The sequence below is a fragment of the Salmo trutta genome, chromosome 39, assembly GCF_901001165.1.
Source record: "Salmo trutta chromosome 39, fSalTru1.1, whole genome shotgun sequence".
NCBI classification, from domain to species: Eukaryota; Metazoa; Chordata; class Actinopteri; order Salmoniformes; family Salmonidae; genus Salmo; species Salmo trutta.
The window spans coordinates 24,904,306-24,970,823 of NC_042995.1; the positions used below are offsets into that span (position 1 = coordinate 24,904,306).

The 66,518-nt window shown below is 44.0% G+C and overlaps 1 protein-coding gene across 1 annotated transcript; it reads left to right on the forward strand.

Moving 5' to 3' along the window:
* Positions 1 to 36,059: 36,059 nt before the first annotated feature.
* Positions 36,060 to 60,646, forward strand: LOC115179720 (protein phosphatase 1 regulatory subunit 1C). Its single transcript, XM_029741404.1, has 6 exons — positions 36,060 to 36,149; positions 36,926 to 36,986; positions 53,587 to 53,627; positions 54,402 to 54,468; positions 59,486 to 59,713; positions 60,067 to 60,646. Exons 1-6 carry the CDS (start codon positions 36,069 to 36,071, stop codon positions 60,120 to 60,122), a joined length of 534 nt encoding a protein of 177 aa, XP_029597264.1. The 5' UTR covers positions 36,060 to 36,068; the 3' UTR covers positions 60,123 to 60,646.
* Positions 60,647 to 66,518: the final 5,872 nt, after the last annotated feature.

Sequence of the window (66,518 nt, forward strand, 5' to 3'; positions counted from 1 at the left end):
GATGGGCTATGTACAGGTGCAGTGATCTGGGAGCTGATCTGATAGCTGGTGCTTAAAGCTAGTGAGGGAGATAAGTGTTTCCAGATTCAGAGATTTTTGTAGTTCGTTCCAAGCATTGGCAGCAGAAAACTGGAAGGAGAGACGACCAAGTTGGCTTTAGGGGTGACCAGAGAGATATACCTGCTGGAGCGTGTGCTACAGGTGGGTGCTGCTATGGTGACCAGTGAGCGGAGATAAGGGGGGACTTTACCTAGCAGGGTCTTGTAGATGACCTGGAGCCAATGTGTTTGGCGACGATTATGAAGCGAAGGCCAGCCAACGAGAGCGTACAGGTCGCAGTGGTGGGTGGTATATTGGGCTTTGGTGACAAAACGGATGGCACTGTGATAGACTGCATCCAGCTTGTTGAGTAGGGTATTGGAGGCTATTTTGTAAATGACATCGCCGAAGTCGAGGATTGGTAGGATGGTCAAATTTACGATGGTATGTTTGGCAGCATGAGTGAAGGATGCTTTGTTGCGAAATAGGAAGCCAATTCTAGATTTAACTTTGGATTGGAGATGATTGATGTGAGTCTGGAAGGAGAGTTTACAGTCTAACCAGACACCTAGGTATTTGTAGTTGTCCACAAATTCTAAGTTAGAACCGTCCAGAGAAGCGATGCTGGACAGGCGGGCAGGTGCAGGCAGCGATCGGTTGAAGAGCATGCATTTAGTTTTACTTGTGTTTAGGAGCAGTTGGAGACCACGGAAGGAGAGTTGATGGCATTGAAGCTCGTCTGGAGGGTTGTTAACTTCTTGGGGCTATGTGGGACGTTAGCGTGCCACCCGTGGCGCACCCTATCAACAGCAGGTGCATTTCAAGAGCGGCAAATTTGAAACCAAATAAATGTCAAAATTCAAATTTCTCAAACATACAACTAACTTACAGCCTTTGAAAGATAAACATCTCCTTAATCTAACCACGTTTTCCGATTTCAAAAAGGTTTTACGGGGAAAGCATAAAGTTAGGTTATGTTAGGAGAGTACATTGACAATAGCTGTGTGTAGTGTATTGTCGATTCAAAGACAGGCGTCACCAAAACCATAAAATCAGCTAAAATTATGCACTAACCTTTTACAATCTCCATCAGATGACACTCCTAGGACATTATGTTAGACAATGCATGCATTTTTAGTTCTATCAAGTTCATATTTATATCTAAAAACAGCATTTTACTATGGCGTTGATGTTCAGGAAATCGTTTCCCTCCAATACCGGCAGTCAAGTCATGACAACAAAATAATTAATTAATATTAGAAAACATTGGTAAAATATTATATTGTCATTCAAAGAATTATAGATTTACATCTCTTGAACGCAATGGACTTGCCAGATTTAAAATTAACCTTACTGGGAAATCACACTTTGCAATAATCTGAGCACTGCGCCAGAAAAATACGCATTGCGATACAGACTAACCGCCATGTTGGAGAGATCTAAAATCGAAAATACTATGTAAATAATCCATTACCTTTGATTCTCTTCATCAGATGTCACTTCCAAAGAATCCCAGGTCCATAACGAATGTAGTTTTGTTCAAAAAAGCTCATCATTTATGTCCAAAAACCTCCGTGTTGTAGAACATGATCTAAGCCAGCCGGACTTCACTTCACATCACGAACGGAAAAAATATATTTACGTTCGTTCAAACATGTCAAACGTTGTATCGCATAAATCATTAGGGCCTTTTTTAACCAGAACATGAATAAAATTCAAGGTGGACCATTGGGTTCTCTTTTAAAACGTTTCGGAATGAGAGTACCCACCATTAACTCGCACGCCAGGTGTCTAATGGGCCATCGCCGTTCCAAAGCTCTTCTTCAGTCAGATCTCACTGTAGAAGACTCAAAACACTTTGTAAAGGCTGGGGACATCTTGTGGAAGCAATAGGAAGTGCCAAAACATTCCTCACCCCCTTTGTTTTTCAATGGTATAGGCTTAAAGTCAATTCAACACATCAGGTATCCACTTCCTGTCAGAATCTGTCTCAGGGTTTTGCCTGCCAAATGAGTTCTGTTATACTCACAGACACCATTCAAACAGTTTTTTGAAACTTTAGGGTGTTTTCTATCCATATATAATAAGTATATGCATATTGTAGTTACTGGGTAGGATTAGTAACCAGATTAAATCGGGTACATTTTTTTATCCAGCCGTGAAAATACTGCCCCCTATACCCTAACAGGTTAACACAGTGTCCAAAGAAGGGCCAGAAGTATACAGAATGGTGTCATCTGCGTAGAGGTGGATCAGAGATTCACCAGCAGCAAGAGCGACATCATTGATGTATACAGAGAAAAGAGTTGGCCCAAGAATTGAACCCTGTGGTACCCCCATAGAGACTGCCAGAGGTCCGAACAGCAAGCCCTCCGATTTGACACACTGAACTCTGTCAGAGAAGTAGTTGGTGAACCAGGCGACGCAATCGTTTGAGAAACCAAGGCAACTGAGTCTGCCGATGAGGATGTGGTGATTAACAGAGTCAAAAGCTTTGGCCAGGTCAATGAATACGGCAGCACAGTATTGTTTCTTATCGATGGCGGATACGATGTCGTTTAGGACCTTGAGCGTGGCTGAGGTGCACCCATGACCAGCTCTGAAACCAGATTGCATAGCGGAGAGGGTGCAGTGGGATTCGAAATGGTCGGTAATCTGTTTGTTGACTTGGCTTTCGAAGACCTTAGAAAGGCAGGGTAGGATGGATATAGGTCTGTAGCAATTTGGGTCAAGAGTGTCACCTCCTTTGAAGAGGGGGATGACAGCAGCTGCTTTCCAATCTATGGGAATCTCAGATGACACGAAAGAGAGATTGAACAGGCTAGTAATAGGGGTTGCAATAATTTCGGCAGATCATTTTAGAAAGAAAGGGTCCAGATTGTCAAGCCCAGCTGATTTGTAGGGGTCCAGATTTTGCAGCTCTTTCAGAACATCAGCTGAATGGATTTGGGAGAAGGAGAAATGGGCGAGAAGGAGAAATGGGCTTGGGCGAGTAGCTGTGGGGGGTGCAGTGCTGTTGAATGCAGTAGGGGTAGTTAGGTGGAAAGCATGGCCAGCCGTAGAAAAATGCTTATTGAAATTCTCAATTATAGTGGGCTTATCGGTGGTGACAGAGTTTCCTATCCTCAGTGCAGTGGGCAGTTGGGAGGAGGTGCTCTTATTCTCCATGGACTTTACAATGTCCCAGAACGTTTTAGAGTTCGAGTTGCAGGAAGCAAATTTCTGTTTGAAAAAGCTAGCCTTGGCGTTTCTAACTGCCTGTGTGTATTGGTTTCTAACTTCCCTGAAAAGTTGCATATAGCGGGGGCAGTTCGATGCTAATGCAGAACGCCACAGGATATTTTTGTGTTGGTTAAGGGCAGTCAGGTCTGGGGAGAACCAAGGGCTATATCTGTTCCTCTTTCTAAATTTCTTGAAAGGGGCATGCTTATTTAAGATGGTGAGGAAGGCATTTAAAAAAAATAACCAGGCATCCTCTACTGACGGGATGAGGTCAATATCCTTCCAGGATAACAGGGCCAGGTCGATTAGAAAGGCTTGCTCGTTGAAATGTTTCAGGGAGCGTTTGACAGTGATGAGTGGAGGTTGTTTGACCGCTGACCCATTACGGGTGCAGGCAATGAGGCAGTGATCGCTGAGATCTTGGTTGAAAACAGCAGAGGTGTATTTAGAGGGCACGTTGGTTAGGATGATATCTATGAGGGTGCCAGTGTTTGCGGCTTTGGGGTTGTACCTGGTGGGTTCATTAATAATTTGTGTGAGATTGAGGGCATCAAGCTTGGATTGTAGGATGGCTGGAGTGTTAAGCATGTCCCAGTTTAGGTCACCAAGTAGCACGAGCTCTGAAGATAGATGGGGGGCAATCAGTTCACACATGGTGTCCAGAGCACAGCTAGGGGCCGAGGGGGGTCTATAGCAGGCGGCAACGGTGAGAGACTTGTTTTTGGAGAGGTGGATTTTTAAAAGTAGAAGTTCAAATTGTTTGGGTACAGACCTGGATAGCAGGACAGAACTCTGCAGGCTATCTCTGCAGTAGATTGCAACACTGCCCCCTTTGGTCGTTCTATCTTGTCTGAAAACGTTGTAGTTAGGGATGAAGATTTCAGAGTTTTTGGTGGACTTCCTAAGCCAAGATTCAGACACAGCTAGGACATCCGGGTTGGCAGAGTGTGCTAAAGCAGTGAATAAAACAAACTTAGGGAGGAGGCTTCTAATGTTAACATGCATGAAACAAAGGTTATTACGGTTACAGAAGTCATCAAAAGAGAGCGCCTGGGGAGTAGGAGTGGAGCCAGGCACTGCAGGGCCTGGATTCACCTCTACATCCCCAGAGGAGCAGAGAAGAATAAGTATGAGGGTACGGCTAAAAGCTATAAGAATTGGTCGTCTGTGACGTCCAGAATAGAGAGAAAAAGGAGCAGGTTTCTGGGGCCGATAAAATAGCTTCAAGGTATAATGTACAGACAAAGGTATGGTGTGATGTGAGTACAGAGGAGGTAAACCTAGGCATTTAGTGATTATGAGAGAGATATTGTCTCTAGAAACATCATTGAAACCAGGTGATGTCATAGCATGTGTGGGTGGAGGAACTGAGAGGTTGGATAAGGTATAATGAGCAGGGCTAGAGGCTCTACAGTGAAATAAGCCAATAAACACTAACCAGAACAGCAGTGGACATTGCATATTGACATTAAGGAGAGGCATGCTTAGCCGAGTGATCAAAGGGTCCAGTGAGATTCAGACAGCTAGCCGGGCCATAGGTAGCAAGCTGGTGGAAGATGGAGGGAGGTCTGTTTTTAGCCACCTCGTGCGTTTCCGTCTGTGGGTTAGTGGGGTTCCGTGTGGAAGGGGGGACCTGTCCAAGTTGGCAAAATAGTTAGTTATAGTGGCCCAAGAAAAGTGTCCGATAGACCTATTCAGATCGCAGCCGATAAGACAGCTAACGATTAGCCGGCCGCAGATGGGCGATCAGGTTACGTCGCGACGGAGGGGCCAGTTGGATAACTCCCTTGGGCAGATAATGTCGGTGGTCCAGTCGTGAAGACCCGATGGGGCTCCGTATCAGTAGTAAAAAGGGTCAGGATAGGTGATTGTAGCCCAGGAGACACTTCAGCTGGCTAGCTCAGGAAAAGCCCACGAGTGGCTGATGGAACTGTTCAGCTGGCTAGCTCCGTAATAATGTGTGTTAATTCCGTGACCGACGTTGCCAATAGTCACTCAGGTAGCAGCTAGTTAGCTGCAAGATCCAGGTGTAAATGTCCAGAGCCTGCGGTAGAAATCGGGGAAAGGAGAGAGAATAGGTCCGGTATGCTCTGGTCTGAGTCGCACTGTACAAAAACTGGCGATAGCTTTTCGAGCTAATGGATAGCTGAGGACAGCTAACCGTGGCTAGCTGAACTCCAACGTTAGCCAGTGAAAATGGCTAACTTCTGGCTAGCTTCTGTTGTGGAATTCAGATGAGGTAAATAATACTTTCTTTTTTTATTGGTGAGGCGGGTTGCAGGAGAGTGCTTTGAGGTTGAGATTTTTTGAAGAAAAAATGTAAAAAGATAAGTGAAGAAAAATATGTAAATATATATATACACGGGACACGACAAGAGGAGGGTAGAGGACGTCTGAACTGCTACGCCATCTTGGATAAGAAAAAAAGATGCTCTATTGATTCTATTTCCACATGGCTGCACTATGCTGACTGTTGAATATCCCATATACTGAACATTCATTTTGAAGAGAGAATTTTATATAAATTGCAAAGAACGAATTGATACATCAACTACCTTAATTTGGCTGGACCTCAGGAAGAGTAGCTGGTGCCTTGGCAGCATTTAATGTGAATCCTTAATAAATACAAATACAAATCTGACAAGATCAACATTAAAACCCCCTAGAGTCAATTGTCGTACTGAGACGTCAATCTAAGTAACATAATAAAAAATCCCCATCAAAATCCATCAGTTTAAGCTCTAGATAGTTTCAGATATCTACCTATAGCGTCTATGGCGGCATTCCGCATCTGCAGTGGAAGTTGGCTGAGCTACAGATGTGTCAGACCATGAGACATCCCGAAAATCTGTAATCTCAAGAAAACATCTGAACGGTTTGGACTACAAACTAATGTGACCCCAATGTGTATAGGGGAGATTCTCACAAACACAATTATCATTTTGCTTTACTACCCCCACAATTTTCAGGGGACTCGACTGAAGGTAACTGGTGCAAGTTAAAACAATTAACGGAAGTATGGAGGTAGTTTTGTGCATTCCCAAAAAAGGGTTGAATATGTGTAAAAAAAAAGAGCTTTTCTTATATCTCCTAGATATAGGACAGACACTTCAAAACCGTATTCCTTACGATTCATTTTTTGACTGTCTTTTTTGCCATTTATGAATGTGTTATTCAATGCATTTCTATGGGCTATAGTAGTAAAGGCCAAATTCAATATTTTATGCCCCAACATTTTTTTATACCTAAAATAAAAAAATCTAATAGCTAAATGATCCATGGTATGACAGTCTTAACAATTACATTCGTCAGCTTAGAACTCCCAGCCCCCTCCCCCCAATCGGCTTAGACGTACATGGCATATTTCGACATGCTCTTTAGTTTGCTTGTGTCAAACTTTTGTTTAGATTTTTTTGCAGTTTACTAAGCCGAGGAGCTAAGCACAGACAAAATCCTAGAGGAAAACCTGATTCAGTCGGCTTTCCACCAGACACTGGGAGATGAATTCACAACTTAACAGGACAATAACCTAAAACACTAGGCCAAATCTACACTGCAGATTAAAGGGTTCTGGGTAAGGCAAAGGGTTCTACCTATGACCCTTTAACATCCTAAGAACCGCTTTTGGAGGAAAGGATTCTTTCATAATTCTTTGGAAGGCAATAAGGATTCTTTGTAAGGCACGAAGGGTTCTACATAGAACCATATATACTATTTCCCAGCATGCTGTATTGCAGGGTGATTTTCAGAATGATTTGTTTTAATATCTTTGTTTTTGCATGTACATTGATTGGTTGATACATTTTATGCTACACAAAGATATACCTACCCTTTCCCTACCCTACCCTACCCTTTCCCTACCCAACCTTCTGAAGGCAGGTTGCAGGTGATTATCATTTTTACTGTATTTATTGGATATCCTAACTGGCTGGATTCCAATAGGAATTATGCATCACCATTGGTGGAAAAAGTACCCATTTGTCATACTTGAGTAAAAGTAAAGATACCTTAATAGAAAATGACTCAAGTGAAAGTCAAATCAAATTTTATTTGTCACATACACATGGTTAGCAGATGTTAATGCGAGTGTAGCGAAATGGTTGTAGTCACTCAGTAAACTATTATTTGAGTAAAAGTATAAAAGTATTTGGTTTTAAATATACTTAAGTATCAAAACTCACTGTAATTGCTAAAATATACTTTAGTATCAAAAGTTAAAATCATTTCAAATTCCTTATATTAAGCAAAGCAGATGGCAACATATTATTGTTATTTACGGAAAGCCAGGGTCACACTCCAACATAATTTACAAACGAACCATGTGTGTTTAGTGAGTCCGCCAGATCAGAGGCAGTAGGGATGACCAGGGAAGTTGTCTTGATAAGCGTGTGAATTGGATCGTTTTTCTGTCCTGCTAAGCATTCTAAATGTAACGAGTACTTTTGGGTGTCAGTAAAAAGTATATTATTTTCTTTAAGAATGTAGTGAAGTAAAAGTAAAAGTTGTCAAAAATATAAATAGTGAACTTCAGATACCGCAAAAAAAACAAATGAAGTAGTACTTTAAAGAATTTTTACTTAAGTACTTTACACCACTGCGCATCACTTATCAAGCCAGCACTTGCAGGCCTGATGTGACCTGTAAACCAGGATTTTCCTAACACCACTGTGTTAGAGTATAACTAGGGCCAAAGAAAGGCCTTATGATACTGTATGTGGAATGTATTGTCATAAATTATTACATTTTAAAGGCTGATGAGGCTGGTGGAACCGTTCATCGAGGGTTATAGGAAGAACCTTTAAATGATAAACTGGTTCATGGTAGAACCCTTCATAGAGGTTTGTAGGTAGAACCATATACGGGGGTTCAATAAAGAACACTACATAGCACCAAAAAGGGTTCCCATATGGGGACAATCACTCAAATGCATTTCTAAAGTCCTTTTACATCAGCAGATGTCACAAAGTGCTATACAGAAACCCAGCCTAAAACCCCAAACAGCAAGCTTTGCATATGTAGAAGCACAGTGGCTAGGAAAAACTCCCTTGAAAGTCAGGAACCTAGCAAGAAACCAGGCTGTGAGGGGGTGGCCAGTCCTCTTTTGGCTGTGCCAGGTGGAGATTATACGCGTACATGGCCATTAAGGACAGATTGTTCTTCAAGATGTTTAAACGTTCATAGATGACCAGCAGGGTCAAATAATAATCACAGTAGTTGTAGCGGGTGCAACAGGTCAGTACCTCAGGAGTAAAAGTCATTTAGGTTTTCATAGCCGAGCATTCAGAGATTGAGAAGGCAGGTACGCTAGAGAGAGAGAGAGATAGAGAGTCGTAAACAGCAGGTCCGGGACAAGGTAGCATGTCCGGTGAACAGGTCAGGGTTCCATAGCCACAGGCAGAACAGTTGAAACTGGAACAGAAACACGACCAGGTGGACTGGGGACAGACGCCTCACAAGTCCTCATTTGGCAGCTTCATGAAATAATACCCGCAAAACACCAGTCTCAACGTCAAAAGTGAATAGGCGACTCCGGGATGCTGGCCTTCTAGGCAGAGTTGCAAAGAAAAAGCCATATCTCAGACTGGCCAATAAAAGAAAAGATTAAGATGGGCAAAAGAACACAGACACTGGACAGAGGAACTCTGACTGGAAGGCCAGCATCCCGGAGTCACCTCTTCACTGTTGATGTTGAGACTGGTGTTTTGCGGGTACAATTTAATGAAGCTGCCAGTTGAGGACTTGTGAGGCATCTGTTTCTCAAACTAGAACCTCTAATGTACTTGTCCTCTTGCTCAGTTGTGCACCGTGGCCTCCCACTCCTCTTTCTATTCTGGTTAGGGCCAGTTTGTGCTGTTCTGTGAAGGGAGTAGTACACAGCGTTGTAAGAAATCTTCAGCTTCTTGGCAATTTCTTGCATGGAATAGCCTTTATTTCTCAGAACAAGAATAAACTGACGAGTTTCTGAAGAAAGTCTTTGTTTCTGGCCATTTTGAGCCTATAATCGAATCCACAAATGCTGATGCTCCAGATACTCAACTAGTCTAAAGAAGGCCAGTTTTATTGCTATTTTAATCAGTTTAAGCTATGCTAACAATTGCAAAAGGGTTTTCTAATGATCAATTAGCCTTTTAAAATGATACATTTGGATTAGTTAACACAACGTGCCATTGCGACACAGGAGTGATGGTTACTGATAATGGGCCTCTGTGTCACAGGATCCAACGAAAGTGGCGCCCCTCCTCGGTCGGGCGGCGCTCGGCGGTCGTCGTCGCCGGCCTATTAGCTGCCACCGATCGTTGTTTCTGTCGTTTAGTTTTGTCTGTCTGTTCCGCACCTGTTTTGTGTATGTCATTAGTGGGGACTTATTTAGGTGTGTTTTCAGTTGGGATTTTGTGCGGGATTGTTTATTGTCCACGTTGTGTGATCGACAGTTTTGTTTTGTATAAAGATTTACCGGGCTGCGCTCCTTGCCTTAGGAATTATATTTTTTGTATTGTACGGGCGCAGTTAACTATTACTGGAACTTTGTATAGCGCTCTGTGCTTTTTGGCGTGTGTGTGAGTAGGATTATTAAAAGACACTCACCTCCAGCACCTCTGTCTCCTGCACTTGATTCCACCTATCAGCCAGTCCAAGTCCGACGTGACAGAATCCCGCACCAGAAACTGATGGAGTCAGCAGGAGCAGAAGCGCCATCCATGGCTGAGCAGGTCTCCCAGCATGCCGGCCTCCTCCACCGCCTTGGCTCGGCCATGGATCAGGTGTTGGCCCGATTGGAGAGATGGGAGAGAAGTGCCTCCCCAGCAGGACCAGCTCCGGTCCCTCACCCTGCGCCCCTACCCACATCCACTGAAGCGGGTGCAAGCGGGATCCGGATTTCACCTCCCAGGGAGTTCGATGGGACGGCCGCTGGGTGCAAGGGGTTCCTCCTCCAACTGGAACTGTACCTGGCGACCGTCCGCCCCCCTCCCTCCGACGAAGAGAGGGTGAGCGTCCTCGTCTCGTGTCTCACGGGTCGAGCCCTGGAATGGGCCAATGCGGTCTGGGATGGTCCAGACTCGGCCCGGGGTGACTACCCTGAGTTCACCCGCCGCTTCCGGGCGGTTTTCGATCATCCCCCGGAGGGCAGGGCGGCGGGTGAGCTACTATTCCATTTGAGACAGGAGACGAGGACCGCTCAGGATTTCGCGTTGGAATTCCGGACTCTCGCCGCTGGATCGGGGTGGAACGAGCGGGCCCTGATAGACCACTATAGGTGCAGCCTTCGCGAGGACGTCCGCCGGGAGCTGGCATGTAGGGACAACACCTCCACTCTGGACCAACTGGTGGATTTGTCCATTAGATTGGACAACCTGCTGGCTGCCCGGGGACGTTCCAGTCGGGGCCTGTTCGTTCCGCCTACCAGTCCTCCCGCTCCACAGCCCATGGAGATAGGTGGGCTGCACCGAGGAGGACCGGAGGGAGGGGTCTCTCCTGCACCCGATGTGGACACAGAGGACACACTGTGGACCGGTGCTGGAGAGGTCCCTCCGGGAGTTCGGAGGGCAGGCAAAGCACTGCTTCGGCCCCCCAGGTGAGTCCGCACCAGCCACACCCAGAGCCCCCTGTCGACCACTTGTACACCTCCGTTTGTTTTCCTAATTTTTCCCCTCACTTCCAGTATAAGGCGCTAGTCGATTCAGGTGCAGCTGGGAGTTTTATGGACCATGGGTTAGCGAAGAGGTTAGGGATTCCCCTGGTTCAGCTGGACCACCCCTTCCCCGTGCACGCCCTAGATAGTCGACCGCTAGGGTCAGGCCAAGTAGGGGAGATCACAGTGCCACTGGTTATGCAGACGTGGGGGGGTCATGTGGAGCGTATCAGCCTGTTCATCATTGACTCCCCAGCATTCCCAGTGGTACTGGGAATCCCCTGGCTAGCCACACACAACCCCCAGATTTCGTGGGGGCAGAGGGCTCTAACGGGGTGGTCGAGGGAGTGCTCAGGTAGGTGCATAGGAGTTTCCATCGGTGCGACTACGGTGGAGAGTCCAGACCAAGTCTCCACCGTGCACATTCCCTCAGAGTATGCCGATTTGGCTATCGCCTTCAGTAAGACGAAGGCGACTCTATTACCACCCCATCGACGAGGGGATTGTGCGATAAACCTCCAGGCTGACGCGGTTCTTCCTAGGAGTCACGTGTATCCTCTGTCTCAGGAGGAGACAGTGGCTATGGATACATACGTCACTGAGTCCTTGAGACAGGGATACATTCGGCCCTCTAAATCCCCCGTCTCCTCGAGCTTCTTTTTCGTGAAGAAGAAGGAGGGAGGTCTGCGCCCGTGCATTGACTATAGAGGTCTAAATGCTATCACAGTGGGTTTCAGTTACCCGCTACCTCTCATTGCTATGGCAGTGGAGTCATTTCACGGGGCGCGCTTCTTCACGAAATTGGATCTCAGGAGTGCGTATAACTTGGTGCGTATCCGAGATGGAGACGAGTGGAAAACCGCATTTAGTACCACATCTGGCCATTATGAGTACCTCGTCATGCCGTATGGGTTAAAGAATGCTCCCGCCGTCTTCCAATCCTTTGTGGACGAGGTCCTTAGGGACATGCTCGGGCAGGGTGTGGTGGTGTACATCGATGACATCCTGATCTGCTCCGCCACACGCGCCGAGCATGTGTCCCTGGTGCGTAAAGTGATTGGGCGGCTGCTGGAGCATAACCTATACGTCAAGGCTGAGAAATGTGAGTTCTTCAAAAGAGCCGTCTCATTTCTAGGATATCGCATTTCCACCTCGGGGGTGGAGGTGGAGTGTGACCGCGTGACGGCTGTGCGTAATTGGCCAACCCCAGCCACTGTGAAGGAGGTGCAGCGGTTCTTGGGGTTCGCTAATTATTATCGGAGGTTTATCCGGGGTTTTGGCCAGGTAGCAGCTCCCATTACCTCACTGATGAAGGGGGGGCCGGAGCGTCTACGATGGTCAGCAGAGGCGGACAGAGCCTTCCATCGTCTGAAGGTTCTGTTTACCAATGCACCTGTCCTGGCGCATCCGGACCCCTCTTTGCCATTCATAGTGGAGGTGGACGCGTCCGAGGCTGGGGTAGGAGCTGTGCTATCGCAGCGCTCGGGCGTTCCTCCGAAGCTCCGCCCATGCGCGTTCTTTTCTAAGAAGCTGAGCCCGGCAGAGCACAATTATGATGTGGGGGACCGGGAGCTGTTAGCCGTGGTTAGGGCTTTGATGGTGTGGAGACATTGGCTTGAGGGGGCACGTCACCCTTTTCTCATCTGGACCGACCACCGTAACCTGGAGTATATTCGGGCAGCGAGGAGGCTTAATCCCTGTCAGGCGAGGTGGGCCATGTTTTTTACGAGGTTTAACTTCACTCTCTCGTACATTCCAGGATCCCGGAACCGGAAGGCTGACGCACTGTCGCGTCTCTACGACACCGAGGAGCGGACCATCGATCCTACTCCCATACTTCCCGCCTCCTGTCTGGTGGCACCGGTGGTATGGGAGGTGGATGCGGACATCGAGCGGGCGGGTCGGTCAGAACCTACTCCGCCGCAGTGTCCCGTGGGCCTGAAATAAGTTCCGCTTGATGTTCGCAATCGCCTGATCCGATGGTCCCATACTCTACCCTCCTCGGGTCATCCTGGGGTGGAACGGACAGTGCGGGGCCTGAAGGGGAGGTACTGGTGGCCCACCTTGGCTGAGGATGTCCGGCGTTATGTCTCGTCCTGTTCAGTATGCGCTCAGTGTAAGGCTCCTAGGCACCTACCTCGAGGGAAATTACAGCCCCTCCCTGTTCCACAGCAGCCCTGGACTCACCTCTCGGTGGATTTCCTTACGGATCTCCCGCCGTCTCAGGGGAACACGGCGATCCTGGTCGTTGTGGACAGGTTCTCTAAGTCCTGCCGTCTGCTCCCTTTGCCCGGTCTTCCTACGGCCCTGCAGACCGCGGAGGCCCTGTTCACTCACGTCTTCCGGCACTATGGGGTGCCCGAGGACATCGTATCTGATCGAGGTCCCCGGTTCCACCCCGAGAGGAATGGGCAGGTAGAGTGCATTAACCAGGCAGGTTCCTGCAGTCGTATTGCCAGGACCGGCCAGGGGAGTGGGCGCAGTTCGTGCCATGGGCCGAGATGGCCCAGAACTCTCAGCGCCACTCCTCCACTAATCTGTCACCCTTCCAGGTGGTGCTGGGGTATCAGCCGGTCCTGGTGCCATGGCAACAGAGCCAGACGGAGGCTCCTGCGGTGGAGGCATGGGTCAAGCGCTCTCAGGAGACCTGGAACGCGGTCCAGGAATGTTTAAGGAGGGCGAGCGAACGGCACAAGAAGAGCGCTGACCGCCACCGCAGTGACGCCCCCGTGTTTAACCCGGGGGATAGAGTCTGGCTCTCGACCCAGAACCTGCCTCTCCGCCTGCTCTGCCGGAAGCTGGGTCCGCGGTTTGTGGGGCCGTTTAAAGTCCTGAGGAGGATAAACGAGGTGTGTTACAGGTTACAACTTCCTTCGTATTACCGTATTAACCCCTCGTTTCATGTGTCTCTCCTCAGGCCGGTGGTAGCTGGTCCGCTGCAGGACAGTGAGGTGCTGGAGGCCCCCCCGCCCCCCCTGGACATCGGGGGGAGCCCGGCGTACACAGTCCGAGCCATCCTGGACTCCCGACGTCGGGTAGGGGGCCTGCAGTACCTCGTGGACTGGGAGGGGTACGGTCCGGAGGAGAGGTGCTGGGTTCCGGAGGCGGACGTTCTGGACCCCTCTATGCTGCTGGACTTCCACCGTCGCCGACCGAATCGGCCGGCGCCTCGCCCTCCAGGCCGTCCCCGAGGCCGGCGTCGGCGCGCGGGGGAGGGGTAATGTCACAGGATCCAACGAAAGTGGCGCCCCTCCTCGGTCGGGCTGCGCTCGGCGGTCGTCGTCGCCGGCCTATTAGCTGCCACCGATCGTTGTTTCTGTCGTTTAGTTTTGTCTGTCTGTTCCGCACCTGTTTTGTGTATGTCATTAGTGGGGACTTATTTAAGGTGTTTTTCAGTTGGGATTTTGTGCGGGATTGTTTATTGTCCACGTTGTGTGATCGACAGTTTTGTTTTGTATAAAGATTTACCGGGCTGCGCTCCTTGCCTTAGGAATTATATTTTTTGTGTTGTACGGGCGCAGTTAACTATTACTGGAACTTTGTATAGCGCCCTGTGCTTTTCGGCGTGTGTGTGAGTAGGATTATTAAAAGACACTCACCTCCAGCACCTCTGTCTCCTGCACTTGATTCCACCTATCAGCCAGTCCAAGTCCGACGTGACACTCTGTACACTCTATTTCCGGTTTGGAGCGAGCAGTCGCACGTCGCACTTCGCTTCGCTCCACAGGTAATATTACACTTCATGACATTACATCGGTTTGGTTTGTTTGATCTGAGCAATTTTTCTTAGCTAGCTACATAGCCGTCTTTGTATCAAAGATAATTGTGTAGTTTAGAGTAATTAGAGTAATTATCGAGGCTAGCTATTTTTTGTCCTCCTAACGTAGTCAACACTGCTAGCTAGCTAGTCAACACTGCTAGCTAGCCAACTAGCCAACTTCTACCAACTAGCAGCACTGTAGAAACTATTACATTACAACGGAATGACTTGATTAGTGTAGTGTTGGTGTTAGTTAGCTAGCTACATAGTTGTCTTTGCTGTCTTTGTATCTAAGATAATTGTGTAGTTTAGAGTAATTATCGAGGTTAGCTAGCCAGCCGCGACGCGACGCCTTGTCCAGACTCCAAACTTAGTCAACACACCTAGTCATCAAACCCACTGCTAGCTAGCCAACCGTTACCGACTAGCAGCGCTGCAGATACTAATACATTACAACGTAACGATTTGACTAGTGCAGTGTTAGCTAGCTAGCTACATAGTTGTCTTTGTCATAGCTTGATAATTGTGTAGTTTAGTAATTATCGAGGTTAGCTTGCCAGCTATTTCCGTCCCCCGCGACGCCATTTTTCCAAACATAGCCAACTATTACCGACGAGCAGCATTGTAGAAACTAAATACATTACAAAGGAACGTCTTGATTAGTGTTATGTTAGCTAGCTACAAAGTTGCTTTTGTATCATAAGGTGTAGTACTGAAACTATTGAGGTTACCTAGCCAGCTACACATTCAAACAAAGTCAACAACGCAGCCACTGCTAGCTAGCCTACTCCACCAGCCAGCAGTACTGTATCATTTTCGTCATTTTAATCAATAAGATTTTCGCAACGTAAGCTTAACTTTCTGAACATTCGAGACGTGTAGTCCACTTGTCATTCCAATCTCCTTTGCATTAGCGTAGCCTCTTCTGTAGCTTGTCAACCATGTGTCTGTCTATCCCTGTTCTCTCCCCTCTGCACAGGCCATACAAACGCTTCACACCGCGTGGCCGCTGCCACTCTAACCTGGTGGTCCCAGCGCGCACGACCCACGTGGAGTTCCAGGTCTCCGGCAGCCTCTGGAACTGCCGGTCTGCGGCCAACAAGGCTGAGTTCATCTCAGCCTATGCTACCCTCCAGTCCCTAGACTTCCTGGCGCTGACGGAAACATGGATTACCACAGATAACACTGCTACTCCTACTGCTCTCTCCTCGTCTGCCCACATGTTCTCGCATACCCATAGAGCATCGAGCCAGCGGGGTGGTGGCACTGGAATCCTCATCTCTCCCACGTGGACATTCTCTCTTTCTCCCCTGACCCATCTGTCTATCTCCTCATTTGAATTCCATGCTGTCACAGTTACCAGCCCTTTCAAGCTTAACATCCTTATCATTTATCGCCCTCCAGGTTCCCTTGGAGAGTTCATCAATGAGCTTGACGCCTTGATAAGTTCCTTTCCTGAGGATGGCTCATCTATCACAGTTCTGGGTGACTTTAACCTCCCCACGTCTACCTTTGACTCATTCCTCTCTGCCTCCTTCTTTCCACTCCTCTCCTCTTTTGACCTCCCCCTCTCACCTTCCCCCCTACTCACAAGGCAGGCAATACGCTTGACCTCATCTTTACTAGATGCTGTTCTTCCACTAATCTCATTGCAACACCCCTCCAAGTCTCCGACCACTACCTTGTATCCTTTTCCCTCTCGCTCTCATCCAACACTTCTCATTCTGCCCCTACTCGGATGGTATTGCGCCGTCCCAACCTTCGCTCTCTCTCTCCCGCTACTCTCTCCTCTTCCATCCTATCATCTCTTCCCTCTGCTCAAACCTTCTCCAACCTATCTCCTGATTCTGCCTCCTCAACCCTCCTCTCCTCCCTTTCTGCATCCTTTGATTTTCTCTGTCCCCTATCCTCCAGGCCGGCTCGGTACTCCCCTCCTGCTCCGTGGCTCGACGACTCACTGCGAGCTCACAGAACAGGGCTCCGGGCAGCCGAGCGGAAATGGAGGAAAACTCGCCTCCCTGTGGACCTGGCATCCTTTCACTCCCTCCTCTCTACATTTTCCTCTTCTGTCTCTGCTGCTAAAGCCACTTTCTACCACTCTAAATTCCAAGCATCTGCCTCTAACCCTAGGAAGCTCTTTGCTACCTTCTCCTCCCTCCTGAATCCTCCTCCCCCCCCCCCCCCCCCCTCCTCCCTCTCTGCGGATGACTTCGTCAACCATTTTGAAAAGAAGGTTGACGACATCCGATCCTCGTTTGCTAAGTCAAACGACACCGCTGGTCCTGCTCACACTGCCCTACCCTGTGCTTTGACCTCTTTCTCCCCTCTCTCTCCAGATGAAATCTCACGTCTTGTGATGGCCGGCCTCCCAACAACCTGCCCACTTGACCCTATCCCCTCCTCTCTTCTCCAGACCATTTCCGGAGACCTTCTCCCCTACCTCACCTCGCTCATCAACTCATCCTTGACCGCTGGCTACGTCCCTTCCGTCTTCAAGAGAGCGAGAGTTGCACCCCTTCTGAAAAAACCTACACTCGATCCCTCCGATGTCAACAACTACAGACCAGTATCCCTTCTTTCTTTTCTCTCCAAAACTCTTGAACGTGCCATCCTTGGCCAGCTCTCCTGCTATCTCTCTCAGAATGACCTTCTTGATCCTAATCAGTCAGGTTTCAAGACTGGGCATTCAACTGAGACTGCTCTTCTCTGTGTCACGGAGGCTCTCCGCACTGTTAAAGCTAACTCTCTCTCCTCTGCTCTTCTCCTTCTAGACCTATCTGCTGCCTTTGATACTGTGAACCATCAGATCCTCCTCTCCACCCTCTCCGAGCTGGGCATCTCCGGCGCGGCCCACGCTTGGATTGCGTCCTACCTGACAGGTCGCTCCTACCAGGTGGCGTGGCGAGAATCTGTCTCCGCACCACGTGCTCTCACCACTGGTGTCCCCCAGGGCTCTGTTCTAGGCCCTCTCCTATTCTCACTATACACCAAGTCACTTGGCTCTGTCATATCCTCACATGGTCTCTCCTATCATTGCTATGCAGATGACACACAATTAATCTTCTCCTTTCCCCCTTCTGATAACCAGGTGGCGAATCGCATCTCTGCATGTCTGGCAGACATATCAGTGTGGATGACGGATCACCACCTCAAGCTGAACCTCGGCAAGACGGAGCTGCTCTTCTTCCCAGGGAAGGACTGCCCGTTCCATGATCTCGCCATCACGATTGACAACTCCCTTGTGTCCTCCTCCCAGAGTGCTAAGAACCTTGGCGTGACCCTGGACAACACCCTGTCGTTCTCCACTAAAATCAAGGCGGTGACCCGATCCTGTAGGTTCATGCTCTACAACATTCGCAGAGTACGACCCTGCCTCATACAGGAAGCGGCGCAGGTCCTAGTCCAGGCACTTGTCATCTCCCGTCTGGATTACTGCAACTCGCTGTTGGCTGGGCTCCCTGCCTGTGCCATTAAACCCCTACTACTCATCCAGAACGCCGCAGCCCGTCTGGTGTTCAACCTTCCCAAGTTCTCTCACGTCACCCCGCTCCTCCTCTCTCTCCACTGGCTTCCAGTTGAAGCTCGCATCCGCTACAAGACCATGGTGCTTGCCTACGGAGCTGTGAAGGGAACGGCACCTCCGTACCTTCAGGCTCTGATCAGGCCCTACACCCAAACAAGGGCACTGCGTTCATCCACCTCTGGCCTGCTCGCCTCCCTACCTCTGAGGAAGCACAGTTCCCGCTCAGCCCAGTCAAAACTGTTCGCTGCTCTGGCACCCCAATGGTGGAACAAGCTCCCTCACGACGCCAGGACAGCGGAGTCAATCACCACCTTCCGGAGACACCTGAAACCCCACCTCTTTAAGGAATACCTGAGATAGGATAAAGTAATCCTTCTAACCCCCCCCCCCTTAAAAGAATTAGATGCACTATTGTAAAGTGGTTGTTCCACTGGATATCATAAGGTGAATGCACCAATTTGTAAGTCGCTCTGGATAAGAGCGTCTGCTAAATGACTTAAATGTAAATGTAAATGTACGCCTATGTAGATATTCCATTAAAAGTTTCCAGATACAATAGTCATTTACAACATTAACAATGTCTACACTGTATTTCTGAGCAAATTTATATTATTTAAATCAGTGGTTCTTAACCTGGGTTCGATCGAACCCCAGGGGTTCGGTGAGTCAGTCTCAGGGGTTCGGCGGAGGTCAAGACACACACCCGACTCATATGATTCGTGATGACACGCCCGCTTGGCCATCATTGGCTGCAGGTGATCACGCAACATCGCTTGGCCTATCTGTGCTGCAGGGAATTTGGCACACTCAGTAGTCGAATTGTGACTGTCGTGATGGTACGTCGTGTGATTTCTTTCTTAATATTTTAATCCCTTCATACTAACTATGTCGAGCAAAAAAAGAAAGTGGTCGGACGAATATGTACAATATGGATTCACATGTATAACGGAACGTGATGAGAGTCAGCGTCCTAACTGCATGATTTGCAATGCCAAGTTGAGCAATTCTAGTCTAGCACCGGCAAAACTAAGAGAACACTTCCTTAAGCTGCATGGAGATGGACAATACAAGAACACAACGCTCGCTGAATTCAAGGTGAAGAGAGCCAGATTCGATGAAAAGGCTACTCTGCCTGTTCTCGGCTTTGTACCCATCAACAAACCGATCCTCACAGCATCGTACGAAGTTGCTTACCTGATCGCAAAGCAGGGCAAACCACACACCATTGGTGAAACACTCATAAAACCAGCTGTGTTGAAGATGGCGAATACCATGCTGGGAAAAGCGGCTGAAGTTAAGTTATCCCAAATTCCTCTTTCAAATGACACCATTAGCGACAGAATAGAGGACATGAGCAAAGACCTCTTGGCTCAAGTAGTTGCAGATCTGATTTCAAGCCTGGCAAAATTCAGCCTTCAACTCGACGAGACCACAGACGTTTCCAATCTAAGCCAGTTTGCTGTATTTGTGCGCTATGTGAAAGACGACGTGATAAAGGAAGATTTTTTATTTTGTAAGCCTCTGTTTTTGTTTTTGTGTGAAAATCATGTTTTAATGGTTTTGTTCTTTGAACACTGATGTTGATGCACGGTTCATTTTGTGCACCAGTAAAATATATACCTATGTTTTGAATTTTATTTTTCCAATTAAGAAGGGTTCGGTGAATGCGCATATGAAACTGGTGGGGGTCAGTACCTCCAACAAGGTTAAGAACCACTGATTTAAATGGACAAAAAATGTGCTTTTCTTTCAAAAACTAGGACATTTCTTAGTATCCCCAATGTTTTGAACGGTAGTGTATGTTTCCCTTACGGACACACTATAACTATAACACATCCAATAGTCAGGTGCTGTGCTGATGTTCTTCACCAGTGTTTACCCTTTGGAGCTGTGAATGACCCAGGTTAGCATTGTGTGAGTGCTCAGAGAGTGCCGACCTGCTCCCTATCACTGTATACAGTCAAAATGCACTCCACTCTAGATAGCACTAGTGGAAATAACTGACTGTAATGATTCAATAGAGCACTTCCTGCTCCCTCTCCTGCCAGGTACTAATTACATTAGCAGCTCTCACAGAGATGAGTGCAAATGGCTATATTCACACACACACACACACGAGTGCACACGGACGGACGCACGCACACACACGGACGCACACACACACACACACACACATTCACGACAAGCCTGTTAGTTCTCTTTACTGCACCTTACGTTTAAACGCCAAATTCTTCAACCAACCATTAGTGGAATTGAAAATGGTAGGTTTCCGAATGTTGTTTGGCTTTTTCATATCTGTCTGAGGGTCATCTGGTAGATGTTTCAGGATAATGGAACACAAATAACTCCAATCTCTATACAGTAGACTTTTGTGTGTCTTTATGTAGGTCAAAGGTTTTGTTAATATTCTTGTTTTTTTGCACATTAAATACAGCTCAGACTATCAAACTACTTGTAAAAATAGAACAGTACCACTTTATTTAAACCCTGCATAGCACATTGTTTATAGGCTGTTATAATGCATTGTAAGACTTGTCATAAGCTTGTATGACCCCCTTGTAATGTGCTATTACCAATGCTTAATAATGCTTACTAAATAAAAGCCATTTTGAGTCTGTTGAAATTATCTATATAGAAACACAGCATAGCCTTATAAAGATTATGAAGGTTCACACTTAGTAAAGTGTTAACGAAATAGCACATTGGATTTGGAGGGAGATACAGTAAGGTAAATCTGGAGAGGAGAGCTACACACTAAAACATGTGGATTCCTCAAGTGTTCTTTGGGAAGGGAGCTGGTTCTATGTGGAACCATAGTTACCCAAATAACCCTTTGAGCCCTTGAATGGTTCTTTGCAGTTCAAAAAAGGTTTCTTTCCTCTTTTAGTGATAATTAAAATGTAGGGGCGGTGGCTCATTAGAATATTTTGGGGCGTAGTTTATGCACAGCTCTTTTTGTGCAACCGTGAGTGAGAGTGTCATTCTCGTTTATTCAACTTGTGTGTTATACATTTAAATGTTAAGTACAGTATTACCATAGTTGTTAATGGTGTCTTGTGAAAGACTTACTAAGTCAGAAGTTCTCAATTCTCTCCTCTATGATCCCCAGCTGTTCCAGAGCTAGCACAACTGATTTAACTTGTTAATACCACATTAATAAACTTCTTTGGGATGGGCCCCTTTTTTCTCCATTTCTGCCTGAATGATGTGCCCAAAGTAAACTGCCTGTAGCTCAGGCCCTGAAGTCAGGAAATGCATATAATTGGTACCATTGGAAAGAAAACACTTTGAAGTTTGTAGAAATGTAAAAAATAATGTAGGAGAATATAACACAATAGATATGGTCGGAGAAAATACAAAGAAAAGCCAACCTGAATTTTTTTTGAGAGACCATCCTCTTATAAATGCAAGAGAAAGGTCATATTGTAAAATACCTCCCTGGATGCAATTCCTATGGCTTCCACAGGATTTCAGCAGTCTATGTTCAAGGTTTCAGGCTTGTAACTTCAGAAACGAATAAGAAATAACAGTTTGTATAAGGACACAGTATTGGAAATCCGTGTCTTGGAAATCTGTTTCTTATTGAACATACTTCTTTCCGAAAGAAATATTATAGTTTGATTACATTTTAGTGTACCTGAGGAGTAAATATAAATGTATTTTGACTTGTTGAAACAAAGTTTAGGGGTAGATTTTCGGATTCCTTTCTCTGCAAGTTGAACGAGTGGATTACTCAAATCGATGGCTGGCGCCAACTAAACAGACTTTGTAAGATATAAAGAATGATTTTATCTAACAAAATGACACTACATGTTATATCTGGGACCCTTTGGATGACAAATCAGAGGAATATTTTCAAAAAGTTAGTGAATATTTATTCGCTATTTGTGAAGGTATGAAACCTGTGCCGGTTGAAAAATATTTTGATGTGGGGTGTCGTCCTCAAACAATTACATGGCTTGTTTTCGCTGTAATAGCTACTGTAAATCAGTGCATTTAGATTAAGAAGAATGTAAGCTTTCAGCCGATATAAGACACTTACATATACCTAAAGGTTTAAAATCCATAATATTTATTAATTGAATTACGCACCCTCAAGTTCCACCGGAAGTTGTCCTGCTAGGGGGACACCGATCCATATTAATAAAACCTAAGGAATTTTACTATATAATATGGCTAATCCAGGATAAAAAACAATGTATAGTTTTACAAAGAACTTTTGAGATTGAGAAAGGTTAGTTATTATAGAACCATTCTCCAAAAAGGTTATTTTACCTCTCTTGGGTAGGGGGCAGTATTTTCACGTCCAGATGAAAAGCGTGCCCCAAAGTAAACTGCCTGTTACTCAGGCCCAGAAGCTAGGATATGCATAAATTGGTACATTTGGATAGAAAACACTCTAGAGTTTCTCAAACTGTTAAGATTATGTTTGTGAGTATAACATAACTGATATGGCAGGCGAAACCCCGAGGGCAAACCATCCCCCAAAAAATACATTTCAGCCTATCATTGTTTTCAATGGCTGTCACTTTTATTATAAGGCAAAATCCTCCCAGATTGCAGTTCCTAGGGCTTCCACTAGATGTCAACAGAATTTAGAAAGAGTTTCATGCTGGGTTTTGGAAAAATGAGCCAGAAATTGTAGTTTTTCTAGGTGGCTCCATTTTGGCTGCAGTGTTTCCAAGCGCGTGGAAGAGAGCGTGTTCTTTGGTATTTTTCTCCGGTAAAGACAATAACGAGTTTCCGTCTTAAATTTTATTGTTTATTTACGTATTAGGGTACCTAAGGTTTGATTATAAATGTTGTTTGACTTGTTTGGATAAGTTTATTAGTAACGTTTGGGACTAATTTTGTATGCATTTTGATGGAGGGAAACTGAGTGGATTATTGACTGAAGCGCGCAAGCTAAACTGAATTTTTATGGACATAAAGAAGAACATTATCGAACAAAGGACCATTTGTGATGTATCTGGGACCTTTTGGAGTGCCAACAAAGGAAGATCATCAAATGTAAGGCATTTATTATATCGCTATTTCTGACTTTTGTGTTGCACCTGCCTGGTTGAAATATGTTTTTCATGCTTTTGTATGCGGGGCGCTGTCCTCAGATAATCGCATGGTGTGCTTTCGCCGTAAAGCCTTTTTGAAATCTGACGCAGCGGCTGGATTAACAAGAAGGTAAGCTTTATTTTGATGTATGACACTTGTGATTTTATGAAAGTTAAATATTTATAATTCTGTAGTTTGATATTCGCCCTCTGCAATTTCACCGGATGTTGGCCAGGTGGGACGCTACCGTCTCACCTGCCCATAAGAAGTTAAAGAACTAGATAAAGGATTGTAACCGTAGAGGTACCCTTTTTTGGTGCTGTTTAGAACCTTTTTTAATGGTTCTTTATAGAACCTTGGGAAAGCGTTTTTATAGCACCATACAGTATTTCGTTTTTTTATGTATTATTTCTTACATTGTTAGCCCAGAAAACCTTAAGCGTTATTACATACAGCCAGTGAAGAACTATTGGATATCAGAGCGACATCAATTTACCAGCACCACGGCCAGGAATACAACTTTCCTGAAGTGGATCCTTTGTCCGCACCACCCAGGGCATTTGAACTGATTCCAGAGGCCAATCCAAAACAACGCCGCCGGAGAAGAAGGAGATGGAGCGGTCTTCGGAGGCACGCACACCCCCCCACCGCTTCTGAGTATATTACTCGCTAATGTCCAGTCCCTAGATAACAAGGACAACGATATCAGGGCAAGGGTTGTTTCCAGAGAGACATCAGGGATTGTAACATACTATATTTCACGGAAACATGGCTCTCTCGGGATATGCTGTCGGAGTCGATACAGCCACCTGGAATCTCAGTGCGTTGCGCCAACAGGAATAAACATCTCTCTGGGAAGAAGAAGGGCGGGGGTGTATGTTTCATGACTGACGACTCATGGTGTAATTGTAACAACATATAGGAACTCAAGTCCTTTTGTTCATCTGACCTAGGATTCCTCACAATCAAACGCCGGCCGTATTATCTCCCAAGAGAATTCTCTTCCATTATTGAGTCACAGATGTGTATATCCCCCCCTCAAGCTGATACCACGACAGCCCTCAAGGAACTTTATGGAAACTGTAAGCCATATATCCTGAGGCTGTATTTATTGTAGCTGGGGACTTTAACAAAGCACATTTGAGAGCAAGGCTACCCAAATTCTATCAGCATATCGACAGTAGCACTCGACCTTGAAAAACACTGGACCACTGTTACTCTAACTTCCACGATGCATACAAGGCCTTCCCCTGCCATCCTTTCGGCAAATCTGACCATGACTCCATTTTGCTCCTCCCTTCCTATTGGCAGGAACTCAAACAGGAAGTACCCGTGCTAAGGACTATTCAACGCTGGTCTGACCAATCGGAATCCACGCTTCAAGATTGTTTTGATCACGAGGACTGGAATATGTTCTGGGTAGCCACAGACAATAATATCAACATATATGCTGATTAGGTGAGTGAGTTTATAAGGAAGTGTTTAGGAGATGTATCCACTGTGACTATTAAAACCTACCCTAACCAGCAACCGTGGATAGCTGGCGGCATTCGGGCGAAACTGAAATGCAAACCACCATATTTAACCATGGAAAGGCGACTGGGAATGTGCCCGAATACAAAAAGTGTAGTTATTCCCTCCGCAAAGCAGTCAAACAAGCAAAATGTCAGTATAGAGACAAAGTGGAGTCGCAATTCAACGGCTCAGACACGAGCCGTATGTGGCAGGGTCTAGAGACAATCACGGACTACAAAAGGAAAACCAGCCACGTCACGGACACCGACGTATTGCTTCAAGACAAACTAAACACCTTCTTTGCCCGCTTTGAGTTTAATACAGTGCCACCGACGTGGCCCGCTACCAAGGACTGTGGGCTCTCCATCTCCATAAGTATGACATTTAACCTCTTGGCGTTTCCCTAGGATAGGGGGCGCTACAGCGATTTTTGAAAAAAATTTGTGCCCATTTTAAACGGCCTACTACTCAAACTCAGAAGCTAGGATATGCATATAATTAATACTTGACAGATCGAAACAGGAAGTGGAATTCTGAATTGCGGACTCAACTTCATCACGTTGCCTATTAATCACACCGTGAGCTATGGTTCATTGAGCACTTCCTATTGCTTCCTTCTACTGTGAAAACTGACAGAATGACAGGCTGTGGAACGTGGTCACACGGAGAGGGCCATCACCATTATGACGCCGGCACCCCTAGCTACCCTCCCCTTTCGAAACGTTTTGAAACACAATGCAATCGTCCCCTCGAATCTTATTGGAGCTCTAGTTGAAAAACGCACTAAAGATTTATGTTATACAACGTTTGTCATGTTTGAACGAACATAAATAAGAAAAAAATGCATTTTGTTGAAAGAGTAGCCCCGCGCACGTCGGAACTTTTGGTGCAGCCTTCAGAACGCGCTAACAACAACAAGCTAATGGAACAGAAAGGATAAACTTCTTTGAACGAAAATACATTTGTTGTGGACCTGGGATTCCTGGAAGTGCCTAAGGATGAAGATAATCAAAGGTAAGGGATTATTGACAATAGCATACAAGACTAGATTTGATATGCGATTGTTTCAAGATGGCGCTGACCTGTATTGCTAGCCTATTGTTCTGAGTATCGCATCCCCTTTTATCGCAAAGTGTGATTACCCAGTAAAGTTATTTTTAAATCTGGCATTACAGGTGCTTTCAAGAGATATTCATCTATAAATCTTAGAATGACAATATTACATTTTAAAAATGTTTTCGAATAGTAATTTAGTAAATTGTAGCGCTGTTTCATCGGATGCATTTGAGGGAAAATAGTTAGTCAACGTTACGCACCGATGTAAAATTCTGTTTTTATATATAAATATGAACTTTATCGAACAAAAGAATGCATGTATTGTGTAACATGATGTCCTAGGTGTATCATCTGATGAAGATTGTCAAAGGTTAGTGCTGCATTTAGCTGTTTTTTGGTTATTTGTGATGCATGTGGTTGGTCGGAAAATGGCTATGTGGCTACTTTTACGATGTACTCCTCTAACATAATCTAATGTTTTGCTTTTGCTGTAAAGCCTTTTTGAAATCGGACAACGTGGTTCGATTCAGGAGAGGTGTATCTATAAAACGATATAATTTGAAGAAAAAAATTGAAAAAAATAAAATTATTACATTTTGTTATGCTAATGGCGATAGGACTTTTCGCTGGATGTCTGTCCCGCATACGGGACGGAGGCCACACAGGGGTTAAACGTGTTAACCCTCGCAAGTTTTAATGCACCGTATTGTTGGAACAAAATTCTGAATACATTTTATCTTGATGCTCTGGTGCTGTTCGGGCAATTTAAAGTATTGATTTATTTGTGGAGGAAATTAACTGTTTTCTGTGTGATTTGTAATGTGTTATTTGTGCTTAGGATGACTGTTTTGGTATTTTAATTTGTGTATGTACACTGAGTATACAAAACATTAAGATCACCTGCTCTTTCCATGACAGACTGACCAGGAGAGTCCAGGTGAAAGCTATGAACCCTTATTGATGTCACTTGTTAAATCCACTTCAATCAGTGGATATGAAGTAGAGGAGACAGGTTAAAGAAGGATTTTTAAGCCTTGACACAATAGAAACGTGGATTGAGGCTGTTCTGAGTACAACATGGGGGGAGCAACTCAATATTAGGAAGGTGTTCCTAATGTTTGGTATACTCATATATATATATATATTTATCAGTATATTTATCAGTTATTGTGTTTAATGTGTATTTTATATTGTATTATACAGGTCACATTTGGTAAAGAGACTTCGTTTTCAATATGTCTTCCGTGTCAAAATAAAAGTTAAATAAAATTAAACATAGGCTTTGAAAAAGCACACGCTAGTACCAGTCGCGACAAGTGCCTTGGACATTTTTGCCAACATATGGCTAACCTTTTGACATGTACGAACACACCAGTGTGATCATTACGCTCAAACCGTTTGATTAGAACACTGCAATATAACATTGCCACAGTCAGCGTTGGAGCTGGCCATGCTGTTTTTCACAGAAACATTTTGCATAAACACAGTCTTTACAACTTTATGTCCTCAATGGGAGATGTTGATTTTTAAATGCAGATGTTTGGACATTCACAGAAGTAGCAACAGCTAACACAATTCTCATCCAAATTGGAAAATGTAGGCTACATTAGTCTGAGGAAAGAGTGGGCTAACACAAGCGGTCATATTTAGCTATCTCCCGACTGACAGAAACCATAATATGAATTAGCTAATAGCATTTACTATTTAAAATGTATCACATAAGGGGTGAGCTCACCAGTGATCAAAATAATTGAGTAAAACATTTTCTAAAAATCTAAAGTAATCTGATGGTGGGCAGAGTGTGTGCACGCTGCCATATTTGTTTTTCTGTTTCAACCAACACGCATAATGCATGTTGAAGGTGAAAGGGGTGGGTCGTCTACATCATTCACTTCCCATCATTCAGTTTACTAATTTTACTATGACATCTTTGGTCTGACAGACATTTACGTAACCTTAAACTCATTCTCTTAACTTCCTACGTTACCTAACCTGCTGCTTTAGTTAGTTCCACCAATATATTCCCTCCAAAAGGTACAGGTTTGGGGTCAAGTACTTTGTTATGTGTGGCATGAAGACCAGATTTGTCCAGGACATTATTGTCTACACAGGGTTCACTACTGACTTCTATCTAACCTTAAAAGGGGCTTGGGGTGTCCAGGTCCGTGGTCATGACAATGCTGGCTCCTCATCTCAGGGAGGGCCACACTTTGAATGTGGACAAGTCCCACACCCTTCCAGCATCTGCTCTCCCACAGCACAGGGGCCTGTGGCACAGTCCGGTTGAACAGGAAGGGGATGCTGGCAATCAGAAGCAGGAAGATGCAGAGAGGGAAGGTGGAGTTGGTCAACAGCTGGCAGTAAAGTGGCATGACAACGAGACGTCCATGTCCTCTCTACTGTCCATACAGCAACCATGTCTGCCACATAGAAGGTGGACCATCTGACGGGAGAGAGAAAGATCAAACCAGACTGAGAACCTCATGAGAGAGCTGCTGGAGGAGCACTACACTGCTCAGTGTCCATTCATTGGGGGCCGCCCTGCTGCAGACAATCCCTTATGCCTCACTGTAAGTCATTTTCACTACAAAGTCCTTAAAATTGCCGCTAAAGGCAGTTGCACACAGAGGCATTGCGAAGTCCGGCACCAGGAGAAAGAAGCAGAGGAGGTTGGCAAAGTACACATGTTCATGTTGTGACACACCCATGTGTGTTGCGCCATGCTTTGGGGAGTATCATAAACTCAAGTACTATTGAGCACATCTGCAGCAATTAGTGACTGACTGACTGAGTGACTGACGTGACCTACCATGATACAGTACTATGCCCTTAGGGATGGTGGTGGGAATGCAGTTGTTGTTCAATTCACATGAATATTGAAATATAGGTTATGCATATTATTAAGTTGTCAAACTTTACTTGAGTTTTTTCCTCTTGTCACGTCCTGACCAGTATAAGGGGTTATTTTGTTATTATAGTTTGGTCAGGACGTGGCAGGGGTGTGTTTGTTTTGTGTTCTATGTTTTGTATTTCTATGTTCTATTTTCTAGTTACTCTATTTCTATGTTTAGTTTATTGTTTTGACCTTCAATTGGAGGCAGCTGTTCCTCGTTGCCTCTGATTGAAGGTCCTATTTAGTAGGGGTGTTTTTCTATGGGTTTTGTGGGTAGTTGTTTCTTGTTTAGCTGTGTGCCTGACAGGACTGTTTTCATCGTTCTTTTTGTTCAGTGTGCATTTATTTAATAAAGAAGAAAATGAGCAGTCACATTCCCGCTGCATTTTAGTCCAATCACTACGACGGCCGTGACACCTCTAGCAAAACTACTTTTTGTTTTTGTTGTTCGACCACTAGCAATACTTCAATAAAATAGACAACCATTACATATAGGCCTATGTCATTTCTTGCAGTTTTTTTCCTCCAGTAAAACTGTAAAGGAATGCATGATAAAGCACTATGTTACTAGTTTACAAAAGCTGGCCTCAATCTTCAAGAAAGAATGATGTCCAGTTCCACTTATTATGTTGGCAAATAATTGTAAATACTGTTTGTGTGTATGGTTTCTGAATGTACAGAATAAAGAGGAAGAATTAGTAATTAGAATACAATATCAGGATATAGCAATAACACAATATTACAATGGAGTAACATAATAACACTGCTATAAAAATAATTATGAAAGAGAGAAGTTTGTCTGGCTCATCTTGCTAATCCTCGCCTAACATTAGCATAGCATGCCTCAAACGTGTTAATTAATGAGGAGGCAGGAACACACCTCATTTCAAATTGTTTGTTTGAAAATAAAATTGTTGTTTGGAAGTAATTAGAGATTGACAAGTTGAAACAGCCTATAGATAATTAGCGGGCAGGGTGCCTTGGTTTGAGGGCAACGTGGGTTAACTGACCTGTTGTGTGACAATCATATTTTGGAACAGTGACATTCTGGGTCGCCAGTTTACCCGGGTAGCTGTCCCTGGGTAGCTGTCCCTGGGTGGTCATTTCAGGGCCCCAAGAGAGTCCATTTACTTTGTGCTGTGACCCGAAACCCTTCAATCTGATTGGTGCAGAGCAGTCCCATAGCAAAGCAGTGTATTAGCTTGCAACGCAATCCGAGCACTGGGTGGCAGGCCCTTGAGCCTGGAGCTTATCTTAAGAGTAGGGGTGTTAACCCGGTGTCCTGGCTAAATTCCCAGTCTGGCCCTCATACCATCACGGCCACCTAATCATCCCCAGCTTCTAATAAGAATGGCGCCGGAGAGGATGGCTGCCGTTTTACGGGCTCCTAACTAATTCTGCTATTTTGCGTGTTTTTTCGCATTCTTTGGAACTTATTTTGTACATAATGTTGATGCTACCGTCTCCTATGACCGAAAATAGCTTCTGAATATCAGAACAGCGATTACTCACCTCAAACTCGACAAAGATTTTTTTTTTATGAGTCTGATGCAAAGTACATAATGTTGCTGCCAGACAAGGCCCAAATTCCCTTCATTCACATGAAGAAAATAAGAAAATACAGGAGGCGCAGATCAGGGTGTCTTGTGAGAACTCGTTGGCAAGTGGGTAACCCATCTCTTCTATTGGCCAATCAATGGAGAATAAATTGGATGAGCTCTGTTCGAGACAATCATACCATCTGGATATTAAAAACAGTGATTTCTTATGCTTCACCCAGTCGTGGCTGAGCGACGACATGGATAACATACAGTTGGCTGGGTTTACCATGCAAAAGCAGGACAAAACAGCTACTTCCGGTAAGACGAAGGGTGGGGGTGTGTGTCTACTTGTCAATAACAGCTGGTGCACGATGTCTAATATTAAGGTAGTCTCAAGGTATTGCTTGCCTAAGGGTAGATTACCTCATGATAAACTGAATACAACACTATCTACCAAGAGAGTTTTCATCTATATTTTTCATAGCCATCTATTTACCACCACAAACCGATGCTGGCACTAATACCGCACTCAACGAGCTGTATAAGGCCATAAGCAAAAAATAAAATGGTCATCCAGCTCCTAGTGGCCAGGACTTTAATGCAGGCAAACTTAAATCCGTTTTACTTCATTTTTACCAGCATGTCACATGTGCAACCAGAGAAAAAAAACTCTAGACCACCTTTACTCCACACAGAGATGTGTACAAAGATCTCCCTAGCCCTCCATTTGGCAAATCTGACCATAGTTCTATCCTCCTGATTCCTGCTTACAATCAAAACTAAAGCAGGAAGTACCAGTGACTCGCTCAATACGGAAGTGCTCTTGTTAAAGCTTTTAGAATTGATGACTCAGATGTTACGCTAAAGGACTGTTTTGCTCGCACAGACTGGAATATGTTCTGGGATTCATCCAATGTCATTGAGGAGTATACCACCTCAGTCACCAGCTTCCTCAATAAGTACATCGACGACGTTGTCCCCACAGTGACCGTACGTACATATCCCAAACAGAAGCCATGGATTACAGGCAACAACCTCAACGAGCTATAGGCTAGAGCTGACACTTTTAAGGAGTGGGACACTAATCCGGACAGTTATAAGAAATCCCGCTATGCCCTCAGACGAACAATCAAACAGGCAAAGCACAAATATAGGACTAAGATTGAATTATACTACACCAGGTCTGAAACTCGTCAGGTGTGGGAGTGCTTGCAAACTATTACAGACTATAAAGGGAAACCCAGCCGCGAGCTGCCCAGTGACGCGAGCCTACCAGATGGGCTAAATGCCTTTTATGCTCGCTTCAAAGCAAAGAACACTGAAGCATGCATGAGAGCACCAGCTGTTCCGGATAACTGTGTGATCACGCTCTCCATCGCCGAGGTGAGTAAGACCTTTAACCTCCCTGGGCAAGGTGGGACGTTAGTCAACAGCCAGTGGAATCCCGTGGCGCGTTATTCAAATACCTTAGAAATGCTATAACTTCAATATCTCAAACATATTACTATTTTACAGCATTTTAAAGACAAGACTCTCGTTAATCTAACCACACTGTCCGATTTCAAAAAGGCTTTACAATGAAAGCAAAACATCAGATTATGTCAGCAGAGTACCCAGCCAGAAATAATCAGACACGCATTTTTCAAGCTAGCATATAATGTCACATAAACCCAAACCACAGCTAAATGCAGCACTAACCTTTGATGATCTTCATCAGATGACAATCTTAGGACATTATGTTATACAATACATGCATGTTTTGTTCAATCAAGTTCATATTTATATCAAAAACCAGCTTTTTACATTAGCATGTGACTAGTATGTGACTAGCATTCCCACCGAACACTTCCGGTGAATTTACTAAATTACTCACGATAAACGTTCACAAAAAACATAACAATTATTTTAAGAATTATAGATACAGAACTCCTTTATGCACTCGCTATGTCCGATTTTAAAATAGCTTTTCGGTGAAAGCACATTTTGCAATATTCTAAGTAGATAGCCCAGCCATCACATGCTAGCTATTTTGACACCAACCAAGTGTGGTACTCACCAAACTCCGATTTACTATTAGAAAAGTTTGATTACCTTTGGTGTTCTTCGTCAGAATGCACTCCCAGGACTTCTACTTCAATAACAAATGTTGGTTTGGTCCCAAATAATCCATATTTATATCCAAATAGCGGCGTTTTGTTCGTGCGTTCAAGACACTATCCGAAGTGTAAATAAGGGTCATGCGCCCGACGTGTTTCGTGACCAAAAAATTCTAAATATTCCATTACCGTACTTCAAAGCATGTCAACCGCTGTTTAAAATCAATTTTATGCCATTTTTCTCGTAAAATAGCGATAATATTCCAATCGGGCGACATGGTATTCATTCAAAGAGAGAAAGAAAAACATGGAGAATTCACATGAATGCGCATCTCCAGTGTCACTGGAGCCTGACCACTCACAAACAGAGCTCCTGTACTTAGCCCAGAGACTGCAGACACCCCATTACACTTTCTGGCGCCTTCTGAGAGCCAATGGAAGCCTTAGAAAATGTCACGTTACAGTAGAGATGCTGTATATTCGATAAAGATGCCGCAGAAGAAGAACAAATTGTCAGACAGGGCACTTCCTGTATGGAATCTTCTCAGGTTTTGGCCTGCCATATGAGTTATGTTATACTCAAAGACACCATTCAAACAGTTTTAGAAACTTTAGAGTGTTTTCTATCCAAATGTTTTAATTATATGCATATTCTCAAGAGTAGTAACCAGTTTAAATCGGATACGTTTTTTATCCGGCCGTGCAAATACTGCCCTCTAGCCCCAACAGGTTAAACAGGACAACATCCAGACAGATTACCAGGACGTGTACTCAAAGCATGCGCGAACCAACTGGCAAGTGTCTTCACTGACATTTTCAAACACTCCCTGACAGAGTCTGTAATAACTACACTTTTCAAGCAGACCACCATTGTCCCTGTGCCCAAGAAAGCGAAGGTAACCTGCTTAAATGACTACCGCCCCGTAGCACTCACATCGTTAGACATGAAGTGCTTTGAGAGGCTGGTCATGGCACACATCAACACCATCATCCCGGAAACCCTAGAACCACTCCAAATCGTCTACACTTCCCAAAAGATCCATAGATTATGCAATCTCAGTCGCACGCCACACTGTCCTTTCCCACCTGGACAAAAGGAACATTTACAGTTGAAGTCGGAAGTTTACATAAACCTTAGCCAAATACATTTAAACTCAGTTTTTCACAATTCCTGACATTTAATCCTAGTAAAAATGCCCTGTCTTAGGTCAGTTAGGATCACCACTTTATTTTAAGAATGTGAAATGTCAGAATAATAGTAGAGAGAATGATTAATTTCAGATTTTATTTCTTACATCACATTACCAGTGGGTCAGAAATTTACATACACTCAATTTGTAGCATTGGTAGCATTGCCTGTAGCATTGGTAGCATTGCCTTTAAATTGTTGATCTTGGGTCAAACATTTTGGATAGCTTTCGATAAGCTCCCCTCAATAAGTTGGGTGAATTTTGGCCCATTACTCCTGACAAGAGCTGGTGTAGCTGAGTCAGGTTTATAGGCCTCCTTGCTCGCACACACTTTTTTAGTTCTGCCCACAAATTGAGGTCAGGGCTTTGTGATGGCCACTCCAATACCTTGAATTTGTTGTCCTTCAGCCATTTTGCCACAACTTTGGAAGAACACTTGGGGTCATTGCCCATTTGGAAGACCCATTTGCAGCCAAGCTTTAACTTCCTGACTGATGTCTTGAGATGTTGCTTCAATATATCCACATAATTTTCCTTTCTCATGATGCCATCTATTTTGTGAAGTGCACCAGTCCCTCCTGCAGCAAAGCACCCCACAACAGGATGCTGCCATCCCTGTGGGATGATGTTCTTTGGCTTGCAATCCTCCCCCTTTTTCCTCCAAACATAACGATGGTCATTATGACCAAACAGTTTTATTTTAGTTTCATCAGACCAGAGGACATTTTCTCCAAAAAGTATGATCTTTGTCCCCATGTGCAGTTGCAAACCATAGTCTGGCTTTTTTATGGCAGTTTTGGAGCAGCGGCTTCTTCCTTGCTTAGCGGCCTTTCAAGTTATGTCGATATAGGACTCATTTTACTGTGAATATAGATACTTTTGTACCTTTTTCCTCCAGCATCTTCACAAGGTCCTTTGCTGTTGTTCAGTGATTGATTTGCACTTTTCGCACCAAAGTACGTTCATCTCTAGGAGACAAAACGCGTCTCCTTCCTGAGCGGTATGAAGGCTGCGTGGTCCCATGGTGTTTATACTTGCGTACTATTGTTTGTACAGATGAAAGTGGTACCTTCAGGCGTGGAAAATGCTCCCAAGGATGAACCTGACTTGTGGCGGTTAGTCTTGGCTAACTTCGTTAGATATTCACGATGTCAAGCAAAGAGGCACTGAGTTTGAAGGTAGGCCTTGAAATACATCCACAGGTAAACCTCCAATAGACTCAAATTATGTCAATTAGCTTATCAGAAGCTTCTAAAGCCATGACATCATTTTCTAGAATTTTCCAAGCTGTTAAAAAGCACAGTCAACTTAGGGTATGTAAACTTCTGACCCACTGGAATTGTGAATGATAAGTAAACTAATCTGTCTGTAAACAATTGTTGGAACATGACTTGTGTCATGCACAAAGTAGGTGTTCTAACCGACTTGCCAATACTATAGTTTGTTAACATGAAATGTGTGGAGTGGTTGAAAAACGAGTTTTAATGACTCCAACCTAACTGTATGTAAACTTCCGACTTAAACTGTACATGTACAAATTCCCTTGACTAATCTGTACCCTGGCACATTGACTCGGTACCGGTACCCCCTGTAGATAGCCTCATTATTGTTATTTTATTGTTAGCTTTTTTTTTACTTTAGCTTATTTAGTAAGTATTTTCTTAACTCTATTTTCTTAAACCTGCTTTGTTGGTTAAGGGCTTGTAAGTAAGCATTTCACAGTAATGTCTACACCTGTTGTGTTCAGCACAAGTGACAAATAAAATTGTATTTTATTGGCTCATCCATCCCCTCTCCTCTCCCCTGTGATTATTCCCCAGGCCGTTGCTGTAAATGAGAATGTGTTCTCAGTCAAGTTACCTGGTAAAATAAGGGTTAAATAGAATTAAATAAACCCTGCCAGTCATAGTCAGAGCCCTGTGAACTGGGCCACCCACACATATTCTGTAGGGTGGCTCAGATGCAGCCCTAAAGAGATTTAGAGGCAGTATTTTTTAAAGGAGGGTGGAGATTAACTCTGCTTGCATATTGTTATTTTTTTTTACAGATATATCAGAAACAGAGGTGGCAGGTAAAGAGGAAACAAAGTGTGAGAGGTGGCATCAGTTATTGAATCCCAGTCTCATGCGGGGAATCGTACATGTGCGTAAAGCCGGGAGTGTTAACCACTCTACCATGGCTTAGAGGCAGTCCTACAATATCAGAGGCATAATGCATCATGTACATGGGACGCACATGTACAAAGGAGCTCAGCTACATTAGACAGCTACATTACCCACATATATCAAGTACTGATCACGGCACAGAAGTTCTCTTTCAATCTCTCCCCTTCTCCCGTGTGATACAACCTTAACCATTTGACTGAAGAAGAGGAGGGAGGGCTATCCACTCCGGGGTAGTTGGAGGGATTGGGAGGAGGAGGAGGAGAGTGACTGCTGCTGTGTGCCTGTCTACACAGCCCCCCTCCCTCTCTCACTCTGTCAGCAATCCCCTCCTCTCTTTCTCCCTCTCCATCTCTCTTGCGCTCTCTCTGTCTGTCTGGTGTGTTAGCAGTATGGAGCCCAACAGTCCTAAGAAGATCCAGTTTGCTGTGCCTCCCTTTCAGAGCCAGTTGGACCCTCAGGCAGCTGAACATGTGAGTTCATCCCACTGCACTATTGGCTTGTGGGGGGTGGGTGGGTGGCGGATAATGTGCATGGGTGACAGGGATATTTGATCATTTGGACTTCACTAGAGAGTAGATGGCTAGTTGGGTTTGTTGCTAACTGACAAGCTGGGGACGTATCAAGTGTCTCAGCGTAACAGTGCTGATTTAGGATCAGTTTAACCATTTACATCACAAAAAATAATATTACATGGACAGAGGGAGCTGATCCTAGATCAGCACTCCTGCTCTGAATCACTTGATACATAATTGCCCTGGTCTTTATGAAATAGCTTTTGGTTTTATTCGTGGTCATCTTTATAGCTGATTTCAATATTTGTGCATTAAACTATCTAACAATTATTCTAAAGATGATTCACAAACATCATGCTTGAAGTTGATTGCATTTACACAGTCAGCATTGGATGAACAATATCATGTTACTTTAATGGTTGAAGCAAAACCTTTATGCCCCTAAATCCATTACTACAACCAATATCAGCCTGATGCAACTCTTTTGGCTAGTAATGGCTGAAACACACAGAATAAGAGGATTAGATGCAGTTGAGGATTAGATGCTGCTGTGCATTGTACTGTAGGGTTGTTACCCCTAGGCTCTGATCGTGGGTCCGTTTTTTGATTTTCCCCACTAATGGTTATTGTTGAGATTGGGAAAGGGGAAGCTGATCGTAAATCTTTACCTAGGGGAAACTTCACCCCAGAGCTATATCATAGGCTATCCCTCACCCCATCCTCCCCCATCTCAGATTCGTAGGAGAAGACCCACCCCTGCAACGCTGGTCATCTACCAAGAGCCATCTGGGGCAGGTAAGACAGGGGAAACTCTATCCCATCACAGTGTGTGTGTGTGAGTGTGTGAGTGTGTGAGTGTGTGAGTGTGTGAGTGTGTGAGTGTGTCTGTCTGTCTGTCTGTCTGTCTGTCTGTCTGTCTGTCTGTCTGTCTGTCTGTCTGTCTGTCTGTGTTTAAATATTCTTCTTATTCATCTAATCCACAAGAATAGTACAAAAACAAAACTTTGACTAACTGTGGACATTTTGTTGGTCCCCACAAGGTCAAATGATGTTTCTAGGAGGTTTAGGGTTAAGGTTAGAATTAGTGTTAGGGTTAGAATTATGTTAAGGGTTAGGGTTAGGAGCTAGGGTTTGTTTTAGGGTTTGGTTTAAGATTATATTTTTGGGTTAGGGTTAAGGTTAGGGTAAGAGTATGGGTTAGGGTTAAGGTTTAGGTTTAGAGGTTAGGAAAAATAGGATTTTGAATGTGACTGAATTGTGTGTCCCCACAAGGTTAGCTATACAATACTGTGTGTGTGTGTGTGTGTGTGTGTGTGTGTGTGTGTGTGTGTGCGTGCGTGCGTGCGTGCGTGCGTGCGTGTGTGTGCGTATCTCTCCTTGTGTGTACTGCAACTAAGGTTACAATGGAGTGGCATACACCACCATATCATTTTTACCAGCTTTTACAGCATGTCTGGAGGCTCCTGAGTGGCGCAGTGGTTTGAATCCAGGTTGCATCACATCCAGCTGTGATTGGGTCCCATTGGACGGCGCACAATTAGCCCAGGGCCATCTGGGTTTGGCCGGGCTAGGCCGTCATTGTAAATAAGAATTTGTACTTAATTGGTTAAATACATGTCTTCACTCTCACACTAGAGACTATATACTTTATCTGCCTTAACATTATCAGCATAACAAACTGAGTTTATAGAAGTCAGGACATTCACTCATGCTCACTCATGTGCTATTGAGAGCCAATTATCTAAGGAAAACTCTTCTGCTATCTTGATCAGGACTATCTTGAAAAATAAATGTTTATCTTAATGAGACAAAGATGGATAAATGAACGTCAAATAAAAGGAGTCAGCTGATAGTTTGTACAGGATTTCCAGCTGAATTTTAGTCATAACAATGTAAGAACCTTTCAGCACTGGCCCAAATACAAAGGCGTCTGTATCCCAGAGCATATTCCAGTCTGTGCTAGCAAAACAGTCCTGTAGCTTAGCATCTGCTTCATCTGACCAGTTTTTTATCGACCGAGTCACTGGTGCTTCCCTGCTTTCATTTTTGAATGAAATCAGAAATCAGGAGGATAGAATTGTGGTCAGATTTGCCAAATGGAGGGCGAGGGAGAGCTTTGTACGAGTCTGTGTGTGGAGTAAAGGTGGTCTAAAGTTTCTTTTCCCCTCTGGTGGTCTGTAGGTGGTCTGTAGGTTTCCTTCCAGTGTTGGCCATTGTTTAGTTTTGTCCCACACTTGTCTATAATCTCTGTATAGGTTGCCAGTGGCATTATCCTCCTCTCACCATTTAGGGAGGCCATTAATCCTAGTAGCCATCTGAATGGTCACTTTTATCAAATTTCTCCTGGATCAACATTAGGACGTGCCAATGCACAGGCTGTGCAGTTGTAAAGGTGCTTTGGAATGGTTAAACTGTTGAACCTTGAATCTGAACCTTGAATCAGCGCATGCTCGGAGTACACATCCTGGCAATCCATCTGGCCCTGCGACCTTGTGAATGTTGACCTGTTTAAAGGTCTTAATCACATCGGCTTCGGAGAGCGTGATCACACAGTCATCCAGAATAGCTGATGCTCGTAAACCGGCACTACGGGGTGCCTGAGGATACAGTGTCTGATCGAGGTCCCCAGTTCACGTCTAGGGTCTGGAAGGCGTTCAAGGAATGTCTGGGGGTCTCGATCAGCCTTACTTCAGGGTTTCACTCCAAGAGTAATGGGCAGGTGGAGAGAATGAACCAGGATGTGGGCAGGTTTCTGCGGTCCTATTGCCAGGACCGGCCGGGGGAGTGGGCGGCGTTCGAGCCCTGGGCTGAGATGGCACAGAACTCGCTTCGCCACTCCTCCACTAACCTCCCTCCCTTCCAGTGCATACTGGGGTACCAGCCGGTTCTGGCGCCTTGGCATCAGAGTCAGACCAAGGTTCCTGTGGTGGACGACTGGTTCAGGCACGAGGAGGAGACATGGGAAGCTGTCCGTGTTCACCTTCAGCAGGCCATGATGCGCCAAAAGCCTGTCCTGCCGAAAGCTGGGTCCGTGATTTGTGGGGCCATTTAAAGTCCTGAGGAAAGTGAACGAGGTTTGTTATAGGTTACAACTTCCACCCGATCACCGTATTAACCCCTCGTTCCATGTTTCTCTCCTCTGGCCGGTGGTGGCTGGTCCGCTCCAGGAGTCTGAGGTGCGGGAGGTTCCTCCGCCCCCTTTGGACATCGGTGGGGCCCCGGCGTACTCCGTTCGCTCCATACTGGATTCGAGGCGCCGGGCAAGGGGCCTTCAGTATCTCGTGGAGTGGGAGGGGTACGGTCCAGAGGAGAGGTGCTGGGTTCCGGTCGAGGATGTATTGGACCCTTCAATGCTGCAGGAGTCCCACCGTCTTCTTCCGGATCACCCTGCACCCCATGGAATCAGTACATCAAAAATCTCTTCCCAACTATTTTGCAATCTGTGTGGCATAGTTGTCAACAACTGGTATACTTTTCTATTTATGCTATTTTTATTCCTCTGCCAGGTTTGATCCGTTATATTGGGCAGACAGACCAGTTCCCTACCTCCTCCCACTGCCACCTGCCTCCTCCATTTTTGGGGTAATGCTGTAATCAATTGGTTGTACTCTTGGATTGAGCAGACCTTCCCGTACAACTCTGATAACTCCATGAAGAACATAACCCTACCATTCCAATTTACAATATAATTTAAAAACAAAATACCCTTTTTAAACATCTTTCCCATAAATACATATATTTTATCAACAAGCACATTTGAGATCAGCCATAATATTTGTTGTAATATTTGTTTTATCTTTTCAAGGGGATGAAATTGAAATTGTAGTCAGCTCTGCAATGCTTGTTTGAAAAAGAGAGATACTTTGAAAAAAGTATAATTTTCAATGAATCGAAAATGAAAGGCAAAGGCAAAAAAGCAATTTCTTAAACAATGGATGAGCTTTTCTCAGTAATCTTCTTGAGAACCATTTAGGGTTCAAATAAACTTTTGAATAAGTGAACCTTATAGAAAGAGGTTTACTGCTTTTATATTTTATAATCTCAACCCACCCAATTCATATTCATTATATAGATAGGCAAATTTTATTTTGTCTGGTTTAGCGTCCCAGATGAAGCGAAGTATTTTTTGCTCATATGATTTGAAAAACAAGTCATCAGGAGTAGGCAGCGCCATAAGCAAGTGAGTAAACTGAGTTATCACTAAGGAGTTAATCAGGGCAATTTTTCCATAAATAGACAGGTATTTACTTCTCCATGGATGCAGGATCTTGTCTATTTTTACAAGTATTCTATTGAAATTCATTGTGGAGAGCATATTTATATATTTTGTGATATGAAAACCAATTATGTCTACTTCACCATAATACTGTACACTTATCATAATTAGGTTTTAGTCCAGAGAGTACAGAAACGTTATCTAGATCTTCAATGAGACATTGCTGGGATCTAGCTTGCGGACGTAATATAAAACTTGAGTCATCGGCATACATGGACACCTTTGTTTTTTTCATTAAGCCTTGGATTTCTAATCCTCTAATGTTATTCGATCTGATTTTAAGGCTTGGCTTCTTAGATGTTTCATGATGTTCTATTATTTCTAGTAGCTGTCGTATATTATTTCCAATGTATCATCCATGTAAAAAACCTGTCTGATCAGGATGAACAATACCTGGTAAAACCCTTTGAATTCTGAGTGCTATGCATTTCGCTTTGTATTTTTGCATCACAACATTGAAGTGTAAGAGGCCTCCAGTTTTTTAGATAGACTGGGTCTTTATATTTGCCATCTGGGTCTTGTTTTAATAATAGAGAAATCAGAAATTCCTGCTGAGTACCTGACAGACTACCATTTCTATAGGAGTAGTTATAACAATCTAACAGGCTGACTACACTGCTCGCATCGCGTGAACGGGTGTTGCAAAATACATTACGTTATTCAATTATTGCACCCACACTGTTCGTGCTCGCCAACGAGTGTCTGCGTTGCCAAGGGCTAAAATAGAATTCATTTCTATTTCTGATGCAGATTGCGCTACAAGTCCTGCCTCTCCCATCTCCTCATTGGCTTATAGAAGCAGGTACAAACGCGCCATCTCCTCGTTGGTTATACCCACGTGGGTGACTGAAAGACGAATGAGGTCAGTGACGGTAATGTACCAAATTTATGAAAGTTCCAATCGCAATTTAAAGACAAGAGAAGAACATGCCTCGAAGGAGGAGAGATGACTAGAAACGATTCGGTTGACCGTTTTAGGTGTGGATTAATTGTCAGAGTAGAGGACCTTGTGCATTTTAGGTAAAATAACAACTCAATGTTTATATCCCAGGACAAATTAGCTAGCAACAGCAAGCTAGCTAAATTGGACAAATTAGCTAGCAAGTGCAAGCTAGCTAGATGAATTGCCATGAATGTTTAATGGTTTTCGACCTGTCCCCAAATTAATGTAATTGGTTCAGAGTTGGTTTTGATATTTTAACCTGCGTGTCATGATCGCGTTTGGTGTGGGGGGACAAAATACATTTATGCACGATGGCGCGGGCACGCAGCCGTGTAACAATGGAGCTTTTAGTATATCAAAAAAGGCTTGATATAGCTCCACCGGTATGCCATCAAGCCCTGGGGTTTTTCCAGATTGAAAGGATTTAATAGCCTGAAAAAGTTATTCCTCTGTAATTTGGCCTTCGCACTGATCTTTCTGTACATTTGTTAATTTTCCATTTTTTATATTATTTGGAAAGAATTCCTTACCGTAATCTTCATTCAGTGGGAGAGGATGAGATGGAAAAGAGAACAACTGCTAAAATAATTAGCTTCCTCTTAAAATATCATTCGGAGAATCATAGATGACTCCGTCTTCATTAATGAGTGTCTGCAAATTCTTTTTGTTAGCGTCCCTGTATTGGAGATATAGGAATAATTTTGTGAATTTTCAAAAAATATTCCATTCAGTTAGCTTTATTTTTGTAATATATTACATTAGATCATTCTTGAATAAGTTCGTCAAGTTTTTTTGTTTTTATTGCTATCTAGAGACAAGACTAACAAGTTCATGGATTTCCCTTGTTAGTCTTGTCTCTTTAGCCAGAAACTGCTTTTTTATTATTGATGAATATTGAATTGAATGACCCCTGAAGGTACATTTTGTCACGACTTCCGCCGGAGTCGGTCCCTCTCCTTGTTCGAGCGGCGTTCGGCGGTCGACGTCACCGGCCTTCTAGCCATCACCGAGCCCATTTTCATTTTCCATTTGTTTTGTCTTTGGTTTTTACACACCTGGTTTCAATTCCCCCATTCCATGTTCATTATTTAACCCTCTGGTTTCCCCCATGTTTGTGTGCGTGTTTGTTCTATGTTGATGGCTGTATCTGACGGCTGGTATTTTGTTGCCGGGTTTTGTATTTACGCCCGTTTATTCGTGGTACCGGTATATTTCACGCACCGTTGTATTGTTTCTATACTGGTGTTTTTTTGTGTATTAAATACCTTGTCTACGGATCTCAACTCTCCGCCTGACTCCTTTTCACCAGTTACCCAAAGCCTTGACACATTTTGTCACGGAATACTTATAGCAGGAGGGGTGAAATCAGGCGCAGGAGACTGAGATCCGTTTAAACGTACGTTTAATAATCAAAACAGAAAAAATGCCGCAACAAGCCAGGTTGCAAAACAACTAGGAAGGAGGACAGCTCCAAAGATCCACAAGGACGGGGCGCAGCCCGGCAACCCTAATGCCTAAACAAGCAGCTTCACTGGGAAAACATACAAAAATTCCCGACTATCAAACATGATGACAAAGAACAATCCTGCACAAATCCCCAAATGAAACAGACAAACTAAATACCTCCACTAATTGACTAACACAAAACAGGTGCAGACCTAATCAGACAAAACCAACAGACACAGAAACATAGATCAGTGGCAGCTAGTAGGCAGGCGACGACGACCGCCGAGCACCGCCCGACCGGGGAGAGGCGCCACCTTCCGTGAACGTTGTGACACATTTAAAGTTATCCCAAACAATAAGGGGATTTGCTGAACCTATATTATACTGGAAAAATTCTGTTATAAATAATTTTGTCTTAGTTAAAAATAAGTTGTCCTCCAGTAAACTTTGATTAAATTTCCAATATCCCCTCCACGTGGAAAATCTATAAGAGTTATGTGAATGCCAATTAGATGATGATCTGATCGCATTCTGTCTCCTATTAAAACTTTTTTAACCTTTGATGCAAGAGGAAAAGAGACAAGAAAGTAGTCAAGACGACTAGCTAGATTAAGACTACTCCATGGATATCTCACTAGGTCAGGGTTTTTTAGTTTCCAAATATCCACTATTTCTAATGTGTCCATAATATTTGTGATTTCCTTAAGGGCACGTGATGATAGTTTGTAGAGTGATTACCTTTACGGTCCATTGAGGTACTTAACGCTGTGCTATAGTCTCCTACCATAATGATAATTTGTTGCCTGTAAGTTCAATAAATTGGTATAAATGTTTTCGAAGAATCATGGATCATCCTGATTTGGACCATATAGATTAATGAGCCAAATCTCTATTTCGTCCACTTTAATATTCAAAAGGATCCACCTTCCTTGCGAATTATTCCTAACTATTTGCACATTCAGATCGAAATTTTTGTTAATTAATATCATCACACCTTTTGAGTTCCTTTGTCCATGACACAAAATTATTTCACTACCACCTTCCTTTTTCCACGCATCTTCATCTAAGGATGTGGAGTGAGTTTCCTGTAAACTGTACATGTTATATTCCTTTTCTTTTAGCCATGTAAAGACTGATATTATTTTTTATAATCTGCTAAACAGTTACAATTATAACTGGATATACTTATTTCACCCCTTAACATAACTAGATACTATTCTCAGTCTAAATTGACCATACTTAGTGTTTGTAAAGTTCCATATCAGCCTCTCCTGCACTGCTAAAATGCTACTACAACCTATGTGCTGTGTACAAGCCTGTGAATAGAATGTGTCTGACTATATGGTGGAAAGACTACTGTATTTATTTCATTTTTACTTTTGTGTTTTACTAAGAAAAGGCTGTATGTTTATTATTTAAGTAGTATGTGTTCAGGAAGTGGAAATGTGTCTAATAAGCTACAAGAAGTTTGTTAATGGATATTTATATTTTGTGTTTTAAGTTATCATTTCAGTTTTACTTGGTGTTATCACTGTTACACTTCCATCAGAGGTATTATGATGGCCAAAACTAGAGCTTTCAAATGTCTGATATTTTGAATTCAAGAAATAGGTTCTAGCAATATTTGTTTTATTCCCTTGCCTGTTTGCCTGTGAGCCAATGCCACAGATGTTAGCAAACTGAGACAAGATATTATGTGTTTAGTAAATCTGAGTAGGTTCATGTGTATGATATTGGATGTGATTTAGTGAGAGTGTGTACGATGTCTGTATAAGACTATTCCACTGATTTCAAAACTCAGTCCTCCAGAAAGTGGAGAACAACACTTTTGCAGTTCTAATAAGTGATTTCTTTCTAAAAAAATACACGTTAGAAAGGATTACCTACACATACTGACCAGCTCATGTTATAGACAGAAGCGTGGCAGACCAATCCGAACTCATCTCTCGGCATTGATCCATTAAATCAAATCAAATGTTTATTTGTCACATGCGCCGAATACAACAGGTGTAGACCTTACTGTGAAAAAATTTATCAGGTTTCATTATCTCAGCCAATCATGGCTAGCGGGAAGGTTCCTGTCTTTTCCCGTGGCTAAACCAACTAGGCTCGTAATTTTAAAAAACTCGTATTTACAGATGGCATGCAAGTTATTAAGGCACACGAAAGTTCACATGCTCCTGAAGGAATTTCTGCCACACTTTTTCCCGGTTCTGTTTCTGTTACTTAGTTTATTTTTTGTTTTTCAGTTCTGTTCCCTGAACTGGTTCCAACCTCTGGTTAGGACCCCTGTCTTATCCAAAGCTGTTGTCAAATAGAGTAGCTCTTTGTCAGGTTGCTGATTCTCTCCTGCCAGATGACGTGTCACTGTTAATTCCAGAAATACCAGGGTGGGTTCTTAATCGTCATGTGTTTCCTATCGAGATGGTAAAGATCATTGTTCCGCACATTAGATCATTAGATCAACTAGCAAACAAAAATGAATTTGTTTATATGATTTCATAGCCATTTCAATCTTGCATGAATTTATTCCATTTAATTTTGGTGCTGCTGTAGAGTCACCGGCTTCATTAAAATGTGCATTGACAACGTCGTCCCTACAGTGACTGTACGTACATACTCCAACCAGAAGCCATGGATTACAGCCCACTGCAAACAGACGTCAATTCAACGTCTATTCCAAGTTGGTTCAACATAATTTAGTTGAAATGACGTGGAAACAACGTTTATTCAACCAGTGTGTTCCCAGTGGGAGGCCACATCTGCACTGAGCTAAAGGCTAGATAAAATGTGATCTAATGTGCTTTGATTTGAAGGAATGATTGAGGTGGTGTGCAGTTTTTGAGGGTGTAACAAAAGTTAGTGTGCTGTTTCCTAGTTGAATCTCCAAGTCTCGGCTCTTGTATAAAATCATCAATGGGCACTTTACTCTGATATTGTGAATAATCAAAGCACTCGTTAACACCAGGGGGAATTTGGGGAAAACCTTTACAAGCAACCCTATTAGAGCAGTGCAGGCCTTTCCAGTTCCTGTTACTCTCCCTCTGGTCATGATTACAACATGTTTGGAGCTTTAACAATAGTGCTTTTGTTGAGGAGTGTGGTCAGGGAATAAGAGAGTGAGAGTAAAAATAGTTTTTTTGCATGATTCCTCTGAATCAATTATAAATTGTGACAACAAGTCACAAATCTTGCTGCTTTGATGGCACACTCTGGTATTTAACCCAATAGACATGGGATATTACCAAAATTGGTTTTGTTTTGGAATTATTTGTGGGTCTGTGTAATCTTTGGAACATATGTGTCTCTAATATGGTCGTACATTTGGCAGGAGGTTAGGAAGTGCAGCTTAGTTTCCACCTCATTTTGTGGGCAGTGTGCACATAGCCTGTTTTCTCTTGAGAGCCAGGTCTACCAACGGCAGCCTCTCTCAATAGCAATGCTTGTTCCCTTAATTTTGGGTCAGTCACATTGGTCAGGTATTCTGCCACGGGGTACTCTCTGTTTAGGGCCAAATAGCATTCCAGTTAGCTCTGTTTTCTGGTCAGTTCTTTGTAATAGTAATTATCTTTTTCTTTTCTCATGATTTTGTTGGGTCTAATTGTGTGCTTTTGCTGTCCTTGGGCTCTGTTTGTGTTTGTGAACAGAGCCCCAGGACCAGATTGTTTAAGGAACACTTCTCTAGGTTAATCTCTCTGTAGGTGATGGCTTTGTTATGGAAGGTTTGGGAATCACTTCCTTTTAGGTGGTTGTAGAATTTAATGTATCTTTTCTGGATTTGGATAATTAGCTAGCATTGGCCTAATTCTGCTCTGCATGCATTATTTGGTGTTTTGCATCGTACACTTTAAATGATTTTGCTGAAGTCTGCATGCAGAGTCTCAACATGGTATTTGTCCCATTTTGTGAGTTAATAGGCAATGGCTTCTATAACTTCTTCAAATATTTTTTGCCAAATCCTATTTGGGATGTCGAATTTGATGTTCCTTTTGATGGCGTAGAAGGCCCTCCTTGCCTTGTCTCTCAGATCGTTCACAGCTTTGTGGAAGTTACCTGTGGTGCTGATGTTTAGGCCGAGGTACGTGTAGTTTTTGTGTGCTCCTAGGGCAACAGCTTTTAGATGGAATTTGTATTTGTGGTCCTGGCAACTGGCCCATTTTTGGAACACCATTATTTTTGTCTTAGTGAGATTTACTGTAAGGGCCCAGGTCTGACAGAATCTGTGCAGAAGATCTACGTAGGTGCTGCTGTAGACCCTGCTTGGTTGGGGACAGAAGTACCAGATCATCAGCAAACTGTAGATATTTGACTTCAGATTGTAGTAAGGTGAGGCCAGGTGATGCAGACTGTTCTGTCTCTTCTCTCTCTCTCTCGTTTTCTTTTCAAAACATACAACATCTATTAAAATATGTACAGTACATACAATAATTTCCAACATTATTGGCACCCTTGATAAAGGTGAGCAAAAAATGCTGTGTAAATTAGACAATACAACAACTGAGCTATATTAATTGTATGCAACTAAAACAAAATTATTATTTTGCAGAGAAAGATTTTTTTTTATCTAAAAAAGGTAGGTATCAAAATGATTGGCCTCCCTAAAGATTCATATTACTAATATCTAACAAAATAAAACCTGCATAAACATTACACTTTTTTAAGTTTAGCTATTGTCACATCCTGACCAGTCATAGGGGTTATTTGTTATTATAGTTTGGTCAGGACGTGGCAGGGGGTGTTTGTTTCATGTGGTTTGGGCTATGTATTTAGGTAGAAGGGTATTTGTTTTATATGGTTCGGGGTGTGTGTATGTAGAGGGGTGTTGGATTTATGTGTTCCGGGGTTTTTGGTTTATGTTCTTGTTTACCTGTTAGCCTGCAAAACTGTCGTACTATCGTTCTTTGTTTATTGTTTTTCGTATTCACTTACAAATTAAAAGTAAATATGAGCACTCATGGACATGGGAGGAAATTCTGGACGGGGCTGGACCTTGGCACCAGGCTGGGGAATATCGATGCCCACCGGAGGAGATAGAGGCAGCCAGGGCGGAGCGGCGCTGGTATGAAGCCTTGTACGCGCCGAAGGGGAAGCACGAGAGGCACCCCCAATACTTTTTGGGGGGGGGCACACGGTAGTTTGGCGAAGCCAGGATTGAGCCGCAAGCCAACTCCCCGTGCTTATTATGGGAAGCAACTGGAGGGGTGAGCGCCGGAGTATGCGGTAGTGCACACGATCTCACCTATGCGCACGCACAGTCCGGTGCGAGCGATCCCAGCCCCTCGCAAGTGCCGTGCTAAAGTAAGCATCCAGTCTGGAAGGAGGATGCCTGCACAGTGCATCTGGCCACCAGTGCGCCTCCTAGGCCCAGGCTACCCTACGCCTGCTCAACGCACGGCAACCATCAGGCCTCTGCACAGCCCAGTTCGCCCTGTACCAGCAGTCCGCTTGTGCAGGGCTGCTATTTCTATCCAGCCAGGACGGGTTGTGCAAGAGGTGCGCTCCAGACCTCCAGTACTTACCCATGGCCCGGTATATCCAGTTCCTGCTTCTCGTGCTGACCCTGAGGAGCGTATCCATAGTCTGGCGTCTCCTAAACCAGCACCACGCACCAGGCTTCCAGTGGTTCAGCCCAGTCCAACTCGTCCTGTTCCTGCTCCTCGCACTAGCCCTGAGGTGCGTGTCTTCAGTCTGGCACATCCGGTACCAGCACCACGCACCAGGCTTCCAGTGCGTCAGCCCAGTCCAACTTGGCCTGTTCCTGCTCCTCGCACTAGCCTTGAGGTGCGTATCCCCAGTCTGGTACCTCCACTACCAGCCCCACACATTAGGCTTCCAGTGCGTCAGCCCAGTCCCAGTACAGAGTGTCCGGCAACAGTACCTCATCCAGAGTGTCCGGCAACAGTACCTCGTCCAGAGTGTCCGGCAACAGTACCTCATCCAGAGTATCCGGCAACAGTACCTCATCCAGAGTATCCGGTAACAGTGTCTAGTCCGGAACCGAGTGAGAGGGCCTACAGTCCGGCACCGAGTGAGACGGCCTACAGTCCGGCACCGAGTGAGACGGCCTACAGTCCGGCACCGAGTGAGACGGCCTACAGTCCGGCACCGAGTGAGACGGCCAACAGTCCGGCACCGAGTGAATCGGCCTACAGTCCGGCACCGAGTGAGACGGCCTACAGTCCGGCACCGAGTGAGACAGCCTACAGTCCGGCACCAAGTGAGTCTGCCTACAGTCCGGAACCGAGTGAGTCTGCCTACAGTCCGGAACCGAGTGAGTCTGCCTACAGTCCGGAACCGAGTGAGTCTGCCTACAGTCCAGAGCTCCTAGAGTCGCCCTACAGTCCAGAGCTCCCAGAGCCCAGTCCAGGGTCTTCAGTGACTGGCCTCAGGCAGAGGTATGCAGTGGGGGTGGTTTGGTCCGGTAGGGGATTAAGGCCTGAGCCTAAGCCACCTCCACTGTAGGAGGTTTGGGGGGGGAGGGGTGTAGCACAGGAGCCGTTGGTGATGGCAGCCACCCTCCCTTCCCTCCCTTTAGATTTGGGATTTATTTTTGGGGTTATTTTTGGTTATTTGTGTGAGGTGCATCCGGGGTCTGCACGTTTGGGGGGGGGTACTGTCACGTCCTGACCAGTAATAGGGGTTATTTGTTATTATAGTTTGGTCAGGACGTGGCAGGGGGTGTTTGTTTCATGTGGTTTGGGCTATGTATTTTGGTAGAGGGGTATTTGTTTTATATGGTTCGGCGTGTGTGTGTATGTAGAGGGGTGTTGGATTCATGCGTTTCGGGGTTTTTGGTTTATGTTCTTGTTTAGCTGTTAGCCTGCGAAACTGTCGTACTGTCGTTCTTTGTTTATTGATTTTTCGTGTTCACTTTACAAATTAAAAGTAAATATGAGCACTCAAACCGCTGCGTATTGGTCTGATACTGGTTTCTCCTTATCAGAAGACGAAGCTTATGACAGCTATTGTAAATTGACCACAAAATCAACATTTTTGCTATGGCCGTCTCAGTCTCAGGACTTAAACCCCATTGAAAACAGTGATTTGAATTAAAGCGGCAGTCCATAAGCACAGACCGGAGGATATCAAGGATCTGTAAAGATTCTGTATGGAGGATAGTCTAAGATCCCTCCCAATGTGCTCTTCAATCTCATAAAACATTATACAGTAGAAAAAGGCTAAGTGCTGTAAGGGGAGGGTGCACAAAGTATTGAAAACAAAGGTGAAAATAATTAAGACACCTATGTTTTTTAGATTTTTTGTATTACTTGTTAAACATCATATTTTTCTCTGAGCAATTTTATTAGTATAAAATAATATGATTTACCTATTTTCTTTTTGCATACAATAACAGCTCAGTATTTGTACTATTTTATACTTTTCCATTACATATACAGTACAGTACCAGTCAAATGTTTTGACACCTACTCTTTGAAGGCGTTTTCTTAATTTTTTACAATTGTCTACATTGTAGAATAGTGAAGGCATCACAACTATGAAATAACACATATGGAATAATGTAGTCACAAAAAAAGTGTTGAACAAATCAAAAGATATTTAAAGTTGAGATTCTTCAAAGTAGCCACACTTTGCCTTGATGACAGCTTTGCACACTCTTGGCATTCTCTCAACCAGCTTCATGAGGTAATCACCTGGAATGCATTTCAATGAACAGGTGTGCCTTGTAAAAATTAATTTGTGAAATTTCTTTCCTTCTTAATGCGTTTGAACCAATCAGTTGTGTTGTGACAAGGTAGGGGTGGTATACAGAAGATAGCCTAATTTGGTAAAAGACCAAGTCCATAATATGGAAAGAACAGCTCAAATAACCAAAGAGGGTATTTCATTAGAGTTACCAGCCTCAGAAATTGCAGCCCAAATAACTGCTTCACAGAGTTCAAGTAATAGACGCATGTCAACATCAACTGGTTGAATTGCCTCAAAGTAATCAACTACTAAAGGACACCAATAATAAGGAGACTTGCTTGGGACAAGAAACACAAGCAATGGACATTAGACAGGTGGAAATGTGTCCTTTGGTCTGATGAGCTAAATTTGAGATTTAGTTCCAACCGCCGTGTCTTTGTGAGACGCAGAGTAGGTGAACCGATGATCTCCGCATGTGTGGTTCCCACCATGAAGCATGGAGCAGGAGGTGTGATGGTGTGGGGATGCTTTGCTGGTGACACTGTTGGTGATTTATTTAGAATTCAAGTCACACTTAACCGGCATGGATACCACAGCATTCTGCAGGGATACGCCATCCCATCTGGTTTGCGCTTAGTGGGACTATCATTTGTTTTTCAACAGGACAATGACTCAACACACCTCCAGGCTGTGTAAGGCTATTTGACCAAGAGGAGAGTGATGGAGTGCTGCATCAGATGACCTGGCCTCCACAATCACCCAACCCCAACCCAATTGAGATGGTTTGGGATAGGTTATACCATAGAGTAAAGGAAAGCAGCCAACAAGTGCTCAGCATATGTGGGAACTCCTTCAAGGCTGTTGGAAAAGCATTCCTCATGAAGCTGGTTGAGAGAATGCCAAACAAGGGCACTGCGTTCATCCACCTCTGGCCTGCTGGCCCCCCTACCTCTGAGGAAGCACGGTTCCCGCTCAGCCCAGTCCAAACTGTTCGCTGCTCTGGCACCCCAATGGTGGAACAAGCTCCCTCACGATGCCAGGACAGCGGAGTCAATCACCACCTTCCGGAGACACCTGAAACCCCACCTCTTTAAGGAATACCTGGGATAGGATGAAGTAATCCTTCTAACCCCCCCCCCCCTAAAAGATTTAGATGCACCATTGTAAAGTGGTTGTTCCACTGGATATCATAAGGTGAATGCACCAATTTGTAAGTCGCTCTGGATAAGAGCGTCTGCTAAATGACTTAAATGTAATGTAAATGTAAAGAATGCCAAGAGTGTGCAAAGCTGACATCAAGGCAAAGGGTGGCTACTTTGAAGAATCTCCTTTGTATTTTGATTTATTTTACACTTTCTTGGTTACTACATTATTCCATATGTGTTATTTCATAGTTTTGATGTCTTCACTATTATTATACAATGTAGTACAAATCAAGAAAATCCCTTGAATGAGTAGGTGTGTCCAAACGTTTGACTGGTACTGTATATACATCACATTCGGAAGGTATTCAGATCCCTTGACTTTTTCCACATTTAGTTACGATACAGCCTTATTCTAAACTGGATTAAATAGTTTTCCCCCCTCACAATACCCCACAATATCCCATAATGACAAAGCAAAAACAGGTTTTTAGAAATGTTTGCAAATGGGCTCTGGATGGGCCACTTAAGGACATCCAGGGACTTGTCCTGAAGCCACTCCTGCGTTGTCTTAGCTGTGTGTTTAGGGTTGTTGTTCTGTTGGAAGGTGAACCTTCGCCCCAGTCTGAGGTCCTGAGCGCTCTGAAGCAGGTTTTCATCTCTCCCTCGATCCTGACTACTCTCTCAGTCCCTGCCGCTGAAAAACACCACCTCAGCATGATGCTGCCACCACCATGCTTCACCGTAGGGATGGTGCCAGGTTTCCTTCAGACGTGACTCAGCATTCCAGCCGAAGAGTTCAATCTTGGTTTCATCAGACCAGAGAATCTTGTTTCTCATGGTCTGAGTCCTTTAGGTGCCTGTATGTGTGCCTTTTATGTGCCTTTTACTGAGGAGTGGCTTCCGTCTGGCCACTCTACCATAAAGGCCTGATTGGTGGAGTGCTGCAGAGATGGTTGTCCTTCTGAAAGTTTCTCCCATTTTTACAGAGGAATTCTTGAGCTCTGTCAGAGTGACCATTGGGTTCTTGGTCACCTCCCTGACCAAGGCCCTTCTCCCCTTATTGTTAATTTTGGCCGGGCGGCCAGCTCTAGAAAGAGTCTTGGTGGTTCTAAACTTCATCCATTTCAGAATGAAGAACTGTGGTCTTTAGGACCTTCAATGCTGCAGACATTTTTTGGTACCCTTCCCCAGATCTGTGCCTCGACACAATCCTGTCTCTGAGCTCTACAGACAATTCCTTCGACCTCATGGCTTGGTTTTTGCTCTGACATATACTTTCAGCTTTGGGACCTTATGTAGACCGGTGTATGCCTTCCCAAATCCTGTCTAATCAATTTAATTTACCACAGGTGGACTCCAATCAAGTTGTAGAAACATCTCAAGGATGATCAAAGGAAACAGGATGCACCTGAGCTCAATTTCGAGTCTCGTAGCAAAGGGTTTTGAATAAGACATTAAGACATTAAGACATTAAATAAGACATTTCTGTTTTTTATTTTTAATACATTTGCAAACATTCTAAAATCCTGTTTTTGCTTTGTCATTATGGGGTATTGTATGTAGATGAGAAAAAATATATATTTGATCAATTTTCAAATAAGGCTGTAACTTAACAAAATGTGGAACAAGTCAAGGGATCTGAATACTTCTGAATGCACTGTGAATATTATATGATGTCATATTGTATACTTCTTTATCAAGGGTGTAAATAATTTTGGAGGGGACTGTATGTGCAAAAATGTTATTCTCAATGCTGTAGACATTTCTAGAAATCAGTTATGCTTCATGCATGTTTAGAATGAAATGGAATCTACTTGTGACCTCTGGGCTGGAATACAACTTACATTGGTAATATTCCCTTTTCACATATATGTAATTGAAAACTGTATGCCCACCTCCTTTTCCAAATCAGTGTGCTTGTTTCCCTTTTTCTTCTAGAAGCAGATGAGAAGCGGACAACAAGCAGCAGTGTGGAAGATGTAAGGAAAGATATATGTACAACTCTATTTGGTGTATGGTGAAGTTGCCCCTAGACACTTACCTTCGATCAGTTTTTCATTTTCGCAACTAATGGTTAAGGTTAGGATTCGGGGAGGGGAAGCAGATCCTAGATAAACTCAGCAAAAAAAGAAATGTCCTCTTACTCTCAACTGCGTTTATTTTCAGCAAACTTAACATGCGTAAATATTTGTATGAACATAACAAGATTCAACAACTGAGAAATAAACTGAACAAGTTCCACAGACATGTGACTAACAGAAATTGAATAATGGGTCCTTGAACAAAGGGGGGGGTAAAAATCAAAAGTAACAGTCAATATCTGGTGTGGCCACCTGCTGCATTAAGTAATCCTTCTAGATCTACATGCAACGCAGAGGGGTAAGGCCTATGGGTTAGATTGGGATTGGAGGCTATCGTCAGGTGCCAGGGCTCCCTTTTTGCAGGTTTTTACCAATGTGTACGCATGTGACATGCTGTGGAATATTGCCATGAGAAACCTTCTGATTCATGGACAATCATTGTTGACCATTGTGTTGTTGTTTATGTTGTGTAATACTAGAGTCTGATAGACTTCCTTCTCCTAGACATCATTTCAGCAGTCCTCTGGGAGGTTATTTTATGGAGGCACGTGGTTTCTTGAGAGGTTATTTTATGGAGGCACGTCTCACCCTGTAACTTTTGATTCTTGTCATCTTGAAATAGCTGGAGTGAACTAGATCTTTTTATTTTGTTTACTCCTCTCTTCCCATCAGCTCCAGGGTGCAGATTTGTCCCCAGCACAGAGGAAGCAGAGCACCATCATTCCGCCAACTGTAAAAGGTACCACCATAATGCCCACCTCCCATCAGCCATTTCATGAGTACCCTAATATTTGCTACTAGATACACACCAGAACAGTACTTTGAGGGTATAAATTCTAACGATGCAATATATTTTCATATGATTAGCCTTTTTTTTGAGGGGGGAGGGCAATTGCAGCAATTCGACCATGAAGGCCTGATTCACAGTCTCCTCTGTTCAGTTGATATTGAGATGTGTCTTTTACTTGAACTCTGTGATGCATTTATTTGTGCTGCAATCTGAGGTGCAGTTAACGCTAATGAACTCATCCTCTGCAGCAGAGGTAACTCTGGGTCTTCCTTTCCTGTGGCGGTCCTCATGAGAGCCAGTTTCATCATAGCGCTTGATGGTTTTTGTGACTGCGCTTTAAGAAACTTTCAAAGTTCTTGAAATGTTCCGTATTGACTGACCTTCATGTCTTTAAGTAATGATGGACTGTCGTTTCACTTTGCTTATTTGAGCTGTTCTTGCCATAATATGGACTTGGTATTTTACCAAATAGGGCTATCCTCTGTATACCACCCCTACCTTGTCACAACACAACTGATTGGCTCAAATGCATTAAGAAGGAAAGAAATTCCACAAATTAACTTTTAACAAGGCCCATGTTAATTGAAATGCATTCCAGGTAACTACCTCATGAAGCTGGTTGAGAGAATGCCAAGAGTGTACAAAGCTGTCATCAAGACAAAGTGTGGCTACTTTGAAGAATCTCAAATATAACAAATATTTAGATTTTTTTAACACTTTTTTGGTTACTACATGATTCCATATGTGTTATTTCATAGTTGTGATGTCTTCACTATTACTCTACAATGTAGAAAATAGTAAAAATAAAGAAAAATACTTGAATGAGTAGGTGTGTCCAAACTTTTGACTGGTACTGTATATATTATCACTATTACTATTATATTACACACATTGCACACATGCAATACCTATAATTTACTTGATGTTGGAGGTCAGGCTGATAACCCTTTACAATTTACATAACTGTAATAGAATAAAATAAATCATCTTTAGAATAAATCATGCTCTATACTTTAGAACTGATGAACCTAAACTACATGGATTGGACCATAGTCTCTTGTAAGTCCCACAAATGTGGAGGCAGTGTGCGAAATAACACAATTTAAATAAATTGGACAGAAATACCATTGGACTCAAATGAACCATCTTCTGCAGAGCCTTTACCTCAGCTGTGAAGCAAAGAGAAATGTGGGTGTTATTTCGAAGAGGTAGGGGGTGAGCGTTAGGATCTCCATGCTGACTCACTTTTTGCAGCTCATTCCTGGAATAGTTGTGCTGCTTAACGCTAAATGCGTCTTTATCTCTGTTATTGATCCAGCCAGAGTGGGCATGCAGTAAATGGCTGCAAATGGACTGGCGGTGCCCGCCCAAGGCTAAGTTGTGTGCAGGCACTTAGCTAGCTACCTTGAGCCGCTCTGTAACAGAGCTGTAATGGACTTCCAGTTGCTCTGCTACTGCGGGCATATCAAGTGTTTGAGCATCAGTTAATTACAAATACTTTTCTGTTCAATGCAATGCACACAGTTTTAAATGGTTCATGATGAGTATTGTAGCAATGTGTCCGGGAATGTGATGTCTTGTCTGATTGGTTAGTTGAACCAAATAGTGGAATAGGTTAATATGTTGTATTTTTATTATTTCACCTTTATTTAACCAGGTAGGCCAGTTGAGAACAAGTTCTCATTTACAACTGCAACCTGGCCAAGATGAAGCAAAGCAGTGCGACAAAAAACAACAACACAGAGTTACACATGAGATAAACATAAGTACAGTCAATAACAATAGAAAAAGCTATATACAGTGTGTGCAAATGGAGTAAGGAGGTAAGGCAATAAATAGGTCATAGAAGCAAAGTGGTCCCGTGTGGCTCAGTTGGTAGAGCATGGTGTTTGCAACGCCAGGGTTGTGGGTTCGATTCCCACGGGGGACCAGTACGGAGAAAAACATTTATGAAATATATGCATTCACTACTGTAAGTCGCTCTGGATAAGAGCGTCTGCTAAATGACTAAAATGTAATTGCAAATTAACACTGGAGTGATAGATGTGCAGATGATGATGTGCAAGTAGAAATACTGGTGTGCAAAATAAAGTAAATAAAAACAATATGAGGTAGGTAGTTGGATGGGCTATTTACAGATGGGCTGTCTACAGCTGCAGTGATCGGTGACCTGCTCAGATAGCTGATGCTTAAAGTTAGTGAGGGAGATATAAGTCTCCAACTTCAGTCATTTTTGCAATTAGTTCAGGTCATTGGCAGCAGAGAACTGGGAGAAAAGGCGGCCAAAGAGGTGTTGGCTTTGGGGATGACCAGTGAGATATACCTGCTGACCAGTGAGCTGAAATAAGGTGGCGCTTTACCTAGCAAAGACTTATAGATGACCTGGAGCCAGTGGCTCTGGCGACTAATATGTAGCGAGGGCCAGCCGACGAGAGCATACTGGTCGCAGTGGGGGGTGGTATATGGGGCTTTGGTGACAAAACGGATGGCACTGTGATAGACTGCATCCAGTTTTCTGAGTAGAATGTTGGAGGCTATTTTGTAAATGACATCACCGAAGTCGAGGATCGGTAGGATTGGAATCGTGAGTGAAGGAGGCTTTGTTGCGAAATAGGAAGCCGATTCTAGATTTAATTTTCTATTGGAGATGCTTAATATGAGTCTGGAAGGAGAGCTTACAGTCTAGCCAGACACCTAGGTATTTGTAGTTGTCCACATATTCTAAGTCAGAACTGTCCAGAGTAGTGATGCTAGTTGGGCGGGTGGGTGCGGGCAGCGATGGTTGAAGAGCATGCATTTAGTTTTACTAGCATTTAAGAGCAGTTGGAGGCCATGGAAGGAGTGTTGTATGGCATTGAAGCTCATTTAGAGGTTTGTTAACACAGTGTCCAAAGAAGGGCCAGATGTATACAGAATGGTGCCGTCTGTGTAGAGGTAGATCGAGGAATCACCCGCCCGCACCCGCAGCAAGAGCGACATCATTGATATATACAGAGAAAAGAGTCGGCCCGAGAATTGAACCCTGTTGTACCCACATAGAGACTGCCAGAGGTCCGGACAACAGGCCCTCCAATTTGGCACGCTGAACTCTGAGAAGTAGTTGGTGAACCAAGCGAGGCAGTCATTTGAGAAACCAAGGCTGTTGAGTCTACTGATAAGAATAAGCCTTGGCCAGGTCGATGAAGACGGCTGCACAGTGCTGTCTTTTATTGATGGCAGTTATGATATCATTTAGTACCTTGAGCATGGCTGGTGTGCACCCGTGACCAGCTCGGAAACTGGATTGCACAGCGGAGAAGGTACGGTGGGATTCGAAATGGTCAGTGATCTGTTTGTTAACTTGGCTTTCGAAGACTTTACAAAGGCAGGGCAGGATGGATATGGGTCTGTAACAGTTTAGGTCTAGAGTGTCTCCCCCTTTGAAGAGGGGGATGACCGCGGCAGCTTTCCAATCTTTAGGAATCTCGGACGATACGAAAAAGAGTTTGAACAGACTAGTAATAGGGGTTGCAACAATTGCGGCAGATAATTATAGAAAGAGAGGGTCCAGATTGTCTAGCCCAGCTGATTTGTACAGGTCCAGGTTTTGTAGCTCTTTCAGAACATCTGCTATCTGGATTTGGGTGAAGGAGAAGCTGGGTAGGCTTGGGCAAGTAGATGCAGGGGGTGCGGAGCTGTTAGCCGGGGTTGGGGTAGCCAGGAGGAAAGCATGGCCAGCCATAGAGAAATGCTTATTGAAATTCTCGATTATCGTGGATTTATCGGTAGTGACAGTGTTTCCTAGCCTCAGTGAAGTGGGCAGCTGAGAGGAGATGCTCTTATTCTTCATGGACTTTACAGTGTCCCAGAACTTTTTGGGGTTAGAGCTGCAGGATGCACATTTCTGTTTGAAAAAGCCAGCCTTTGCTTTCCTAACTGACTGTGTGTATTGGTTTCTGACTTCCTTGAAAAGTTGCATATCGCGGGGACTATTCGATGCTAGTGCAGTACGCCACCAGATGTTTTTGTGCTGGTCGAGGGAAGTCAGGTCTGGAGTGAACCAAGGGCTATATCTGTTTTTAGTTCTACATTTTTTGAAAGGGGCATGCTTATTTAATTAAGATGGTGAGGAAATTACGTTTAAAGAACAACCAGGCATCCTCTACTGACGGAATAAGGTCAATATCCTTCCAGGATACCCGGGCCAGGTTGATTAGAAAGGCCTGTTCACAGAAGTGTTTTAGGGAGAATTTGACAGTGATGAGGGGTGTCGTTTGACCACAAACCCATAACGGATGCAAGCAATGAGGAAGTGATTGCTGAGATCCTGATTGAAAACAGCAGAGGTGTGTTTGGAGGGCAAGTTGGTCAGGATAATATCTATGAGGGTGCCCGTGTTTACGGATTTATGGTTGTACCTGGTGGATTCCTTGATTGAGGGCATCTATCTTAGATTGTTGGACGGCCGGGGTGTTAAGCATATTCCAGTTTAGGTCACCTAGCAGAACGAACTCTGAAGATAGATGGGGGGGCAATCAATTCACATATGGTGTCCAGGGAACAGCTGGGAGCTGACTGGGGTCTATAACAGGCGGCAACAGTGAGAGACTTAATTCTGGAGAGATACATTTTTTAATTAGAAGTGGGAACGGTTTGAGCAAAGACCTGGAAAGTATGACAGAACTTTGCAAGCTATCTCTGCAGTAGATTGCAACTCCTCCTCATATAAAGGTGCATACGTTTCTCATATGGCTCATTCCTCTGATACTTCTCTGTTGCCATCACACTCTTAATTATGCTTTTATTTATGACCCTTATATCCCCCCTTATTTTCAACCAAACTATAGTTTATTTTCTTGGTTCAGTTTCAAAGACCCCTCAAAGATCCACATTAACACATTATTATTAATGAATGTTTAAAATGTATTAGCTCAGCTGTCAGCTTCCCACCATAGGCGATGCTTCTGTGTTCCCCTATCGAGTTCAGAGCTACAGATGGTGATGGACCAAAACTTTCAGAAACCGGAACATCTGGAAGCGGGCCTCTGTGAAAACACTTACCAGCTCAGCCCAATCACAGCCCAGCACTATGGCAATACTGCCCAACGGGCTAATCATAACGGGCCTGATGAGCCAAATGGCATTGAGCTGAATGTCAATCATCGACTGCCAGCCAATGGGGGCCTCCCAGTCGCAGACAGCAACTGTACTGGGGGTAAGTGTGGCTCCGTGTTTGCCGCTGTCCCACCTCACATTAGAAACGAGGAAACTATTTGAAATCTCTATGTTTTCACAAAGGACACTAAGTTCCTTATCACCTGCACCATCATCCACAAAACAGCAGTTTTAATCTTCTCTATACAAAATATCATAAACACATAATGAAAATATAATAAGGATCAAGATAGAAGATGTAAAGTTTGTGCTGTACTCTCTATTCCTCTTCAGATTTTCGGGGGGGATGAATTCTCCAACATGTTACTAATATATCTCTTTTCTCTTTCTCTCCCTCTTTTGTTTACATTATTACCATTATTCTTGTCATTATCATATTTGTATTATTATTAGAGACTTCTACAAGTCAGCAGGGCAATCTCTCCAGTCCCACGTCTATCTCTCGATAACGTTGTCACTCTGTTTTGTCTTTCTGTCTATCGCTTGTTCCTGGGTCGTGTTCATTAGGGCATAAAAACGTAGCAAAACATTTTGCAATGGAAACGACAAGTTGACATAGTACCTCCCCATCTCTTTAAGCTTCAAAAGTGTTATTCTGTTTTGTGCCTACTGAACAAAACCCTGGCCCTCTAATTCCTCTTCCAATTATACAATGGTTGTTATCCCTGGAAGTTGTTTCAAAAAAATATACAGCTCCAGCTCTCCTGATGTACGAAGTGTCTCAGAAGTGCAAGATTGGATTATTTTCATTGCTTATCTAACTGGATGTTACATAATTTATGTAATTAGTGAGGTCTAAGATATTCAAATTACATTTCTGTTCAGAAAACTTTCTGGTTGTTTGTTAGTTTTTAGTCAATTTATACGATAGTTGGTCTCTTGTTATTAATATGTTGGTATGTACTGTTCTTAAGATTTATCTTGCAAAAATGAATGGAAGTTGTTAAAATAAAATGTGTTTTATGAAATGCCACATAATTCTCTGGTACATTGAAATAACACAAGGATTCACAGTACAGTAAACGGATAGGGACCCGACTAGCACAGCAACACCATGAAAATACCTACGTCTGGCTTTGGTGCGCATGAGTCAGCATTCCCATAGCTGTAAAAGCACAAACAAAACTTCTAGCACCTGACACAAGCATAAAACATGTCATATGGATCCCAATTAGAACAGAAACAAAGGGAGAAAGAGAGAGCGACAGAGAGAGAGAGAGAGAGAGAGAGAGAGAGAGACTTTGGGGAACATGTTAAGGACATACATTTACTTTTACGCACCTCTGACCCTCACCAGTTGGGACACTCTGTGGGAAGTCAAAAAACCTGACCTCTGATCTCAGAGCAGTAGGGATAGACACATTCTTCTCCTTATTGGGCCCATAATGGCTCAGTTCTTTGAGAGCACTACGTCAGCTCTGACACTAAGTAGAGAACAGGGGTTTAGGTTTCTCTAAAGAGGGCAGTGTATACCATAAGTACTCCAGAAGGGTGGTGGGTGACCTCATGGAACAATTAGATGATTCCCAACAGGAGGGTTATTGTAAGTATACGTCTGACACTCTTAGGCCTTGATTCAGTCAGATCAAGCATTAACCAGAGATAGCCGACACCCGCATAGCTGATGTTCTGCTGTTGGAGGTGTAACTGCGTTGGAGCTGTCAAATATGAGAGCAGCTGCTCATGGTCATTGTCACAAAGCCACACCCATCCCACTTGTGTTAGAAGTTCAGAACAAGAAAGTGTAGGCTATATAGAAATACCGAAGATTTCTATTAGCCTATTTGAGGTCTAGATTACATCTAAAATTCCAGTGTTTTCGCTTGTAAACACGGTTGTGTGGTATTTCTCTTAATGCGACTCCATGCAGTTAAAATAGCAATGTCCGCTTTAAGTATAATGCCAGGAGCTGCTTCAGTATTTGACAGAACTAATGCAGTTCCACCACCGACATTGCCATAACATTGGATCTGACTGAATAGTATGCGGTATCTGTCGTATATACAGTACCAGTCAAAAGTTTGGACACCTACTTATTCAAGGGTTTTTATTTCTTTTTACTATTTTCTACATTGTAGAATAATAGTGAAGACATCAAAACTATGAAATAACACATATGGAATCATGTAGTGACCAAAAACCTGATGACAGCTTTGCACACCCTCTGCATTCTCTCAACCAGCTTCATGAGGAATGCATTTCCAACAGTCTTGAAGGAGTTCCCACATATGCTGAGCACTTGTTGGCTGATTTTCCTTCACGCTGCAGTCCAACTCATCCCAAACAATCTCAATTGGGTTGAGGACGGGTGATTGTGGACGCCAGGTCATTTGATGCAGCATATTCACTCTCATTGGTCAAATAGCCCTTACACAGCCTGGAGGTGTGTTTTGGGTCATTGTCCTGTTGAAAAACGAATGATAGTCCCGCTAAGCGCAAACCAGATTGGATGGCGTATTGCTGCAGAATGCTGTGGTATCCATGTTGGTTAAGTGTGCATTGAATTCTAAATAAATCACTAACAGTGTCACCAGCAAAGCACCCCAACACCATCACACCTCCTCCTCCATGCCTCACGGTGGGAACCACACATGCGGAGATCATCCATTAACCAACTCTGCATCTCACAAAGACACAGCGGTTGGAACCAAAGATCTCAAATTTGGACTCATCAGACCAAAGGACACATTTCCACCGGTCTAATGTTCACTGCTCGTGTTTCTTGGCCCAAGCAAGTCTCTTCTTATTATTGGTGTCCGTTAGTAGTGGTTTCTTTGCAGGAAATCGACAATGAAGGCCTGATTCATGTAGTCTCCCCTGAACAGTTGTTCTTGAGATGTGTCTGTTACTTGAACTCTGAAGTATTTATTTTGGCTGCAATTTTGGAGGCTGGTAACTAATGAACTTATCCTCTGCAGCAGAGGTAACTCTGGGTCTTCCATTGCTGTGGCGGTCCTTATGAGAGCAAGTCCTTAAAATGTTCCGTATTGACTGACCTTCATGTCTTAAGGTAATGATGGACTGTTGTTTCTCTTTGCATATTTGAGCTGTTCTTGCCATAATATGAACTTTTACCAAATAGGGCTATCTTCTGTATACCACCCCTACCTTGTCACAACACAACTGATTGGTTCAGATGGATTAAGATGGAAAGAAATTGCACAAATTGCACAAATTAACTTTTAACAAGGCACATCTGTTAATTGAAATGCATTCCAGGGGACGAGCTCATTAAGCTGGTTGAGAGAACGCCAAGAGTGTGCAAAGCTGTCATCAAGGCAAAGGGTGGCTACTTTGAAGAATCTCAAATATAACATATCTTTTGATTTATTTAACACTTTTTTGGTTACTACATGATTCTATGTGTTTTTTCATAGTTTTGTCTTCACTATTATTCTACAATGTAGAAAATAGTAAAAAGAAGACAAACAGTTGAATGAGTAGGTGTGTCCGAACTTTTGACTGGTACTGTATGTTTGTTTATAAACAGTGTATGCACGTTAAAGGGGAAGTTCAGGATTTTACAACTTGGCCCACTGACTACCCTGAAAGCGTAAGTTGGGCCAAGAAAAACTGTGATCCGTGGTTCTGTTTTCTTTACAACCACTACATACTTCAGCTAACTTTAACTACCGCTAGCTGACAATCAATGACAGTAATAAAGGGATATTGTGAGAAATAAAAAAATAAAAAAACCTTTCACAAACATCAAACCAAATAAGTTCATTTGGCTATGAGATTTTGTCAATTGGACAAATGACCCAGGGTGTTTCTCACGCATCAGTCAGAGTATGAGTCTAAATCAACGTATGCAAAACGGAGCATGGAGGGCACTTCTCTGATGTGTACTCGGCTTGTACACATTTCGAAGTATGCATCGGTGCAAGCCTCAATGAAAATATGAAATATTATATTATTATATTTTATACAGAAATATGATGCATGAATATGCATGAAATATGAAAAATGATGTAAAACTCAAACGAAAAATATAGTGAAATCCATGGTGCCCATTATTTGGGCTAAAATGAAAGAAAATAAACCCAGGCTTTGGAATAAAATGTTGCCCATTCATATCTCACATGTTGCCTGTTTACAATACTTTATCTTGATACATTAATAAATACATTGTGTTCATTTTGGCATGTTTACCTGCCTACAATACTCACGGTAATGTGCGTATATCGCAATCCCATAGTACTGTAAATTAGCAGGGCTAACTTGCTACAGTTGAAGTCGGAAGTTTACATGCACTTAGGTTGGAGTCATTAAAACTTGTTTTCAACCACTCCACAAATTTCTTGTTAACAAACTATAGTTTTGGCAAGTCAGTTACGACATCTACTTTGTGCATGACACAAGTAATTTTTCCAACAATTGTTTACAGACATATTATTTCACTTATCTTATCACTGTATCACAATTCCAGTGGGTCAGAAGTTTACATACACTAAGTTGACTGTGCCTTTAAACACCTTGGAAAGTTCCAGAAAATTATGTCATGGCTTTAGAAGCTTCTGATAGGCTAACTGACATAATTTGAGTCAATTGGAGGTGTACCTGTGGATGTATTTCAAGGCCTAACTTAAACTCAGTGCCTCTTTGCTTGACATCATGGGAAAATCAAAAGAAATCAGCCAAGACCTCAGAAAATAATTGTAGACCTCCACAAGTCTGGTTCACCCTTGGGAGCATTTTCCAAATGCCTGAAGGTACCACTTTCATCTGTACAAACAATAGTACAGAAGTATAAACACCATGGGACGACGCAGCCGTCATACCGCTCAGGAAGGAGACGTGTTCTGTCTCCTAGAGATGAACGTACTTTGGTGTGAAAAGTGCAAATCAATCCCAGAACAACAGCAAAGGACCTTGTGAAGACGCTAGAGGAAATAGGAAAAAAAGTATCTATATCCACAGTTAAACGAGTCCTATATCGACATAACTTGAAAGGCTGCTCAGCAAGGAAGAAGCCACTGCTCCAAAATCACCATAAAAAAAGCCAAACTACAGTTTGCAACTGCACATGGGGACAAAGATCGTACTTTTTGGAGAAATGTCCCCCAAAAAGGTCTGATGAAACAAAAATAGAACTGTTTGGCCATAATGACCATCGTTATGTTTGGAGGAAAAAGGGGGAGGCTTGCAAGCCGAAGAACTGTAAGGGTCCTGTGTGTAGCTGGTGTAGAGAGTCAGGCGCAGGACAGCAGGTATGAGTAATCAACGTTCTTTTACTCAAAAAGACAAATATACAAAGGAACATACCGAGCCCACAAAGACGGACCGAATTACAACAAACAATCACTCACAAACACAACACGGGGAACAGAGGGTTAAATCATAAACAAGTAATTGGCCGATGTCCAGAGGGGGCAGAGGGGGCAGAGGAACCTCCCGCACCTCAGCTTCCTGGAGTGGACCAGCCACCACCGGCCTGAGGAGAGACACATGGAATGAGGGATTAATACGATAATCTGGGGGAAGCTGTAACCTGTAGCATACCTCGTTCAGTCTCCTCAAGACTTTAAATGGCCCTACAAACCGCAGACCCAGCTTCCGGCAGGGCAGGCGGAGGGGCAGGCTTCGGGTTGAGAGCCAGACCCGGTTCCCCGGTGCGAACACTGGAGCCTCGCTGTGGTGGCGGTCGGCGCTCGTTTTTTGCCGCCTCACGGCCCGTTGTAGGTGCACATGGGCGGCGTCCCAGGTCGCGGAGCGGAGGTGCTGGGGGATGGAACTGACAGGCCCCGATCCAGACGTCTGCGGGCAGTCAGTGGGTTGCCCAGCTGGATGGACAGGTCCACCAGCTGGTCCAATGTGAGGGTGGTGTCTCGGCAGGCCAACTCCCGATGGACGTCCTAGTGCAGACTGCACCGGTAGTGATCGATCAGAGCCCTGTCGTTCCATCCTGTGCTGGCGGCCAGGGTCCGGAAGTCCAAGGCAAAATCCTGCACGCTCCTCATCCCCTGCCTCAGGTGGAACAGATATTCACCCGCCGCTCGAACCTCAGGCGGGTGGTCGAACACTGCCCGAATGTGGCGGGTGAACTCTGCGTAATGGTCCAATGCCACGTTTCCCTCACTCCATACGGCGTTGGCCCACTCCAGGGTTTTGCCTGAGAGGCAGGAGACGAGGGCGGACACGCTCTCACGCCCCTCAGGAGCCGGGTGGACGGTCGCCAGGTAGCGCTCCAGCTGGAGTAGAAACCCCTGGCATCCGGCAGCCGTCCCATCATACTCCCTCAGGTGCGCGAGTCGAATCCCGCTGGGACCGGGTGTAGGAGGGGTGGACAGTGGGACCGGCTGTAGTGGAGCTGGTGGAGGTGCTGGAAAGCCTCCTCCTCTCTCCCAACGATCCATCGTCTGCAGCACGTGATCTATGGCAGTGCCCAGACGTTGCAACGTGGTCGCGTGCTGCTGAACATGCTCCTCCACTGCAACAGGGAGGGCATCTGCTCCTGCTGACTCCATTCTTCAGGTGAGTGATTCTGTAAGGGTCCTGTGTGTAGCTGGTGTAGAGAGTCAGGCGCAAGACAGCAGATATGAGTAATCAACGTTCTTTTACTCAAAAAGACAAATATACAAAGGAACATACCGAGCCCACAAAGACGGACCGAATTACAACAAACAATCACACACAAATACAACATGGGGAACAGAGGGTTAAATAATAAACAAGTAATTGGTTGAGTGAAGCCGGGTATGTAAGACAAAGACAGAACCAATGGAAAATGAAAAGTGGATCGGCGGTGGCTAGAAAGCTGGTGACGTCGAACGCCGCCCGATAAAGGGGAGGGAACGACTTCGGCGGAAGGTGTGACAAGAAAACCATCCCAACCGTGAAGCACG

What these genes read in the sequence shown, in the direction of transcription:
- LOC115179720 (XM_029741404.1), top strand. Translation starts at nt 36,069, where the DNA reads ATGGAGCCCAACAGTCCTAAGAAGATCCAGTTTGCTGTGCCTCCCTTT. An exon ending in CAAGCAGCAGTGTGGAAGAT is followed by an intron (nt 53,628 to 54,401) that starts GTAAGGAAAGAT and finishes TCTTCCCATCAG; the next exon opens with CTCCAGGGTGCAGATTTGTC. An exon ending in AGACAGCAACTGTACTGGGG is followed by an intron (nt 59,714 to 60,066) that starts GTAAGTGTGGCT and finishes TATTATTATTAG; the next exon opens with AGACTTCTACAAGTCAGCAG.